This window comes from Taudactylus pleione, unplaced genomic scaffold (assembly GCF_031769625.1).
Source record: "Taudactylus pleione unplaced genomic scaffold, aTauple2 ptg000638l, whole genome shotgun sequence".
In the NCBI taxonomy this organism is placed as follows: Eukaryota; Metazoa; Chordata; class Amphibia; order Anura; family Myobatrachidae; genus Taudactylus; species Taudactylus pleione.
The window spans coordinates 217168-278115 of NW_028285040.1; the positions used below are offsets into that span (position 1 = coordinate 217168).

General features: G+C 44.6%; 1 protein-coding gene across 1 annotated transcript; it reads left to right on the forward strand.

The window, feature by feature from the left end:
* Window positions 1–25935: 25935 nt before the first annotated feature.
* NOP14 (NOP14 nucleolar protein) lies at window positions 25936–60568 on the forward strand. The gene is made up of 18 exons (XM_088454988.1): window positions 25936–26232; window positions 29722–29856; window positions 30674–30815; window positions 32837–32979; window positions 33256–33390; window positions 35093–35215; window positions 35745–35870; window positions 38015–38363; window positions 39826–39956; window positions 40148–40233; window positions 41556–41691; window positions 42427–42528; window positions 43606–43759; window positions 56565–56724; window positions 57088–57235; window positions 57506–57627; window positions 59205–59360; window positions 59476–60568. Exons 1-18 carry the CDS (start codon window positions 26056–26058, stop codon window positions 59576–59578), a joined length of 2628 nt encoding a protein of 875 aa, XP_088311114.1. The 5' UTR covers window positions 25936–26055; the 3' UTR covers window positions 59579–60568.
* Window positions 60569–60948: the final 380 nt, after the last annotated feature.

Here is a 60948-nt window from a genome sequence, read left to right on the forward strand (position 1 = left end):
GACATTTAATATTCAGGAGGACAGTATTATATAACAGTATATGTACTGTAAAATAATGCCCCCAATTCACATTATACTACACAGTGCCCAAAATTACAAGCCACACAATAGTGCCCCCAATTCAGGTTACGCCACACAGTAGTGCCCCTTATTCACGTTCTGCCACACAGTAGTGCCCCCTACTCACATTACACCAAACAGTAGTGCCCCTTATTCATGTTACACTGCACAGTAGTGCCACCTATCCAGGTTACACTGCACAGTAGTGCCCCTTAAATACATCACTCCACACAGTAGTGCCTCTTATTCATGTTACGCTGCACAGAAGTGCCCCTTATTCACGTTATGCCACACATTAGTGCCCCCTATTCACGTTATGCCACACAGTAGTAGCGTCCCTTATATAGATTATGCCACACAGTTGTAGTGCCCCTTCTACACATGCCACACAGTAGTAGTGCCCCTTATACACATTATGCCACACAGTAGTAGTGCCCCTTATCGCGCCATTGAATCTTGCACCATGCGCATAAGGTTTGAACGCTGCCTGAACTGAGCTCCGATTGCTGCAGTAAGTGTGAATCGTCCTGGGCAGACAGTGGCTGTGACAAGCCACTAAGGGGAGCTGGCCCAGCAACATAAATCTTGGAGCCATATACATAAGATACAAGCCAGTTGGTTTGAGAGTCTTTCTTACCTATATGGTGATTTCTCTGTAACGGGGAACCTCTGAAGAATCTGAGCCTCACTGGGCAGACAGCATCTTCAGCCAGTATTCACTATTTATGTAGGAGATTGCATTGTCTGGAAGATGCCTGTTTGCGTAGAAAAATAACCAATGTCATCATCATATAACTGAGGTTCAACCTTCTAATACATAGAAACAGAAGTTTTGGTGCAGTGCAAAATATGAATTTCCCTGAACAAACAATTGTATATTATTAAACTATTTGCTAATTGGGTACCATTTGTAATACTCTTTTTTGTTGTTGTTGTTATGATTGTTGTCCCCCAACCTTTTCTTCTAATCTTGCCAGTTATGGATAATCTCCAAACCCTTCTCCCTCAGTTCTCTCCAGCCTCACCCACCCTTGTGCCTTTCCAGCCTTGTCCCCTCTGTGCCTCTCCAGCACTATCCTCCACTGTGTCTCTCCAGCCCCCCTGTGTCTCTCCAGGCTCCCTTGTGTCACTCCAGCCCCCGTGTCTCTCTATAACCCCCTTTGTCTCTCCAAGCTGGCCTTTTGTCACTCCAGCCCCCAATGTCACTCCAGGCTCCCCCTGTGTCTCTCCAGTTCCCACATGTCTCTCCAGCCCCCCCATATAACTGTGTTACTCCAGGCCCCCCTGTGTCTCCTCTGGCCCCCTGATGTTTCTCCAGTCCAGTCACTTACCTTATTATCTTCTCGCTACTGCTCCTCTTTACACTGCGGCTCCCACTCCTATGCGGTGCAGCATGGCATGATGTCATGAAATCACACGCGCTGCGCCGCAATAACAACAAAGAACTTTACTGCACTGGATGGATGCCATATGGGGGCCTGTGAATTGGCATGGTCCAGCACTGGTACTGGCTTGACGGGTGGCGCCCCCCTCTATGTCGGGCCTGTTATGTAGCAGATAGCGACACCCCAGGCAGGAAAGAGGAACTGCACGGATTGTGACTGGTGCAAGGTGCTAGAAATAACGTACTATAGTACTATAAATATGACTGGTGCAATAAGTGCTTAGATACAGACCAGAGTGTGCTAGAAGCACCAGAGCAAAGAGCGACACCCCGGCCAGGAAAGAGGAACTGATCGGGATGTGAAATATGCAGGATGCTAAAATGAACACTAAAGGGTATGTTTACTAAAGTGCAGGTTTTTAGAAGTGTAGATGTTTGCCATAGCAACTAATCAGATTCTACTTATCATTTATCTAGCAGCTTCTAGAAGATAATAGCTAGAATCTGATTGGTTGCTATAGGCAACAACTCCACTTCTAAAAACCCGCACTTGTCACAGTATGGCCTCCAATGTGAGTGATTATACGTCTGAGGTCACAGCCACTTCAGTGACAAGCCCTGACTCTCAGGAAACACACCCATATGAAAGACCTTATCCATGCTCCTGCATAGCCACCACTCTCTCACCTCCCAGGAACGCCCGGGACATTTGCAAGACACTTCTAAGACCATATGTCTCAATCACAACTGTGACTCTGGATGCATGCGCAGTAGAAAAAGACGATGAACTGTGTCTGACATCGACATTGCGTACGACTCAGAATCAGGCCTTGTATGTGGCTGCATCGATAAACACCAAGGGGTATATTTACTAAAGTGCGGGTTTTTTGAAGAGATGTTGCCCATAACAACCAATCAGATTCTAGCTATTATCTTCTCTGTGGCAGGGCATGCTGGGATGTGTAGTTCTACAACAGCTGGGGGGCCGCTAATTGCCCACCCCTATTCTAGAAGGTGCTTTGTAAATTTTAATCAGAATCTGATTGGTTGCTATGGGCAAAAACCTGCACTTTAGAAAAAAATACTTTAATATACCTTAAAATATATTTATGCAACTGCATTGTTAAACAGCAGTTTGAGCTGCACTTATCTTAAGAGACCGGCAACTTACAATACACAGGTAAGAACGTTTTGCTTATTATCATCAAATAGTGTTTAACTGTAAATGATTCCCATGGAGTGCCTTGTTACAAGCGATTGGGTAAAAAGAATAAAACATCTTTACTCTCTAAGGGCTTGAACTTTGCCCCTAGTACAAACCCTAACTTATTCAATTTATTTTCGGAACTTAACCGTTACGTTAGGTCTTTATGTAGACAACGTTACTTTTTCTCCAAGATCAAAAAAGACAAATTGGAGAAAATTGATAATCCAATTCTTTTGGATACTAATGATTTAGAATGTTTATCAATTCTAGAAATATTACAAGCCGAGGGAGGGTTAAGAGAGGAAGAAATTAAAATATTTAATATAAAAGACTCTCCTCCCTCTATAGATAGAACTAAATTCAAAAATAAATCTAATTTTTTCCTACTCAGCCATAAAAGTTCAAGCATACAATTATGTTATAAAAACACTCTTAAAGATTTCCAAACTTTATGTAATTCTAATCCGACTAGGGACCTCGGAAAGAGAAATTTGTCACATGGTGAGAGGCTAGCTCTAAGGACTCTTCAGGATGACGGCTCCATTATCATCAAGCCCGCAGACAAGGGCAGTGGGGTCGTCGTCCTGAACACTGGAGACTATATTAAGGAGGCTTTAACTCAACTTCAAGATACTTGTTTCTATCAGATCCTAGGGGATGACCCAACCTTAGTGTTTCAGAAAGAACTTAACATTTTATTAGATGGTGCAAAAGAGAGAGATATTATAAGTAAAGATGAATTTCACTTTTTGTTTGACAGTCACCCTATCACACCGGTGTTTTATTATTTACCCAAAATCCACAAGTCTTTGATTTCTCCACCAGGGCGTCCTATTATTTCAGGGATTAATTCACTCACTTCCAATTTATCATTTTTTGTCGATAATTTTTTGCAAAAATATGTGGTTACCCAGAGGTCACATATTCAAGACACTTCGGATCTATTAAGTAAATTAAGTACCATCACCTGGCACCCGGGGCATGCTTTTTTTACCCTAGATGTCCAGGCCCTTTATACCAATATCCCACATGAGGCTGGGATATTGGCAGTGGGAGAAATGCTGGGCAAAGATGATGCTATTTCCTATGACCAACGGGATTTTTGGTGAATTGTATTCATTTTATTTTGACACACAATAATTTTATATTTGACTCCACCCACTACTTACAGATTCACGGAACAGCCATGGGCACCAGATTCGCTCCGAGCTTTGCCAATATATATATATGGGCATATTTGAGGATAAATACATCTGGGATGGATTAGCCGGAGAGAGTCTGGTGTTCTATGGCCGTTACAGAGATGATTTATTTTTCATTTGAGATGGGGATATTCTTTCTGCCACTAATTTTACTACTTTTTGAACACCAACACCTTGAATTTACGGTTCACTTCACACTTCAGTCACATTTCTATTAATTTTTTAGATGTTACGTTGTCGGTTGCAGATGATAAAATCATCTCGACTCTCTATACTAAACCAGTGGACTCGAGTTCATATCTCCATTACCAGAGTGGACATTATCATCCATGGATTGATAATATTCCGAAGAGCCAAATGGGGAGGGTCAGGCGCAATTGCACGAGAGATAAGGATTTTCATCTGCATGCCGACAAATTAAAAGAAAACTTTTTGATGAGAGGTTATCCCCTTGGATTAGTGGAGAGTGCTGAAACTCATGCAGAAATTACCTATAAGTCTAAGTCGAATGAGATTGTTCCTTATGTCAGCAATACTATTGAACCAACCGGTACCTTGGACAATATAGTCGATATCTCTCTATCTTCAGAAACTACTACTAAATCTATGAAGAAAGACACCCCTTTAGTTTTTATATCTCAATTTAATAATAAATCAAAAAGAATTAAGTCAATTATTAACAAGAACTATAAAACGTTATTATGTGACTCAGGGGGTCATTCAGACGCTCGGACCGGGTCGATGGCCCCCCACAGAGCATGCGCACGACGGCGCCAGCACCGTCGTGCGCATGCGTGAGACCTGCTACGACCGACAGCGCCGGTCATAGGGGGTCTCGATCCAAAGGGGGCGAGCTGTCGATGTTGATTGACAGCTCGCCCCGTTTGGAAGGCGGGCCAGGGGGGTGGCAGCCCAAACGGGGGCATTCCCATGGGAACGCCTACCATTTGGGGGCAGCCCCACTGACATCACTAGTGATGTCAGTGGAGAGCTTCTGGCTCAGACAGAGCCGAAAGCTCTCCGGGGCTTACGACAAGGGAGACCCTACCCTAGGGTCTCGTCGTAAGCCCCGATGGTCTTGACCATCATGACCATCATCTTAGCAGTCGTAAGGCTGTGGGCGTTAACCCACAGCCTTACCACCGCAAAGGAGGATGTCTTGAAAATTCAAGACGTCCTCCCCTCATTCAGACCGATCGCACGCTCTGTGCGACCGGCTCTGAATGAGGTCCTCAATCCTTTCACCTAATATTGCTCCTAAACCCACTGTCATCTTTAAAAAGAATATGAATTTAAAAAGCTTCCTGGCTCCAAGTACCTTTGCCAGAAATGATAAAGAGAATATGAAAACCATCACCTGGCTTTCGTTGAAACCAAATGGATGCTTTCCCTGTAATCGTACGAGATGCCTTACGTGCAAATATATTAATAAAAACAAACAAATTATATCAGCCACAGCAGATACTAAATTTGACATTACTAGTCATATCAATTGTGAATCTACCTACGTTATATGCACTTAGTTGTGCTTGTTCCTTACAATATGTGGGCCGAACAACTAGGACCCTTAAAGAACCTTTTCGTGAACATAGACTCAATGTCCTTAAAGGTCTAATGACACATAGCATCTCCAGACACTTTTCCGAGGTCCATCAGAATAACCCAGCCTGTCTAAAGGTTATGGGGATAGAACACATAGGCATTACCAACAGGGGTGGCGATAGATTTAAAAGATTATGTGAAGCTGAATCCAAATGGATCTTCAAACTTCAAACACTCTCTCCGGTTGGCCTTAATGAAGCACTTGAATTTTATGATTAGATTATATGCGGGTGCGGGTTAGACTGTCGCCGCTTCTTATGTACTGTCCGGTCAATTAAGCGGCTATAGCCTATCCCCCACCCCCATATTATTGTCTTCATTCCTCTCTTTTTTCTTCCTTTTCTTTTTCTGGTCCTATGTTGTTTTTTTATCATATTGTTATTTCCAACCAAACATTAATGGTTATTTTATTCTCAATTTGTGTTATCGAGTTATACTCATCTATGCATGTGTATACATTCTTCTTGTTTTTTATTAATTTCTTGTCCTATTTATCTATATTGTGGTATCTTCCTCTTCTTACATATACATCTACACAGGTCTAAATTAATTATGAGGATATATTATGGATGTAACACCAACACAGTCTAGTCTCACTATATTTGATATCATGAGGAATTCATAGGGTTGAGATATGGAACTCCACTGCTCCCTTTATTGTTAGGTTAGGTTAGTGGCTATACTCCTCTCCAATCTCCTATTTTTGGTACCCTATAAGGGACTCTTTTCTTTGTTCCTCTCTCCTTATTAAGTACCTCGAGATATATTCCCAATTTATCCATACTTAATATTAGTGTTTTCATTCTATTTTTATGTAATAATTAACTAAACAGTAATTTATCCCCACTTATTCATAATCACAATAAGTACTTATAGTATTTGGTAATACAATATTATTATTATTATTACTAATGGTATTACTATTATTGCTGATATTTTTATTAGCGGTAATATGATATTATTTAATAATTTTTCACCACTTTTAATATTATTGATAATAGCTTTATTATTAGGAGCACCAATTTACATTATTATTATTAATTACATTATTTTTATCAACACTGAATTATTATGATTATCTTATTTGTATTTTTTTTTTTTATAAGTATTACCCTGACCGTTTAGGTCATATTTATGCTGGGACATCAGGCCAATAATTATATACTATTATTATTATTATTATTATTATTATTATTATTATTTTACCAAAAATTATTTTATTATTTACTTTCCTTCTAATACTGTACTAATATTGTTCTATTTATATTAATTATTTGTGTATTAGTATTGTTTATTAGTTAATTTATATAGTCGGTTTATGGTCTATTGGATAAGATGTACTTAAACTTTCTACAGCAGATGGTGATTGCAGTGTGAGATTACATGGAATTAATTATAAACCTGCTGAATGGAATCTTGAATGAATCACTATGGGTTAAACTTAACCAAATTGAACTAATTGACCAACCAATCAACTTTACCCTAGGGTTATTTATACCAAATAACGGACATTGGGGAACATCTTGGCTTGAAAAAGGCTACAGCAGTAGCCGAAACACATTGCCGTTCCCTTATAGGAGTCTGGAGATCCTACCCACATTCAGCGCTTATCTGTACCCTTTTTTATACAAACGAGCCGTTGGCTATTGCCCTAATCAACCTCCAGTCCATTGGGACTTAGACTGCCTAAGGAGCCAAGATTGGACCTGCAATTCAGAGCCGGAGGGACGTTCACCTTCCTATTCATTGTTTGTACCGCTGCTGCACTGAGATGGCTATCACCTGGCGCATTGTATGCAGGTGACTACCATTGTCTACAGCTCCCACCTTGCAGCGCCCCGGCTACTGATCAGCCTGCTTGAGACATATTTGCTCACTCCGGAGAAGGCTGACAATCGGCAACTTACACCGCCTACAACCATCACCTGGTTCATTACATGCAAGTGACTCCCGTCATTTACGGCTCCCGCTCTACAGTTTCCCGGCTGCTGACCAGCTTGCAGGGACACAGTTGCACGCTCCGGAGGGGGCTGACTGCTGGCATTTCACACTGCAAGTGAGTTCCATATAAGCTGTCATTCTCCTTGCAGCTCTAAGCTACTGACAAGGTACTCTTAGGAGAGGGGTTGTCAGTCCCATTTCTGATAAACTCCTTGCACTGATATATATACGGGATATTCTACAGAGAGTCGGTTATACCATCACCCGCTCGCATTGAATTAATACGAGACACTCACTATACAGTTTAACCACAAAGTGGATCGTTGTCTTCCCTTCTCCAGGCAAACATTATAGATCATTCATTCTCTTTGTGAACTATAGGTCTATGTAACCACGTCTACACATATCCTTTACACGAAGGAATGCTGTTACATAGATTCATTTGCAAGGATCTCCAGGGATAATATCACCTCCAATTTTTAGTGCATCTACTCAATAGATACAAGTCCATTCTAGATTGTTTAAATTTTTTATCTAATTGTGTGTATTGTCCATTTATATTGTTTCTAGTTTTTGAGAGTCTGATCAACTCTATTGTATTTATTTATGCTTATGTTCTACTATCTACTCCTGTGAGTGTGGCTATTTAGCCCCAAGTTTAAATTGTCTTTTACACTATTGATGTGTTGATTACTGATGTACCAGCATAGGCTTTAGAGCGCAGTTCTTTTTTGCTATTCAAGCGATTGGGTAGATATGAAGCGAAAAAAATCTGTTCCTACCTACTCCTTGGGCTGAACAACAAAAGGGGACTACCGCACCAGTTGAACTCGATAAACCCCTATAATTAATGTATATCTCTCACAGATTATGTGGGATGTGCTACCTGCTGCCAATTAACAGAATTAAAAAAAGGAAAGAGAGGCAGTATCGTGGTGCACAAATCGAGAAATTAATAGTAAAAATTAACCTTTAATAGATAATTATTAAAAATGTATCCCTTTGACAAAATACATAAATAGTTAAAAAAAAAATTTTTAACCATAATTTTTATTCAAAGAAAAGGAGAATACAATGACATTCACAACAAATTGTGAATATATAAGAACATCAATACAATTGAAGTCATATCCATATCGTATAAAACAACATAAACATTCACCTTACATTTTCATTTCAATTTTAAAAATGAATAAAATAAAATAAAACAAAACACAAACCCCCCCCCCCCCAGAAGAAAACAAGAATGGGGGGGCTATATATAATATCGTATTAGAACTCATCCTATATATAAATACAGTACCACCATAACATTTCAAAAATATCGTATTTGGACGGACAAGGCATCAAATCCTAGAGACAGTAGCAGTTGAGTAATTAAACCATGGGTCCCATATCTTATTAAATTTATCTGACTGATCCTTAAGAGCAAAGGTGATTTTCTCCATATTAGCAATAAACCAAATATTGGAGTGCACTAAGTGTAATGCGGGGGGCGGAAGGTTGTTTCCAAGACTTGGCCGAAGTACACCTTGCAGCATGTAATATTTGGAGAACTAGTTTATTTGAGAGGGAATTCAGCCCAGATACAGGTAGCCCCAATAGGGCAGTCCATGGGCTTAAAGGAACCGAAATATGAAGTACATTGTTCAATAAGGAATTTATCTCATTCCAGTAATTAGTGATTTTGGGACATGTCCACCAGATATGTATAAAATCACCCCGCTGACCGCAAATCCGCCAGCACAGTGGGGAAGAGGATGGAAAAATCCTACACAATCTAGTGGGAACTAAGGGCCTGATTCAGAGCCGCTCGTAAGCGGTCGCTCATTCGTTCCGAGCGATGTTTGCACAACTGCGCATGCGTACGGATCGTAATACGCATGCGCGAACCAGTGAGTGCGGCCGAAAATCGTTTGTTCGCTAAATAGCGAATGCCTGCTATTTTGAGTGACAGGAGGAGGCGTATGTGGGTGGTAACAGGGGAAGGTGCTTGAAAACGGGGAGTGGAGATCAGAACGCAGGCGTGCCTAAAGGTCAAAACGGGCGTTTTATGGGTGTGCATAATTAATACAGCAGCGTCATTGACCACGTCACTGGGTTATTTTATAGTCAGAACTGCTCGCAAGATTGCGGTAGGAAAAACCAACCACAAGAATAGCGAGCAGTTCATACACTGGTCGATGTACTCGATTAATCTAATAAATAGCGGACATGACGTAGGATGCGAGCAGCCAGGGGGCGTAGTTTTCCAAAAAACGACCGCAAGTTTTGTTCGCTCGTTCAGACCTAGAGGCGTGAACAGACCGCAAAGAGCGAACGGTTCATTTGAATAGCCACCCCTTTTTTCTGAACAAGCGAGCGTGTTATGTTCTGGGTTGCTTGTGGACCCGGGGTGGTAGCAGGAGCGATCACAGAAGCAGATTTGAAAATAAAATTAGGATTTTTAATAAGTGAAACTAATGGAACTGTCTTTCTCACAGGTCGAATTTTTGGAAGACAGTCCATACCCCATGACAGAATCTGCATAGAACTCCAATCAATCCTGGGATTATGTTGACGTAACCAGGGTAGACCCAGAACAATTTCTTGAGAGGCCTCTGATATCACCAGGAATTTTAAGGACTCAGAATGAAGTGCCCCAATTCGGACCAATACTGGTTGAGTCTCTTTGGTGACTATCCCATTAGTTAGAGGGCGTCCATCTATAGAGGTCAGAGAGATGGCATGGTTGAGAGACAAACAAGGAATCTGAAATTTATCTATGAAACTAGACGTTATGAAATTTCCGGCTGCTCCCGAGTCGAGTAGAGCAGTAGCAAAGACAGGTTTCGGTTTAAGATCCAAGGCTAGGGTAATCGTGAAATCTTTAATTTTTGGAGACGGGTTCATAACTCCTAACTTGATGTCTCCAGGTTCAGTTAGGATTTGGCATTTCCCGGTTTATGGGGGCAGGAGATCAGCAGGTGACCGGACTCTCCGCAGTACAGACAGAGGTTCTTTTGCATTCTTCTCTGACGTTCTTCTTTAGAGAGGTGTGTATGATTCACCTGCATAGGCTCCTCTTCAGTAGGGGAAGGAATGGGATGGGTAGAAATGGAGGGGATAAATGACCTTTGCCGGTCAGTTCTGTTTTTTTCAGCCTGACGTTCCCTGAAGCGTAGGTCAACTTTGATACACAATGAAATCATGTCGTTCAGATTAGTAGGAAGCTCTCGAGTGACTAGATCATCCTTTAGTCGGTCTGACAACCCATGCCAGAAGGTCGAGGTGAGGGCTTCCTCATTCCATTTGAGCTCTGATGCTAAAATTTGAAATTGCACGGCATATTGACTGACAGGATGGACCCCTTGTCTCAGTGTCATGATGTTTGATGATGCTGATACAGTACGCCCAGGTTCATCGAAAATCCTCCTGAAGGATGACACAAAGCCTGCGTAATTATCCAGCAGCGGATCTGAGCGCTCCCAGGGTGGGGAAGCCCATTCCAAGGCCTGGCCGGATAACAGAGAGACTATATAAGCCACTTTAGTTCTTGCAGTTAGAAAGTTGTCAGGCTGCAGGGTAAAATGTATGTCACACTGATTTAGGAATCCTCGGCAGAGTTTAGGATTGCCGTAAAATTTATTTGGTAAAGGAAGACGTAAGCGGGGAGATGATCTGCCTCCTGTATTCCCAGACGCCAATGCGGATGTAGATGCTGGTACTTCAGGGGTAGAAAAGGAAGTTTGCAAACTATCCTGTCGCTTGGACATCTCTTGCAGAAATTGAGCCATCTGATGCTGCATGTTTTCCAGATTTTCTAAACGACCAGAAATGCACCTGAACAAATCCACTCCTGACTCCTGATCCGTGGCCGGCTCCATGGGGCCAGTGCAAACTGTTATGTTCTGGGTTGCTTGTGGACCCGGGGTGGTAGCAGGAGCGATCACAGAAGCAGATTTGAAAATAAAACTAGGATTTTTAATAAGTGCTTGAGTAGACATATAATGTGGCAGTAAATTAAAGTCCAGGAAAAAATGTGCACAAGAGTTCTGTGGTGGGAGCAAAGGGTTAATGTCCAGGTAGAAACAATTAGAGCTGTCCAGGTGTGCAGGTAGTGAAACTGAAAATAATCAAGTCAGGTTTGCAGGTAGTGAACTGAAAATGATCAAGCCAGGTTTGCAGGTAGTGAACTGAAAATAATCAAGCCAGGTTTGCAGGTAGTGAACTGAAGCGCAGGATGTCAGCAGGCTCAGGCACTCAGGTATGGGCAAGGGTGATGGAGGAAGCGGGGTAGTCCAGTGGGAACTAGGAGCTGACAGGCAGACTGGCAGACAGCAAATTCACAGGAACAGGAAAGCACAGAGAACTCCCTCTCAGCTAGGCTGAGATACACGTTGCACTGGCAAAGAAGGAAGGCACTGACCCTTCCTAAATACCCCATGCCGTGCTATTACTGGCCGGAGGGAACATGTGACTCACCAGGATTGGCCAGCCGCATCACATGGCCAGAAGGCAAGATGGCGGCGCCCATGCCAAACGGAACGGAGACGCCGCCAGGCCTCACCAGCGCAGAGTGACAACAGGGCCGCACAACAACGAGCGCAGCCAAAGCCCCCCGCCAGACACCAGCTCCGCCACCAGGCAGCCCGCGCCACAACGACCTCACAGGTAACACCCGCCTAGCACCATGCTGAAATACCCTGGCCGTGACAGAGCGCAAATAGCGTCCGGCTCTGAATCAGGCCCCAAGTACCATCTCGTATAGATTTTATAAGAGTTTTCTTTTATCAGTGTGGAGATGGAAGATTTTGCCACATTACTTCTAATGATTTCCCATGATTCCTCACTAGGGGGAGGACCCAAATCAGCCTCCCACGCCACTTCATGGGAAAGTGTATTTGCAGAAACTGAGGAGCAGAGTAGGCAATATAAAATGGAAATGATACCCTGTCTTGTAGGTGTATAGTAACAAAACTTCTCAAAAGGCGTAAATGGTCTACAAATAGAATCTTTAGGGAGAGAGTTAAGAAATGACCTAATTTGAAAGTATTCATAGAGAATTGGGCGAGAAATTTGGTATTTTTGTACCAAATCCTCCAATGAATACAGGTAGTGCCCTGTATAAAATCATACAGAAATCTAGGACGTGATGGTAATTTAAACCACGAATGTGACCGATTGGTATATAATCCAGGATGAAAATCCGGGTTATCCCAAATGGGAGTCGGGGGATGGATAGGATGAAAGATTAAATCACCTAGTGCATAAAAGCCATATAGAACGGGTCAGTTTAGTGGTCGGACCAAGCCCCGGAGCACTCCGTTTAGGGATAGAGGGAGTGAGGATGGAGGACAGAGAATACAATGAGGATTCAGCAGTTTCAATTTGTACCCACGGTAGATTGATTGTAGGTGTAAACCAGGTGAGTGCTTGGCCTAAATGAGTAGCGAAATAATACTTTTGCACATCAGGAAGTCCACCTCCACCTTCTATAGGACTCCTAATAAGAGTAGAGAATTTCACTCTAGGCGGCTTACTTAGCCAAATAAATTTAATTATTGCCCCTTGCACCCGACTCAAAACCTCTCTAGGAATTCTTACTGGTATAGTCTGCATAAAATAAAGAATTCTGGGCAGCACATTCATTTTAACTGCAGACATCCTGCCAAACCAAGAGATTATCTGGCCCCTCCAAGTTTTAAAATCTGATTCCACATTAGCAAAAAGAGATGGGAAATTTCCCTTATATAAAGAACTGTAGGAACTAGTGATATAGATCCCAAGGTATTTTATCTTTTTGGAACGCCAAGCAAATTGAAAATTATGTTCTGATAGTTTACGGGTGTCTGGGGATACATGTAACGGGAAGGCCTCCGATTTAGAATAATTAATTCGGTATCCAGCAATGGTAGAATAAGAGGATAGAGTTTGAAAAAGGATAGGGACAGAGATGTGAGGGGAAGAAAGTGTAAGTAATACATTGTCCGCAAAGAGTGACATTTTATATTCCCTCTCACCAACTTGAATCCCTTTAATATCAGGGGAAGACCGTATTAAAGAAGTAAGAGGTTCTATAGTTAAAGCAAAGATTAAAGGGGAAAGGGGACAGCCCTGCCTGGTGCCATTACTAATTCCAAAGAGATCAGAGTCCTTTCCATTCACTCGAACCCTCGCCGTCGGGTTGGAATACAAAATCCCTATACCTCTCAGAAGATTCCCTCCCAGACCAAAACTCCGAAGAGTAGCAAACATAAAAGGCCATAAGATTTATCAAATGCCTTCTCAGTATCTAATGAAAGAAGCAGAGAAGGCATCTTTCTTTTATTTATAATATGGATAAGATCAACTGTTCTCCTTGTACTGTCCCGGGCCTGTCGACCCAGGATGAAACCCACCTGATCAGGGTGGATAAGCTGTGGTAGTACCTCACTAAGCCTAGTTGCCAAAATTTTGGAGAACAGCTTAATATCCTTATTGAGAAGGGATATAGGCCTATAACTTGAGCAAACATTAGGATCCTTCCCTAGTTCGTGTATAACAACAATTCTAGCCTCCAAAGTACGAGGAGATAGAGTCTCACCCTTAAGAAACCCATTAAAAAGTCTGCACAAATGGGGTAATAGAATAGATTTTCATTTCTTATAGTACAGTAGGGAGAAGCCGTCTGGACCAGGGGCTTTACCAGATTTTTGAAATTTTAACATCTCTTCCAACTCTTCTAATGAAATATCTGAGCTTAATTGAGCGGCCTTGGAATGACTTAATCTAGGGAGATGACACTTTGCCAGAAAAGAATCGATATCTCTGTCTAAAGAGGGAGAAGGAATAGAATTGTGGTTAGAGTTATACAAATTTTCATAAATGGATTCAAATTCCTTCACTATCCTCCCAGGGTCGTGCGTTAGATCACCCATTCTAGTTTTAATTGACAAAATATTTTTAGATGAGACTTTAGCTCGTAATTTCTGAGCCAGTAGCTTATTGGCTTTATCCCCCCTTTTCATAATACCTCTGATTTAAACGACGGAGACAGAGGCCCTGATTCAGAGCCGGACGCTCTGACAGAGCGCTCGCTCTGAATCAGGGCCAGTCTTTTTTTTTTTTAGAACGGCCTCCTGGCCGCTCGCATAGCTGTGGGTGGCCACCCACAGCTATAGCGAACGGCCAGGAAGATGGTCGCGATGGTCAAGACCATCGCGACCATTGGGCTTGCGACGAGACCCTTGTGGTAGGGTCTCGTTGCCGCAAGCCCCAGAGAGATTTTGGCTCTAACAGAGCCGGAATCTCTCCACTGACATCACTTGTGATGTCAGTGGGGCCGGCCCAAACGGTAGGCTTTCACATGGGAATGCCTCCGTTTGGGCAGCCACCCCCCCGGCCCGCCCACCAAAGGGGGCGTGCTGTCACTCAACATCGACAGCACGCCCCCTTTGGTACGAGACCCGGAGCGACGGTTTGCCCGTCGCTACCCGGGTCTCGCGCATTCGCACGACGGAGCCGGCTCCGTTGTGCGCATGTGCTCTGGGCCACCATCGACCCGGTTGCGAGCGCTCAGCGCTTAAGACCGGGTCTGAATCAGGCCCAGAGTTCTGTCTTATGAGACAGTAACACATTAAGTTCTCCTCTAACTTTAATAGGCTGATCTAAGTCAGATTGAATAAGAGAAGATTTATGTTTTAATTCTAGTTGGTGTAGCTGTGTAGTTAAATCCAAAATGGCTTGGGTACGGTTTCGTTTAATTCTAGAAGCCATTTGAATAAAATGGCCCCGTAGAACTGCTTTGTGGGCTTCCCACAAAGTCATATCTCTGATATCAGGGGTCTGATTTATGGAAAAATAATCTTTGAGTAAGTGGGAAATCTGTATTATAACATCATTATTTTGTAAAAGAGAGTCATTTAGGCACCAGGAAGGAGGCAGAGAAATAGGAGAAAGACAAGACAAAGTGGAGGAAACTGGGGCATGGTCCGACCATGTAATGGAGTGTATATTAACCTCATCAATATGAGGAGTCATGGCCTGACCAATAAATATCATATTGATATATCTTATGCACTTGGGAGAAAAATGTATAGTCTTTAGCAAAAGGGTCCTGCACCCGCCAGGTGTCAAACAATAAGTGGTTTTTAAGTAGGGATAATAGGGTTTTAGAATTATGCTCACCAATATAGGTCAATGAAGGTGGCAGAGGATGGGATCTGTCATATTTTTGATGAAGAACTGTATTAAAATCTCCTGCTAATATAACCTCCCCCTTACGGTAATGAGAGATTTTTGAATCAGGAGCAGCAAAAAAAGAGGATTGATTTACATTCGGGGCATAAACATTCACCAATGTATTATTTAACATACCCACTATAATAATGAACCTACCCCTCCTATCTCTGAACACCATCTCTGGTTCCAATTGTAAATGACTCGCAACTAGAATCGCCCCTCCCCTTTTTTTCTGTGAATGATCACAGGCATGAAATACAACAGGATACCTTGAGGAATGGAGTTCTGGGTGGGAAGAACCTCGGAAATGCGCTTCCTGGAGAAAAATCAAATCACCGGACATTTGCTTTAAATCAAAAAATAACTTGGTCCTCTTTTGTGGGCTATTTAAACCCTTAACATTGTAAGTTACGATACGAATTGACATCTATAATAAAAGTAATAATCTCTCAAATATAACAATAATCGCCCCCCCCCAAAAAAAAATAAAACAAACAAACAAACCAGAAACAAAATTAGAAAAATAAAGATAAAAAGTAAAAAAAAACAAATTAAAATAGTACATAAAAAAGGAATTTAAGACTCATAAACCCTGAGAGGGAAGAGTCCAACATACTGAGCACCTAGAAAAGGAAAGGTAGGAGAAAAAAAACTACCAAAGCTCAGAAAAGGTCATATTGACCCGTAGGGGCAAGGCACTGGCCTCACACCAACAAATACCACTGAAAAAAGAACCCTACTCAATCAGGGCCGGATTACTAATGGGGCGGGTGGAGCTACAGCTCCAGGCCAACCATTAAAATAGGCCCAACGCAGTGCAGACAGGAAAAAAAAAATCCCTGTGAACACTGTCTGCACTGCTTTGAATCCGACAACACTGCATTGCAGTGATGGAGGATTCGAAGTCTGGTCCATTCACTCCCCTCCACTCATCAGCCGACCGAAGCTCCGTCACTGACAATCCAATTTCTCTCCCTGGCCCTGCAGTCTGAGGATCCGCCCCCATGCCGCCCGAAGCTCCGCCCCTATGCCGCCCGAAGCTCCGCCCCCCCAGGTCGTACTAGCTTCCCTGGCCATGTGAAATTGGCTCCGGTTCCTTGGATCATCTGAAGCCCAGCCCTTTCACCCAAGGGGCCACTACCCCCTCCTCCTTGCGCAATGAAATTAAACTATAAGGTTAGCCTTTTGAGCGGAGTGCAGAGGCTGAGCTGCTGTGAGAAGAAGCCAGCATGCATAACCAGCGTTCCTTCCCACAGGTCAGTGTAATGTCTGGCAGACATTAAGTGTGTGTATTTGTATGCATACATATACTGTGTGTGTGTATACAGTATATATGTATTTGTTTTTGTATATGTACGCATATGTTTTTGTATATGTGTGTGTGTATATATATATATATATATATATATATAGTATGTTTTTGTATGTGTGTTTATATATATGTATGTTTTTGTGTGTGTGTGTGTATATATATATGTATATATATATATCAGTTGTTGAACCTTGCACTCCCATACTCGCAGTGTTGTATCTATAATGGGTGCAGTGTGCAGGGCACACGGGCCCACGGGTCCAGGGGGGCCCCGCACCGCACACACTGCACCCATATTTTTTTTAAACTTTCCTGCCCGATGTCCCGCGTCGGGTGTTACTGCTGCTCAGAACACCAGAAAAATGGCCGCTGCGGCCATTTACCGGAGTTCTACGCATGCGCAGTAGACTCCGGGCACTAGAGTGTGCCCGGAGTCTACTGCGCATGCGCAGAACGCTGGAAAATAGTTTCCGCGGCCATTTTCCGGCGTTCTGAGCATGCGTAGTAGACTCTGGGCACACTCTAGTGCCCGGAGACGACTAATGCTCCAGTGGCTAGCCAGCCGCGTCAGTTGGCTGCCAGCCACCAGGGAGAGAGGAGGGGACCCCGCACGAGGACTGCACATGGGCCCCCTCCTCTCTTAAAACGCCCCTGCATGCTCGTAAATAGAATTTGCACCAGTGTCCTCCTTAATTGCCAATTTTGCAAAAGGTTATGCCAATAAATGCGACCCTGATGGTGATTATGGACCACACAGGACATCCAGTTGCTTTCAATACATCAGAACTCTTTACTTAAGCTGAGTACACACTGATAGATATATCCCCCGTTCCACTGAACAGGCTATATATCCATAGTGCATCACCGTGTGTGTACAGCAGATATGTCTGTGAACTACATGGTTCACAGACATATCCGATCTGCTGTGCAGCTGTCAAGACCGGGTCATCGGGCAGACGATTGGCAAGTGTGTATACACTTACAAATCGACAGATAGGTCGCGGGTCGGCCCAGCGGGTCGGTCCAGCGTCGACCTAGTGTGTACCTGGCTTTAGGTTCTTTCATGATTAAAGAACCATAGTAAAGAATTCTGAAACATTGACTGCGATTGTGGATCACACAAGACCTCCAAGATGCTTTCAGAGTGTCGCCTTCACTGGTATTGGATACGGTCATTATACCGACAGTCGGGATTCCGGCACTTACAATGCCAGCGCTGGAATCCTGACACCTGTCAGAATCCTGGTCCTGGCATCCTGACCGCCGGCATTCCGACTGTAAGTACTGGGGTTAGGGTTAAGCATTAGGGGGAGGGTTGGACACTAGAGAGGGTTAAATTTAGGGGTGCAGAGAGGAGAGGTTAGGATTAGGCACTATGGGGGAGGTTAATATTAGGCAGCAGGGAGGGAGGGTTAGGATACTGACCGGCAAGTGTTGTTATCCTAACCCTGGCGGGATGCCGACGTCAGGTGTTTTTGACCGGCGGGATCCCGAGCGCTGGAAACCTGTACCCAACCCATTGATAAATATATTAGTGTTTATATACAGTGTGTGTGTGTGTATATATCTATCTATATATATATATATATATATATATATATCTCTGTGTGTATGCATATAGGGAGCTGCTGCATCTATGAGGGGTGTTTATGATCAATCATAACCTTCAGAGGTGCTGCAGGCCGCAGATGGTAGCTGTGTTTGCCCTTTCACAAAAGAAACAAAACTTTTTTGTTATAGCTCCACTATAAATTTGTTAAAGGTAGGCGCAAGTTATGCCCCCATGGACATAGCTATGCCCCCTGTGTAGACCACACCCACACACTAGGCATGGCCCCACATCACTGGTCACACTGCCACAGAAGTTATCACACTCCCCTGCAGCGCCACACAATAGGCCATTCATAAATTTCAGCTCCAGGCCCCTGGCACTGTACTCAATACAAATCGCATATACAGAATTTATCAGAAAAACAGAAACGTATCATAGAAATCAAAAACTGAGATCACACCGGTAACATGACCCAAAAATACATAACTTAGAAAATATCTAGATAAGTAAAAAAAAACAAATCTGCAAAAGCGCAGATACTTCACATAGAGATTAACTAATTAATGAAAACATCGAAAATAAACCATCCCAATTTGGTAATAACATCTCAAAAAGGGTTAGCAAAAATTGGCAAAGCTCCAACCAGGAAGGGTGGAGAGACAAACTTAAGGTGGATTGCGAGGAGATGTAGATGTAGAAGGCACTGTTGACCAAATGCGTTTTGGGGCCTTTGGAGGCGTGGGAGAACCAGAGGACTGCTTGTGAGCCTGATTCATTTGAGATGTCGTAGCAGTCCCAGCGCCAGGGGGAGACAGATTAAGCTTCGTAAATAAACGGATAACATCTTCTTTGGATTTAGCTGACAGTTGTCTCCCGTTCGATGAAACAATCAGAGAGAAAGGAAAGCCCCTTCTATACTTAATATGATTGTCCCGAAGAACCTGGGTATAGTCCCGGAAGTCAAAGCGTCTTTTAAGGGTCATAGGAGAGAGATCTTGGAAGACCATTAGATGATGTGAGTCGAAGACACAATTGTCTCGTTCCCGTGCTGCGACCAGCAACCTCTCCTTCGTCTTGAAGTAGTGGCAGCGTAGCACCACATCCCGTGGAGGAGCAGACGGAGCCGGTTTTGCCCGCAATGTGCGGTGCGCGCTATCTAGAAGAAACTGCTCCACTGGAGTGGCAGGCAACAGGTGTTGAAAGAAGCGAATGAGAAAATCTTCCAACTGGGACGGTTCAATGGATTCGGGAATGTTCTTGATCCGCAAATTGTTCCGTCGGGCTCTGTTCTCAATATCTTCCTGCTGGTCTTGAAGCAAATGAATATCATCCTGCATAGCGGACAAAGAGTGCTCCACCTCTTGTTGGAATTGGATCACTTCATCCATTTTATGTTGCATCTCGTCAGTGCGGGTTCCAAGCTCTGAAACCTCGGCTTTAAGACCAGAGACCGCTTTTTGAATCTCAGAATGGAACGCATTTTTAAGTGATTTCATCTCGGAGAGAATGGAGGCAATTTTATCCCTCATAGAGCCAGCTGGAGGGTCCGACTCGTCTTCCTGTTCTGAGATATGAGCAGAAACAGAAAAAGCCATAGACTTTTGAGATGGAGTCTGCATTTTATTTATGAAAGTAGTAAGATCAGCAGGGGGAGCCGACTTGCGAGGTTTAGGCATAATGAAAAGTCTGCAGGGTTAGGATTAGGTCATGAAGCAGTGTGAAATAGCCAGATTCAATAATATGGCATCTTTAGATAGAGTAACTGTACACTCAGATTCAGAGCAGGATTCTTATAATCAGAGAGACTACATTTACAGAGATGGTTGTGAGGAGTAGGAGAAGCCTGGATGAAATTGTAGCCCAGATAAAGGGAGTCCTCTAGTTCATATGTAGATACTGTGCCTCATGAATTCACTGGGTAGTAACAGCCACACTCAGCCACAATATATAATATAAATGAGGGTGATATTAGGCAAAGTGTCTTCAGTCAGAGACAAATGGCAAGCAGGGACACTGCCTTCCCTCTCCCCCACAAGCTGCCAACAGTCTCAATCAATATTTCACCTCCATAGTCAGGATACAGCAACAAGGAGGGAGAATCACAAGGATAATCCCAGCCAAGGGAAAGAGCACCCAGTACCTGAGTCAGGGAGGAGGTATGGGCTCAGGATATCCTCTTATTCATCCCTGGGTCTCCTGAAGAAGGCAAGATGGCGGACAGGCGGGAGCTGACTCACCCCGTGAGTACGATTCCTCTGTCTGGTCGGGCTGCAGGAGAACATCTCCCTGGCTCAGCTGCAAGACCAGAGGGTGAGAGCAGCCATCAGCGATGCGCAGAGGAAGGAGGTGAGATCCGGCAGCCGCCTGAAGTATCGGAAGTGCGGCGGTGCGGCAGCCGGGCTGTTCAAATTGAGGCCGCGGCTTCACTGAGTCACAGGCCTCTGGCCGCAAATGGAGCCGCCGAAGGTGCCGGTGGACAGCGGAAGAGGACCAGCCGGCCGGGGACACACCAGGCAGTGTCCTGTACAGAGCCGGCCCTAGCCAAATTAGTGCTCTAGGCAAGATTTTGGGTGGTGCCCCCCCCCCCCATGGAATTCTGAAAAAGCGTGTGGCCAGAAGGGGTGTGGTCTCACTGTGCTGTGGCCTCTTCCCCCATTGTACTGCGCCCCAGCAAACCTCACCCAGCACAGCACCCGTGCTAACCATGTCATCCAGGTACCCCGTCCCTGCAAACCGCCACTGCCCGCTCACTGTTTGCTGCTGCCAGGCCCGATCTGAGCTGTCAGCTGAGCTCCGATCATGGACGCTGCAAAATGCGAGCACTCGCTCTGAATGAGGGCGGCCGCTTCTATGGTCAGACCCGGCCTCCTGGCCGCTCGCTAGACTGTGGGTGACCACCCACAGCTTTAGCGAGCGGCCAGGTTGATCGTCGCGATGGTCAACGTTTCGGTGCAACATTTCGGGAACCCCCCTGCAGCCTTCAGACAGTCCCCCAAAGGTAATCTGTGTAAAAAAAAATAAAAAATTAAGGACACCCCAAAACTTGACTTTGAAAAAAGGGGCGAAAAAAAAAAAGTTGGGGTACAAACTTAAAAAATAGCTAACTTGACTCTGGGGGGTCCCCAAGTATGCGCCAGGTGTTTTTTTGATTGCAGGTGTTTGCGGCAGGTGGGTTTTTCACGATTTTTTAAAGTCACTTTAGCAACTTTAAAATATGCTGAACTCCATTTTCAAGTACCCCAAATTTGATGGGCATAATTGTTTTGCCCTAAAAAAAACTTCTAAATGCTCTTCTGCATCACCTTATTCCAAGCCGCGGCTATTAGAAACCCCGACTTCCTTCAGGAGTTAAAAATGGGGGTACCCTTTGTCCTCCCCTATGTCTACACTTCTTTAGGGGGTCCCTAGAATATTTCCCAAAAATTCCCGTTTTGTTTAACCTGTAAAAAAGAAAAGTAAAAATTTACAAAAAAAATGACATAAGGTCCCCCCCCAAAAGCCAAACCAGTTCCCACGTGGGCTGACTCGCCCATGTGGGAACTGTCAGTTGCCGGAGCCAATCAGCGGGCGCACTACAGTCAGCGCGGCCGCTGATTGGCTGACGGGACATGCAAGCTCCGTGCAGTCCCATCAGCTGGCATTCGGGAGGCATGTGTATGTGTGGCAACACACATACACATCCTGTGTCCGTGTGGTCAATAAGAGTTTTTTGTTTTGCCAAGTCCTGGGGATGCTACAGAGACCAGCGCAAGGATATAGGTGAGTATGATTTTTTTCTTTGCAGAGCCATGTTTTAAGGATATTCTACTGGAGAAGGGGACAGATACTTCTGGTATAGGTAAGTATGTGTGAATGGGTAGGTGTCTGAAATAAGGTTATACTAATGACGGTGTGTGTGTTTTGTCTTTTTTTATCTATTTATTTTACAGTGAAGTTACTAGTGCCGCATGTCTGATAGCACTTGTAGTTCCGCAAGTGCAAAATGGCAGGCATGCTGACACTTGTAGTTCTACTGTAAAGTACAATAGTCTTACATTATTTGGCCCCCCCATTACCCCCATACCCACCGCTCCAGGGGTATGGGGAAGAGCCCCGGGCTTCAGCGTAAGCCTGGGGTGCTCGGGAGGGGGGGGGACCCTTCTTTGGGGGGTCCCCGACTCCCCCAAGATCACCGGCTTGTGCTTACCGATTTGGGGTGCTAATGCTTTGGACCTGGAGCACCGGTGATTGGGTCTCCGGGCTGTGGCATTACACCGCGGTCGGTTGGGTCTGGTGCTGGTCTTAAATATAGGGGGTACCCCACGTCTTTTTTGCCCCCTATATTTAAAACCAGCACTAGTCCCTGCAGCCTGGTGTTGGTTTCTAAAATACAGTGGAACCCTACACATTTTGTTCCCCGTATTTTTAAAAACCACCACTGGCTGGCAAGCCTGGGGCTGGTTTGACTTTTGGAGGGGGGCCCTATGTCATTTTTTTTTTAAACTCTTATCCTGTTTTCTTACACAACGAGAATTTTAGGGAAAAAATCCTGAAAACCCCCTAAAGATGTTTAGACGTAGGGGTTCACTATGGGTACCCCCATTTTTATCTCCTAAAGAAAATCGGGATTTGTAATAGCCGCCGGCAAGTGCATTTTTGCTGAATTTATAAAAAATTACTCTAGGGACTTAAAAATATGCTAGTACCCATTTTCATGTACCCCAAATTTGATGGGACCACTCAAAAAACTGAAAAAAACACCTAACTGCTCTTCTGCATCACTTCTTCAAAGTCGGGAAAAAAACACCTGCCGCGGCTATTTAAAAACCCCGACTTTCTTCTGCAGGCAAAAACGGGGGTACCCATAGTGATCCCCGAGGTCTGGACATCTTTAGGGGGATCCTACAATTTATTCCCGAAAATTCCAGTTTTTTTTCGCCGATATATATATATATATATATATATATATATAGTGGACTATAAAACTATATACAGAATAGAATTTAGCAGTTTTTTGGGACAAATATAAGTATTCCCAGCAAATTTGGGGTACATGAAAATGGGTGTAAGCATGGTTAAAATTCGCTAGTGCGTTTTGAAAAAACTTAAAAAACGCACCTTCAGCATACACCTGCAATAAAAAAAACAGCTTGGGCATACTTGGGGGACATCCTGAAGTCTATTTCGCTAGTTTTTAAGTTTGTCCCCCAACTTTGTTTTTTTCGCCCCCAAGTACTTTTTTTGGGTGATCTAAAGTACTTTTAAAAGTTTTTTTTGACCCAGTTTACCTTTGGGGGCTGTCCCAACGCTGCAGGGGTGTTCCCGCAACTTCGCACCCCAAAACTCCACTTTTTTCCGTCTCCTGTCAGAGGCTAATCTTGTCCCCTGGTTACAAGGCGCAGACTATTCGCACCGGCGGAAACTCTTTGCAATTGAATACGGGAAAAGTTCTCGCCTAGCAAAAGACGTCACCAGGGAGAACTTTCGCCGAATACGGCCCTAAAGGCAAGAGTTACTACAAGTCCCAGAGCAATAATCAAGGCCTTTTGGAACTTCTACTGTCTCCCAGCCCTCAAACAGACTCAGGCCCGTATTCAATTTGAGAGGACCCGCGATACTTTTTCGCCTCCCCGGACTTTCCGCCTACTCCGCCTGTTTTGCAGGCGGAAAAGTATTGCGCGCGTGCCCGCGTATCACCATATTCAATTTGAAAAACGGGACCTGGCGAAACTTGAACAGGCAGAAAATACTGTCAGATTTGGGGAAATCAGCCTGACACCCCCCAAATGATGCTCTGACATGGGGGATCCCTATGGTACCCCCGATTTGGCTTGCTGAAGGTATTTTGTGTTTTTAAACGGGCTCAATAGCTGCTAAATGGCGTTTTTGTATAAGTGGTGAAGAATAGTATTTAGGTGGGGGGTTTTTGTTGAAAATAACTTATCCCAGCAAATTTGGGGTACATGAAAATGGGGGTCAGCATATTTAAAAGTTGCTAAAGTAAAGTTGAAAAAATCATGAAAAATCCACCTGCTGCAAGCCCCTGCCATGAAAAAAACACTTGGGGCATACTTGGGGACCCCCCTAGAGTCTAGTTCGCTAGTTTTTAACTTTGTACCCCAACTTTTTTTTTACGCCATCAAATTCAAAGAGGGGTATTCAATATGAAACATTAACTTCACTGTCGAAGTTAACGTTTCATATCGGAGTTTTTTTCTGCGTTAAGTCTGGTGCGCGCTCCCGCTTATCCCCGTATTCAATATAAAATTAACGAAAACGGGAAACTCCGAAGTTGGATTTGCGTAAAGTTAAGAATTTTTCCTTAAAATAATTGTAAGACCCCCCTAAAGTTGTAAAAACATGGGGGAACACTATGGGTACCCCCGTTTTAGCCTTTAATTGAAAGTCGGGGATTTAAATAGCTGCAGCAGGTGTTTTTTTCCCGACATTGAAGAAGTGATGCAGAAGAGCACTTAGGTTATTTTTTTCGTTTTTTTAAGTGGTCCCATCAAATTTGGGGTACATGAAAATGGGTACTAGCATATTTTGATGTCCCTAAAGTAAGTTTTTAAAAATTCTGCATTTGTGCACCTGCCGCTATAATTCTATTCTTCAAAACACCTGCCGCATACTTGCAGAATAGCCCTGAACCTATTTCCCTATTGTTTAACAATTTTTCCCCATTTTATTTTTTTTCACCCCAATTTTTAAGTTACTTTTTTGGGGTGTCCCTATTTTTTTTTTTTACTTTTTTTGACACAGTTCTTTTTTAAATGTCATTCTCAGGGGTGCAGGCTATTTTTTTTAAGCCTGCACTCCTAAACCCCAATTCTGCACTTTTTTTCAACACCTATTCAATGGTGAAAACTTATCACCGTTTTTTATCAAAGACTTGTCAAAACTGCGATAAGTCTTTGAAATTGAATAGGGAGTAAAAGTAAAACCTGCGATAATGACGTCATAATTGCGTTATTAACACAAGAACGATGTTATCGCACCCATATTGAATACCCCTGAAAGTGGTTTTTTTTGGGGTGTCCTTAAGTGTTTTTTTTTTTTAATTTTGACGCAGTTTACCTTTGGGGGACATCTGAAGGCTGCACGGGGGTTCCCGCAACGTTGCACCCCAAAACCCCAATTCTGCACTTTTTTCCGCCTGCTATTCATAGGCAAAACTTTTCTATTACATTGCATTGAAGCGGAAAGTCTTTCAAATTGAATACGTAGTAAAATCAAAACAGGCGAAAATTACGTCATCGGCGAAAAGTTTCCGCCAAAAACACGCAAAAACGACTTTTCGCTCCAAATTCAATACGGCCCTCAGTGTGGCCCCCAGCTGCTGTGCTGATGCAACTACAATCCTTAGCATGCCTTGACAGTTACAACACATGGTGCAGTGCCAAGTATATACTCTCTGAATGTCTATGGTTTACAATCGCCATGGTAACAGAGCAGCTGGCCGACCAACCATCGAGTCCGGAAGCAGAAAGCGATGTGGGTAGAGCGGCAGGAGTCACTGAAGTTCCGGGGTCTTGGAGGACACACGTGGGTTGCTGCTGCTGTTGCTACCTCCAGTCTGCTCTCCTGCCAGTGCCTGGGCCCCGTGCCGGTAACATGGGGAAAAAGAAGCCTACGGCAGCGGCCGGCGGGCGGCTCAGCAAAGTCCGTAGCGAGGTTCGCGACAACCCGTTCGAGGTGAAGGTGAACAAGCAAAAGTTCAATGTGCTGGGCAGGAAGGTGAAGCACAATGTGGGGCTGCCGGGGGTGTCCCGCTCCAAGTCGCTGAAGAAGGTGAATGAATGTTGTTATATCCACGTGTGTTATACTCTATCCAGCCTGTGGCTCCTCCTACTGCTGCTGTGGGATTACAAGTATCAGCAAGTCCTGCCAGCTGTCTGTTTAGCAAGGGTCACTGTGAGGACCTCAGAAGCCGTAAAATGGTTCTTGCTTGGCCCTAGTAAATCAGATCCCAGGGAGCAGCACATAAGATGGGTCCTAGATGGTCAAAGCCCAGGTGGTAACATATGAGATGGGTCCTAGATTGTCAGAGCCCAGGGGGCAGCACATGAGATGGGTCCTAGATGATCAGAGCCCAGGGGGCAGAACATGAAATGGGTCCTAGATGGTCAGAGCCCAGGGGGTAGCACATGAGACGGATCCTAGATGGTCAGAGCCCAGGGGGTAGCACATGAGATGGGTCAGAGATGGTCAGAGCCCAGGGGCTAGCACATGAGATGGGTCAGAGATGGTCAGAGCCCAGGGGCTAGCACATGAGATGGGTCAGAGATGGTCAGAGCCCAGGGGCTAGCACATGAGATGGGTCCTAGATGGTCAGAGCCCAGGGGCTAGCACATGAGAATTGTCCTAGAGGACCTAGATTGTCAGTGCCCAGGCAGCATTTGATATGGGTTCTAGCTGGTAAGATCCCAGGGGGGGTAGTACATGAGGTTTGTTCTAGCTGGTCAGAGCTGGGGCTGTACATGAGATGGGTTCTAGGCTAGCTGGTCAGGACCGAGGGGACTGCAAATGAGATGGGTCCTTGCTGGTCAGAGCCCAGGCAGCACATGAGACGCGTCCAAGCTGGCCAGATCCCAGGCAGCACATAAGATGATAGGAATAGGTGTTTGCTGCAAATTAGAAGCTGTATTACATTTATTAACATTTGTTTATATAGCGCTAACCTATTTCATTGTACTTTACAATTTTTAAGCACAGTAATAAAATAATACTGTTTGTTATCAGACTGACAGTGAGGTAAGAGGCTCCTGCTTGCAAACTAATAGGAATGTGTTCCTAAGTAATTCATGAATTCCTAGTGAACACCCAGGCCCTGGATTAACTAGGACTGACATGCTATATTTGCTGTTATACTTTGATGCTGTCATTCTTCCGTGTCTTCTTTGGAAGCTATTAAATTTACCATGGTTTATGCGATCTGTACGGAGTTATTTGTGAATAGTTACTGGTCTGCTTGCGATTTACTTGGAAACTGTAGTTTTAAATGACGTTAGGGATTTGGACAGTTCCAGCCGCTGACCCTAGCAACCTTAAAGCTCTGATTTTTATCTTCCAGCGGAGAGCAGGCAGCTTTGCCCTTGCAGTAGTTGGGAGATGGCATTTGTGTGTAAAACAGATAAAATACCCGGCACTGATTAAGCAGGAGAATTGAGTAATAATACAGCAGTATATGAAAAGGTATTTGTCAACCTCACTAAACAGAAATTAAACAAAAGGGTACTGCACTCTAATACCTATGCTGGGACATTAGTACATCACACATCAGGATATAAAAGAGAATATTTTATTCAATGTAGAGCTGAAAATCAGCACAATACACACATAAAAATGTATGATGAAACAGGTGTACAATATATATCTCTAATTCACATAGAAGGATATATAATATGGAATATATCCAGCACATAAAAAGGGAGTTGATCAGACTCTCAATACATGGATATAAAAATAGAAATATAATGAAAAAGAACAAAGTCTTGAAATAAACTTGTATCCAAGTGACTGCTACACTTTATTGTAACGATAGTAGTACCCCCGGAGATCCTTTCAAAGAAATTGTATACAACAGTTCTCCTGTATATATTTGTGTAGATGGAAACAATGACCCGACAAGGTAGCAATAGTAGGTAATGATGCTATCTGCGGTGGACCACAATATAATGCTCAATCCCTTTTGTCACAACTGCTGTAGGTGAAGTCCCGTATAACAAATCAGCAAGCGGGGTCGTTTCAGGGAATAGTCACTGGCTCCCCGTGGTAAGCGCTGTACCTTAGGAATTGCCGGGACACTGCAGGGAGAAAGCGGCTTGATGTGGTGATCCCCCACATCAAGCTGCCGTTTCAGAGTCGTAGCGGCGTGGATGGTATGATGGAGAAGTCTGCAGAGATGACCATGTGTGCCGGCACTGTAGTCTATAGATGGCGTTTGTGTGGTCTACTGTGCTGGGCCTACTTAGCACTTGCATCGTTAACAGCTGGAAGTACAGGTTGAGTCTCCCATATCCAAAATGCTTGGGACCAGGGAATAATTGCATACCATAATGAAATATCTTGGGAATGGGACCCAAATATACACACAGAATGCATTAAAGTGTTATATACACCTTATACACACAGCCTGCAGGTAATTTTATACAATATTTTCAATAATTTTGTAGCTCAAAGTTTGTGTACAGAAATTAAATTCATTTATGTTTCATATACACCTTATACACACAGCCTGAAGGTAATTTTATACAATATTTGTAATAATTTGTGCCTTAGACAAAGTTTGTGTACATTGACCCATCAAAAGGTTTCATTATCTGAGTCATGCCGAAAAAATTCTGCATTTTGGAATATGCCGTATTTCGGAATATTTGGATATGGGAGACTCAACCTGTAATGTGAGGCTGACTTTTGTCAGTGGAGGACTGTACCAATAGGAGTGAAACTTACAATATTTTACCTTCTCCCAATATGTAGAGTATTTACCAAAATGTTGAGTATATATTGTGGCATAGACATCAGCAAGATGAGTATTCTTAATTATTTGCAATGCTCGGGGTCTGAGAATTAATTTGTTTAAGGCTGGTTTAGTAATAGAAGATGTAGCAACAAACAAAAGAGAAAATGTTCCTAAGCGCTATATAGTTTTTGTTGTTTTTATATATTGGTTATTTTATTTTCAAAAACAAACATTCTATGAACAAAACAAACCCAATAAACAGAATGCAATACAGTGAAGATAAACAAGACTGTCACTTAAGGGGCCCATACATCTGCGACTGATTGCCGCTATTCCCTGAATTCCCGACGCATGGCTCTGGGAAATCAAAAATGTTGTGTTTCCCTGGTTTGCCGATCCCAACCAAAAAATGATCGAGATTGGCGAGTCAGGGAATTTTTAACATGCAGAATTTTCCAGATTCCAAGACTGATCGCCGATCAGCGTTGGGGGATCGGGGAATTGTGGCGCTGATGTATGGCCTGCATAAGATTCATGAGAAAATCAGGGCAGAAATATAACAGATATTCAAATATATAGATAAAGAAATCATGCACCTCACTTAGTGATACATGACCTGATATCCTTATTAAAGGTTTTAACTCTTCATATTGAAGACCTTGTAAAAAAAAATTACACGTTGAGTTGTTATTGCATCTCTGCGTTGCAGCTGTGCGATACGAATGTTGCGACTGCAAACTGGCGCTAGTCTGTTATTTCCCATCAATATGTTGTACATAGACTTAATGCTGTTTTTAATTTTCTATGTTTATCAGCGCAAGGATACTCTGCTTAAAGAGTACCAGCAAAGGGGAAAGACCAGTGTGTTCCAAGATAAAAGATTTGGAGAATATGACACGAAATTAACTCCAGAGGAGAAGATGATGAAGAGATTTGCTCTGGAGCGACAGGTACAGCTCGGTACAGAGTTTAGTGCTGGATATTTCGCCGATTTAATAGCTCAGTTTATTGATGGACTATATTATTTCGGTAAACTGACGGCTAATCCCCTTTTTCTGACTATTTACACTGTACAGAAGAGTGAATAACTTCAGCTTTACCTCCTCTTCAGAAGTTGCTCCCTGCCAGCTATCTCATTTCTCTGAAAGTCCATCCCACATCCATAGTTGATGGCCTTGTTTATGAAACTCATTACCGGTACCAGGGCTGCATAAAAATCGGATTTAGAAAAAAAAAAAAAAATGATTTCATTTAAATCAGATATTTTGGGGCATTAAATAGGATTTTTTTTTTTTAACTAAACGTTTTAAAATTTAAAACGTTTACTTTAAAAAAAATTTTTTATAAAAAATCCTATTTAAATAAAAAAAAAACCTTTTTGATTAAAAAAATCAATAAAAAAAATCGGATTTATATGCAACCCTGCCGGTAACAATAATAGACCATACAGCATGTTCTATTAACCTCTTATGCATTACAAAGGCAGTAAAGCCATTACATAAAAGGCAGTTACCCATGACTGACTATAGAGTAATATGCAAGATGAGTCACCCCTAGACCTTGCAATTACCTATAAGGAACACTGTTTATCTATGCACTCTGAGTGGATAGGGACATTAAATGCTAACATATTGCATTTAGCACAAACCATATTCATTCAAATGACGAATCCCCTTCACCCCACTGGATAGATGTCTCTTGCATGGCACTTTGGTCATTGTAATGAAAGCCTTTTGTACCACTGTAATCATTTATTTTCTTTGCCAGAGAAATGTTGATAAGAAAACTGTGTATAACTTGAATGAAGAGGAGGAATTGACTCACTACGGACAGTCCCTGTCTGCTCTGGAAAAGATGAATGACGCTGTGGACAGTGACAGTGATACAGAGGAACGTGGCGCTCTGTCAGGTGAGTGGTGACATTAGCGCAGGTCTGCCAAATCTGTATGTTGGATCTAAGCTTTGGGGCTCATTTAAAGTTAGGAGCAAATCCAGTTATTGGGCGCAAGGTGTCTTCTGAGCAAATCATTTTGTACTGCAGGGGAGGCGGATGGTAAAAGGCACAACTGGATTTAGAGTAGAGAGGGAGTGCAGCCTAGAACATAACGTAAGGTGCAGTGGAACAGTAAAGGCAAATATTTGCCCTGCATACAAAAGGCATTTGCACCTTTTACAGTGAAGTATTTTTGCCCATCTGCAGACTCTGTCCCGAGCAAATGTTTCACCTAATGCTAAATCAGTTATGTACAGCAGTGTTTCCAAACTCCAGTTCTCAGGGACTTCTAACTGCATGTTTTCCAGGTCTCCCCACAAGTGAAATAATTACCACCATCTGTGGATCTTTTAAAATGTCAGTCAGTAACTAATATATCTGTGCACCAGCTAGGAGTATGGAAAACGAGGTGCACACACCTGAATATATGATTCGGCCACCCATTCCAACGATTTAAGTGTTTTTCACAAGCAATATGTGCATACACCTACCGATCCAATGATTTGGTAAGTGTTCTTCACAAACGATATGAGCATACACTCTTAACAATCGGCCACCCAATACGTCTGGAAATAATGGTAACATTATTGTCACTGATTCCTACGGCCAGCATATGGGTCGGTTGGTCGCCCGTACACGCATGCAGATGTCAACGATATGTCTTGATATATCTGAGTTGATTCACAGATGTATTGGGTGTACACAGCGCCTATCATTCATCGGCTGTACGCACAATGTATCGTCCAGTGTGTACCCAGCACTAGGATTCCCCGAGGGCTGGAGTTGGGGAACTTTGGCGTACAATAATGGCTTTATAGATTGGTTAGAGTTACTTTTTAGCTTCCATTAAAGATGACTTTCCATCCTGAACACTATGCTAATTACTTACTTTCTGTGAGTTCTAATTTATGTATATTTTGGGGAAGCTGTGAGAAAGTGGTTAAAATGCTCTGTGACAAAGAAGTAAAGTGTACAAGGGCTTGTCTAGAAAAGTCATTGTATGTGATAGAGATTGAGAGACCTGAGTTGCTGACACGATCAGTAATGTCACTGCTGCATATTAGATCACATTAATGTGTTGTCAACCAATCGCCCTTCAGCTTTTTTATTGATACAATGCAGGTACAGGATGATTGCAGTTGTTTTGTTGCTATTAGTTTATGCTCACTCCCGTTCTGTCTGTAAATGTGTTATATAATTGTGATGCTGTTATAGCACCTCACGTGCTTTGTGTAAGGATTGTGTAGACTTTTCTACTGACCGGAAAATGAACAAATGGTAAGAAGTAACAAATGTTAATCTTACGGACTGTCTGGCGTTCCGCACATCTCTCATTATTTACTTCTTGGGGAAGTTTTTTTTTCCTTTTTTTTATTTTTTTTGTTACCTTTCTGGCAAAAATGGTTTAAAAACTGGGTGATTCAGCAAGGATCGCAATTGCAAAGCTGCATGCAGGCTATATGTTGTATGCATGCAGACAGCTTTGCAAATACGTCCTTGCTATTATGCAAACGCAGCAGGAGGTGTATGATACCCCCTGCCGCATTTGCGATCCCAGCACTGCGATGGAGTTCTCAGGCTGGGATCACCATCGCGACAATTGGTGGTTGATGGTCGCGATGGTGGTTGGCACCTGGCCGCTGGCCAGCTGAGTTGGCCTCAGCTTACTCAGGCTGGCTGGTTTGCGAGCCCAGGACCCTGCGTCGGTCGACGCAGTCCCCTGGCTTGACACTTCCGGAAAACGAGGCAGACACAACCTCGTTTCCAGGAACGGCGGCAGTACCACTCCTTAAATGTATCTGCCTGTCATTCAGGCAGAGGCATAAAATGATCTGCTCGTGACTACGCCGGACCCATTCTGCACACTCGCAGGCCCACAATCTTTAAAGGTTGCTGTGAACATATCAGACAGTTGTTTAGTTTGGTTTCCTTTGCAGCCGAGTTGACATCTGCACATTTCGGGGGTGGCGGGCTGCTCAGGAAGAAGGCTCCATCTGAACTGAAAGACGAGGAACCTGAAAAGCCAAAAACACGTAAAGAGCTGATCGAGGAGCTGATTGCAAAATCCAAGCTGGAGAAGGTTTGTAATGTTGTTGGGGTGATTTAAGGCTCTTTTAATTTGTCCAATGAAAGGTAATATGTGCACTAGGTTGGAGAAGAGTCCAATGGATGCTATGGGGCAGCTTTAGAGAAGTCAATCCGTGAACTCCATGCAAGATTGGCAGTACTGTAGTCTCTCCCATTTCCAGTGACAAATACTGGTGCCACCCATCGTTACTGGTCCGGCTGGTGGAGTGCAGGGGTCACTGGTCCCGTCTTCTAACTGTGTGTTTTATTCTTTTCATTCTGATAAAAGAGGGAACGGCAGAGTCAGAGAGAAAAGACGACGGAGCTAACGGAAAAACTGGACAGTGACTGGAAGGCGATACAGGAGCTGTTATCTCACAAGAGGCCTAAATGTGAGCGGAGGGTGGAGGTTGAGTTACCTAAGGTAAGAGGGGTCCTGTAACACGGGCGCTCAGCAGATTATTCAGTTGGTCGAGTGTTTGACTTATTACTTTTGGTTTATTAATTAGCGTTCTTTATTTCTCATCATTATATATTTGTTTCTGCTATTTTGGAACTGCAGGGTTTCATACTTCGACCCCACCATGTGTGCCTCGCTCTTAAGCCCCATACACACTGGACGCTGTGTTTTACGGAGCGATGTCGAATGCGGGGGTGCCGCATAGAGACTTGCCGATGTCGGCAACAACAGTGGGTGGGTGGGGGGGGCAGGGCATCGCTAACGATATCCCCGGATTGGACTGCATGTACAAACGACTGGGGATATCGTTAACGACCTGCGGAAGTGCGCATCGTTCATCGCTTAGTACATACACACTGGACGATTTGAACGATATATTGTTCCAGGGCTTGACAAAATTTTCTAAAATGTAGGAGACCACCGTCCCCCACCTCCTCACCCAAGTAAATTTGCGACATTGCTGTGCAGCTTCCCCCCGGGCAAACAACCCCCCCCCTCCATGCGGTCACATTACTGAGCAGCTAGGCCACCCCAATAGCCACACAACTAGGGGGCTACCCGCCGGCAAACCACTCCTACGCAGCCATGCCGCCCCCCTCTTGGTCACACCACTATCCCTCTGAAGCCGCTCCACATTCCCTGGCCACACATAGACTTTCTTACCAGAGAGCTCTATGCTGCTGGAGTTAGGATACAGCAGACAGCCGGGACGTACAGGAGGATAAGCACAGACTGGGACAGACAGCAGGAGTCACATCAGGCCCGGGACGGAGAGGAGAAGCCAGCGCAGGCCCGATATGGAGAGGAGGAGTCAGTGCAGGATGGGACGTACAGGAGAAGCCAGCGCAGGCCAGGACGGACAGACACATCAATCACTGCAGGCGACTCTCAGCACATGCATCCCTGTGCATAAAATGACCACTGCAATACTACACACACTAATCTGCACTGGGGCAGATGAGGGTCTGCTACCGCCCTCCCTGCAAAATCTGGTAGCCATTCAGCAAAATCTGGTCGCCATGGCGACCTGGCCCCCAGGATTTGGCAAGCCCTGTATTGTTCAAAGCTATCGTTCCAATTGATCGTCCAGTGTGTATGGGGCTTTGTAGCAGGAGAGTACTCTGCTATGACTGATTATCTTGGAGGATAATGAGACTTATACTGTTTATGCTTTGTCATAAACATAATATTCATGGTAACAGCTATCACCGCAATTATATGGCCCTGTGCACTGGAACCAATTATTATTAATGAAGGTAACTTTTTATTCAATTAGTTTTATAAAATAGTTTATAAACTTATTCAGTTTATAGTTAGCATTCTTCTTTTAGCATGCATTGATTCCCCAGTACGGTAATTAGGGATTAGTGCACAGCTCCCTCTAGTGGCGCATCATGAGTAGGGCTAAGAATTACATTGTTTGATTCCGAATCCTTAGCCGGCACAGCACTCCAGTCTAAACATACTAGTAGTGTCTCCATTTTATTGCGTAACTTCCTAATAAAGTTTCATAAATACAAAAACAAGTAAAAGATCCTAATGGGATCATATAAAGAAAGTGATATTCCACAGTGTGGAAACCTTCAGCAGCCTCTTTTTATAGCTCTGTGCCTTTGCTATATGATGTCTATATTGCTTTTCTCATCAGTTTCTTCTTGTTGACCAGCCTAATGACTATGACAAGATAGTCCGTGAGCTTGGCTTTGAGATGAAGGCTAATCCTTCAGACCGTATGAAATCTGAAGAGGAGATTGCTAAAGAGGAACAGGAGCGCCTGCAGAAGCAAGAGGTACAACCGCCGCCGTGTGCTGGTTCCTTACTATGATGAGAGCACGCAGGTGTGAGTGATGTATGCGGGGGGCACTTAGTATCCCTTACTGTGTTTAATCTTCATTTCCTGATCATCCAAGATGTAAATATTTTTGTGGCTATGCATAGGACACATTATAGCAATGTTCACAGTAGAACAGAGTATTTCAGGAAAGGATGTGTGGGGACAGTGACCTGCCCACTTGTGTAATAATGTTAGTGAGGGCAGGTGTGTGTGATGGAGGCAGCGGACCCACAGACTATAAAGAAGGAGCAGGGTCCCCCATTAGCGCAGAGGGCTGCAAACCTGATACAGAAAGAATAATGATGGCTGTAAGCACATTTCATACATCTCATTTCAGATTATTTTAAAAATACAATCTAAGATATACAACGACCGTAATATATTTGCCCTGCTATACGCTGTTCTGTTAGAAACGGGTCTGTAGACGCAATGAGTAGGAATCCATGTTTAGTGCCAGCTGCCTTTATCAGTGATATTATTACAGGCTGAGCGGCTCCGGCGCATGCGAGGGGAGGACAAGAGTAAGAAGAAGCCCAAACACATCTCTGCCGACGATTTGATGGACGGGTTCGTATTAGACAACGACGATCGTCTGATGCTGTCCTATAAGGTAACATACGTGTGTGTGTATAGTGCTATAGAAAGGTATGAAAAAAAATGTTGATTTGGTCACATGACAGTGGTAGAACGTTATTAATGACGAGACGAGGATAGTAAATAAGAATCTGCGTGTTTTTTTTATTTCAATTTCATTTTTTTTTTTGTTAACCTCATCAGAACCAGGGGTGGTTTTTCAGCTTGTTAATCTGACTAAGCAAACTATAAAAATATTTTTTGGGTTGTTGATATACAGGGGATTCTTTTATTCATTTTGAAAGAGCTGTTCAGTGTATGCCCCTTACCTAGAATACAAATTGACAAAGCAAATATGTTTCTCTCAGATTTCTCCCACTGTCACGTTACTGCAATCCCAAACTTAACCCTAAAGTATGTTTTATTATCCCAAATATAAAGCTAATGTTGTATAATCAAGGTGTTTTATATGGGCAGGAACAGCGGGTGGAGTATAGCTGTGTGTGTGTTATTTTTAACTTGGGAGACCTTGCGGGGTCATCAGGGACCGATATAGACCCCTCCCACCTTAGATATGAAATGCAGGCATGATCTTTGATAAGAGCAATAGAACCTTGCTTTGTCCTATACAATGTAGAGCATGTCTGGCTACCGGAAGTAAATCTCTAGTAATGTTGCTGACTTCTGGCTGGTGACCAATTACCCACAGCCTGGTTCCATCCCATTGTACAAATAACATCCCCTTTTATATTGCTGCTCCTATACATTGCAGCACCATGACCTGAGCTACACCCTGCAGCACATAACAGTCAGGAGGCGGTGGGGACGCACGATTGTGATGCAGTCTGACTTCTCTATAGTCCAGAATTTGAGGTTTTCTTTGTCCCCTCAAAGAACATATTTGAATTTTTTTTTTTCTTTAATTTAAATGTGTAAATACTTTATTTCTTCCATAAGGTAAAACAAATCAGTTATGTGCAAATTGTTTGGTCAGTTGAGGGCTTTCATCATATGCTTTCTATCAACGTCACCTGGAACACAATAATATGTGTAACCGTTGTGTAGGTGTCTTGCGCGCGTACAGTAAGTATGTTAGCCTGTGACCTCTTACACCTCAGTGTTACTGCTAATGATCCAGTACTCCCCCCTGACTGGAATCCAGCCTCTGAGAACATCCTCAATCCACCAAATCTTAAACAAATTATTTTAAATATTCAAACACTCTTTATATATGTACAGGACCGAAGTCTTGCGCGGCAGCGATGTTGGACGCAGTGGTACAATCTTCCTTTTTTTTTAATCTTATTATTCTGCACAAGCGCCTGCCTTGCGCTCTGCATGCATCCAGATTGTGTACATGCAGAGTCCCAGTACAGATTTGGATGCACGGTAGCAGAAATGTGAGTGGCGTTTCTGTACATTGACTTGGTGGTGACGTGGGGTTGGCTAAAAATAGACACATGTTGCGTCTTATGGTATTGCTGCAGGTGTGTCACTGGAAGTGGTTGCGTACAGAAACGCTGACATAGTCCGTACTCCGGCAGACGCAAGTTACGATGATGCGTCAAGCAGTACAGGGATGTAGCTAGGAGTGTGTGAGCGGTGCTGTAGCCCAGGAGGCAGGGCTCTGTGGGCGACACCGTTGCAGCCCCATGATCCCTGCATCTGGCTAGCTGTAGTGCCGTCAGGAGTGTCTTTGTCACTACAGACAGGCTCCCTGCAGTCCTGAGGATGCTCTGGGCAGTGCTGGTACTTCCCAGTGCTAGTGGCCCCGCCCCCCACAGCATGATGTCATGTGTTCAGGGGCGGGACTGGCACAGGGAGCACTGACGCCGTGTCACGGCACTGAAGCAGTATTTCAGCGTCTACAGATGTTGACAGTGGGCGTCTCAGTCCTTGCACATTCAGGCGCACAGCTATACACCAGGGAGGGGATTTGTAGCGGTATTTGCATAAAGTTGCAGATGTGATAACTGCAAAAGAGACACGGCTCAGAATCGGGCCCACAGTCTCCTCTTCTACAGTGTGTGCGTTTTGAAATCTATTACTAGTTACTCTAATTAAGCTCTCTGGCTAAGATGGAGATGAATGATACAAAATGTAAAATGTGTCTCGCACAACGTGGCAGTACAGCCCCTTGAACAGAACCGTTGATGCAGTGAATCTTGTTTACACCGACAGGACGGGAAAATGAACCTTCCAGAGTCGGAAGAGCATGGGGAAGCGAAGTCTGGGGGCGAGGAGGACTATGCTGGCAGTGAGGGCACTGATGCCGTGGATGATGATGATGACGATGATGATGATGACGACGACGACGATGCTGGAGAGGAGGAAGATGAGGGCAGTGACGAGGAAGGCTCAGAAGAAAGTAACGCTTCGGACAATTACTCTGACCTGGAATCTAATGCAGGGAGCGAGGAGGAGGAGGGGGATGATGAAGAGGTGCAAATAGAAACCAAAAAGAAAAAAAAACAGGCCAAACAAAAGGGAGCCAAGGTGGCTACCGCACAGCTCCCATTCACATTTGAAGGTGAGTTCCTAATAACTGTATGGGAGTTTGGATGGCTATGGATCCTATAGCTGTACCGCAGGGAAATGCATGTTCTACAACCCTCTCGTGTACCATTTTAGTGACCTACTTTTGGAGAACTTATCCCCAGTATAACGGTTTCTATTCACTTAGAAAGTGGACAATAAAGCTGTGTACCCAGCAAGATATCGCGAGCGGCGGGGGGTCCGGCATCGGCAAGTGCAGACACACTTGCCGATGACTGAACAACGCCGGGGGCCATGCTGCGTCCGGCAGCATGGCCCCTCGCTAACGATATCGCACCTGCATGCAGGTCCGACGGGTGATGTCACTGAAGATGTGCGGGAGCACGCAACATAAATGACATAGCGGGTACACACTGGCCAATGTGCCCGATATGGATCGGACGACATATTGTCTAATGCAGCGGTGGCCAACCTGTGGCTCTTCCATTGTCCTGACGCCGCTCCCCTGACTTACACTGACTGCTGGAGTGACACATGGGGAGGCTGCTGTTGTGACATGAGAGGCTGCTGGTGTGACACAAGGGGGACTGGATTGTAATATGTGAATCTTCTTTTTTTCAATATGTATTTGTGGATGTGGCTTTTTCAGTGTATTTTATGTGGATCTGTTTTTTCAATGTGTTTTATATTGTTCTGGCTTTTTCTTTCCCTTTTAATAGTTACCTCCACAGTGATTGTGTGCATGCGCTTTTACATGCTCCTACAAAAATCATACCAAGGGCGTGGCTTAGCTGGCACAAGGCTACACCCCTTTTTGCATATGTATCTTAGGTGCACGCATGATCTCGGCTCTTGACATACCCAGGGCCGTAGCTAGGGTAGTGCGGCCGGTGCCATCGCACAGGGCACCACAGGGCAGGGGGCGCTGTTTGGGCCTGTCAAATTTCTGTTTATCATCATTCTCATTTGTGGCTTCCTCTTATTTCATCCCCAGCATCTCCTGGCCTCCCATATCTCTTCCCTGACCCTTCCCCATGAGGCCATTCCCCTTTTTTGGGTGCATCATGCTCCTTTGAAAAATTAGGGGGGCACCAATGCTCTTTCTGGCACAGGGCACCAAAAAGTCTAGTTACGGCTCTGGACATACCTACAGATATTTTTGGGCTCTTTGACTGGTTGGCCACCCCTGGTCTAGTGTGTACCTGGCATAAGGCTGAGGACCTATGCATTTATTTATTTGTTAGTTTGCTCTGTGTAAAACAGTAATTGTGTAAAGCGATGACAGACCTAAAGGATCTAGACAAACTCCAACGGTCTATATCAGGGGACTCTGGGCCACATTTATCAATGAGTTTATCATTCACAGCGAGTGATAAAACTTGTTGCATATGATGATGGTGCTCCAGCCAATCAGCTCCCAACTGTCATTTTTCAAACAGAAAATAAACCCCATAGTTCCATTTTTCAGTCTTTACGTTTTTATGTTTTGCTGTCAGTTCCTGAGTCGAATGAGAGTTTTCAGTCTCTGCTGAGCGGGAAGTCTGCTGAAGAGCAGCTCGTCATCCTGGAAAGGATTCAGAAGTGCAACCACCCGAGTCTGGCTGAGGGGAACAAGACCAAACTAGAGGTGAGCGATTTACTCATCCATGTGATCCGCTGTGCTCCGGGGAAGGATAACGCGGAGTGCAGTAACTCTACACCCACCTTTTTATATTGCCAGATATTTGTGTTTCATTGACTATCTGTAATCCTGTTGCAATCACCAAGGTTGGAGAAGAAAGTTTAGTTTCACTTGTTGTGATTTGGATAATTTTGCAGAAACTGATCGGTTTCCTTCTGGATTATATCATGGACTTGGCTGGGCAGGAAACCCCTGATCTGCACACTGTTGACAAGATGATCATGTAAGTTGTCTGTCTGATATAATTGCTCTATTTAACCTTGCCGGGAGACCCTGCAGCAGGGTTTTATTTATACCTCCCTGGACTAGAACTGATGAATCTGGTGATTCTTATAGATGTGTCTCCAGGCTTGTCGGTCATTCTGTGATCCACCCAGACTGTCACTCACCGGTTGTGTCTATACAACAAATGACCAGGATGTCTTTCCAGGGGGTGGTGGTTCTTTATTTAATTTTTTTTCTAACTTTTTAAAGTTGCGCCAACATAATTAGCAGCACTTTACTGTGTGAGTATTAATAGTCTCTGGCGTGGTGGAGCTTACAATCTATAGTCCCTACCACACACACACTCGGGCAATTTTTGTGAGAAGCCATTTAACCTAATCTGTGAGCTGTGGGAGGAAGTCTGAGCATCTGCCAGAAACCACAGAACATACAAACTCTCCACATAAAGTGCCCTGGTTGGAATATATCCTTTACTTTTTTTTTTACATTTTATTTAAGAGCCAGTATTCTTACAGTCGAGTAAGGAAACAATCGTGTGACAAAGAAGGTACAAGTACATTATTTAAAAAAAATGTTTTTGGATACTTTATAGTATTTAGTCTGTTTCAGTAACTGATTTATTTATGGTTTTTGCGGTAAATTACCCTGTGCAAGCGGTAATCCTGAAACCATATCAGAATGACATAGCATGAGTACAATATATGACAGCTAGCAATAGCAGAAGTACAGAGCAAAAAAGCAAAGCTTTACAGTAACCTCACACGGTAGGCGAGAGACGGGTGTACGTACAAGGTGACGACATGACCATTACAATTAGGTAGAATTAAAATGAATGGATGAGATTCCAACCAAATCCACAGGTAGACTGAGGAATATTGCCTCGGGCTTGGCAGAGATGGATAAAACAGTTATGTATAAAAGGATACTGCTTCAGCAAAATGCACACAGAAACAATTCAAAACATGACAGGGACACGTGAGGAAGACAGAGTGGACAGGCGTAAGTGAGAGCTTTCATTGTGAAGGGAATAAAGGAACTGAACAAGTGTCAGTCAGTATTTCATAGAGCTGCGAGGAGCTACGGAGGTTACCGCTCCATAAGGAACCAATCTGAATACAAACTGAATTATCTTCAGGTCTGGTAAATGCCAAGATGGTGTGTTCACACATTTGTACGAGCTGATGGTAACTGTTTTAAGATTTTAGGCTTTAAAGAAAAAACTAAATACGTTTTGCATTTTGTGTCTCACCAGAACCTGCTTTAATATGTCCATTTTTAATATTTTTGCTTTTTTTTTTTTTTTTGTTTAATCTACTACAGCCCCCTGTATAACTTGTGTCAGATGTTTCCGAAAACTGCAGCTGAAAGTGTGCGGGGCGCTTTGCAGGACATTGCTCGTACTTTGGATGAGATGATTGAATCCAAAGGCCGAGCCACCTATCCAGCGTTACATGTGGTGCGTATCTGAGATACTTTTACTTACGCAGTTTTTAGTAGGTTCTATCTGTCACATTAGAGAACAGGGTTTAGTTATTAAAGTGCACCAGTCACCTACTCACAGTGGGGACGGCCATTTTGTGGAACAATATTCATGAGAAGCCTATTGGCTCGCTAGGAAATAGGCTCGAGGCGGTGATTCAGCAGAGGACTGAATTGCCTAAGCAGCTTTGCAATTCTGTCCTAGCTAAAATACAAATGCAGCAAGAGGTGCCTGACACCCCCTTGTGCATCTGCGATCCCTGTACTGCGTCTAGCTTCGTAACCATCGGTCGCGATGTTGGGCGGCGCCGCCCAGCTGAGTAAGGCTCAGTTTACGCAGGCTGGCCGGCTTGCGAGGCCTGGGTTCTGCGTCCATGGACGCAGGTCCCGTCCGTTCCCGGGAACGCAGGCCGTCCACGTCCCCGCTCCGTCTCGTAAACGCCTCTGCCCGATTGACATACAGGGGCCTGCGTGCGTTCACAGGGGACCCGTTCACCTCGTGCGCAGAACGGGTCCTGCGCAGATTCCCATAAACGGCAACCTGCGTTCAGCAGCTGAATCGGGCCCTGAGGCAAGACCACAAAATGGCTGCCTTCTCTGTCTCGGGTCCACTTTGTGGTTTAACTTGTGAATCTATGCAGCCAGCCTGGTGCTCCACACACTTATAATGCCAGCATCTGTGATTCCCAGTTGTCTTGTCTTTTTTATTTAGCTCCTGTACTTAAAGATTACAGCCATTTTATTCCCCACCTCCGATTTCTGGCATCCAGTGGTCACCCCAGCCATGACAGGGATGAGCCAGTTACTGACGAAGGTAGGAGACCACAGCCCTCTTTCATTTCTCTTCTGTTTTGCATTCACAATGAAAGTGCCTACTTGCCTCCTTTCTGGCCCGCTCATTGCATCACTGCATGATGGCCATTTTCTAATCGCACTGGAGAGCGTCAAGGATCAGCAGAGCCCTAACTAGACTTTTTGGTGCCCTGTGCCAGAAAGAGCATTGGCTCCCCCCCTATTTTTTAAAATGGAGACGTAAGACGTGCTCCCGAAAAAGGGGCATGGCCTCATGTCATGAGGAAGGGCCATGACACATCTGATTTGTCCTGTATGATGATAAAGGGGTACCGATCCCGTTTTACCTCTGTTATCCAGGTGGTATTCCACTGGCTGCAGTAATGATACACAATAATGATGCACTATAACTCGCCAGCTCTAGACGTAGGAGAGCACTGGTGACGCTGCACCTGCAGCAAGATTTGTCCATCAGAACAGCCGTGCACAAGCCTGGAGCCGGCAGTGTAGATCAGCGACTGAAGGTATAGAAAGAGCGCAGCTTATAGTGTATATGCAGCAAGTATCAGCGGGGTAGATCTGTGTATGTAACCTGTGCCAGGAGCTGATCACCCTATCAAGGGTACTCTAGGTGTCTGGTAACACCTGGGTCAGGATTTGTTGGCTGTGTTCAGGTCTGCCATCAGACATTATGGGGCAGATAGCTTCATGTGTAAGGTGTCTGACTGCCATGTGATAGGTTTGAGTCCCAGGTATGACAGTATTTTGAAATGTGTGTGTTAAATAATAGAGAATGTGACTGAAAGTGCTTCGGGGGTTTCCAGAAGGAAGGGGGGAGTCGGCCAGGGAGGAGATAGGGGCAGCCAGGAGATGCCGACGATAAAAGAAGAGGAAGCTAAAAGTGAGAGTGATTATAAACAGAAAACAGACAGGCCTGAGCAGCGCCCCCTGCCCTGTGGTGCCATGGCACATGTTGCACCACCCTAGTTACGGCCCTGCAGATCAGTGTGATTGTAATGGAAAAGTATTGTTTATAGCCAGGGCGCACTCATGCCTGGCCCTTGCATTGCTGTGCAGTAACAAAGCTTCTCTGTCTCAGTGTCACGTGTCCTCGCTAGAAGACGTCGCTGCTGGACTATTCATCTGCTGCATGTTCCTGGAGTACGTGTCTCTGTCTCAGAGGTTTATACCAGAGCTGATAAACTTCCTCCTGGGAATCCTCCACTTGGCCACCACACGCCAAGCTTCTGTAGGTACGAACCCTCCTGTCATCACCTTTTACAGGCTGTTTATTTACAGTTAGGAGCTGATTGGTCATTACTTTCTTTGTCCACTTTCTCTATTCAAGGCTTGGTATATAGACCCCTAAGGGCCTTATCCTGCGTTGCATGCAGCAGTGCCCGTGTATAGGGATTTTTCCGGTTGTGCACTGCGACTCGATGCAAATGCTGCTACAAGCCCTCCCCTGGTGTACAGACCTATGTTTGAATGTTGCAAGGACAGAGACGCCCTCTTAGATGCTCAATCACTGCTTGGTGAATCTTTAGACGCAACGATCGGTCGCACCATTAAAACTTTCACCAGTCTCATGCTAAACGCTGATTCTCCACCAAATGATGGCCTCCATTGTGAGCAGTTGTGTGTCTGAGTCTGCAACCACATTTCGGCGAAAGCCCTCGACAATACATTTCAAGACCATTTCTGAGACGGTGCGTCTCAATCGCAATGAGAGTCTGGACGCATGCGCAGTGTGACTTGGACGCAAATGCACGAAACAAAAAAAACGCTCATTGCCTCCGGCAGTGCGTCTGACCCAGAAGCAGCCCCTAAGGGTGGATTCAGATAGCTGCAATCTGCTGCAGGCAGCTTGCCTTGTGCAATTGCCAGCCTATTACGTGAGGCAGATTCTGCTCTCACCTTCTGCAGTTAACGCACCGAAGCCACCGTGTCCCAAGTCTATTTGAATCTGCCCATAAGTATCTATATAATTGACGTTAGCCGCCAACAACGTATAGGTAAAAATATAGCTGGCAACAGCGTACAGGTAAAAATATAGCTGGCAACAGCGTACAGGTAAAAATATAGCCTCCAGACTATCCGTTCATTAGAGCTGCACTTTCCTAACTGACCATTTTTTATGGCTGGTGCACCTGCTTTATTTTCATTTCACATTTATTCAAAATAATTGAATTTATCCTATAACATGCTCTAAAGAGGCCTACACTGAAGTGTATACACACTTGTTACCTTGATATTGGTGCTCAGCTGGCTATTTTAATGATTTCCATAAGGAGTTACGCTGGCTATATTACTGCAGGGTATGGGAGGGGGCACTGACCGATATAATGGTAAGGACAGGGGCTGTCGCTGCCTGCAATACTTGTAAGGTTTGCGGCACTGGCCACAATACTAGTAAAGGGGTGTGCACTGCCAGCAGTAATGGTAAGGGCGGGGGGCACTGGCCTCAACACTGATAACAACCCCTTTGGGGTGGCAGTAGAGGCTGTTTTATTGTCTGCCTGGTAAGGGCGGGTGGTCACTGACTGTAGCACTGGTAAGGGCAGGGTTTGCACTGGCCATAATTCTGGTAAGGGTGAGCAAATGGTATCTACTATGGTATGGTGGGGGCACTGGGTGCAATGCTGGTAAAGGTGGAGACTGGTAAGGTGAGGGTGGCAGCAGAGGTTTTTGGCGGTTGGTCGCTGACCACAATGCTAGTAAGGGCATGCCCTGCCAGTGGTACTGGAAAGGGCAGGGTGGGTCACTGGCTGCGATACTGATAAAGGTAGGCACTGGTAGCAATTATTGTAAGGTTGTGGTGGGGGGGGCTCACTGGGCGCAATAATGGTAAGGGTGGGGTGGGAGGGCAGCAGAAGTTTATTTTACGCCTGGTGAGGGTGGGTGGTTGCTGGACCCAATACTGATCAGAGCAGGGGGGCACTGGCTGCAAAACTGGTAAGGGTAGGGCTGGTACTTGCCGCAATATTGGTATGAGTGGGGCAACCGTAGATGCTGTTTTATTGTCTATAGGGGGTGTGTAGCTAAGTAGCTGTATGGGTGAGTGGGAGTGACACTGGCTGGTGAGCGGTGTTGGGGGACAGTGGGTGAAGGGACATAATGGGCAGCTGTGTTTTGAAGGGGGGGTGCTGACTGCTATACTTGGGTGCAGTAGTGTGTTAGTTATGAGTATAGAAGCTCACTGGCTGTGTATACTATAGATGTGTGTTCTGTAGTAACCGTACTCTGTTGGTGCACTACTATAACCCTGCTGTGTGCATATGACCGGTCCCCTTTAAAACATATGAGAATCTTATGTAACGAATGACTGCCTGCACTGTAACAATAACAATAATGACATAGTGATACATTATAGTCACATTACTTCCTTGTGTTGTAGAATTTGCATTTGTGACCATTTACCAGTTTCTATTTACATGAATGTTGCTTTTAGATCATGTCTGAGTGTATTGTAGCCTATAAACATTTATTTTTGTCAGGCACTTATCTTCTAGATGTGCCAGGGTCCAGCGACCAGCTGCACAATGTTCTTAGACGTTTTGGATGTTTGTTTGCATGTTTTATATAAAGCTTTCATTTCTCCTAGCCATTAGCTGTAATATGTTATGTGCTCCACATGTTCGTGTCATTACTTAGAACAATAAACAGTTTATTTTGTATTGGCTCCCATGCGCTGTGCTCAGCATAGACAGAACTTTGTCCATCTGGCTGACTGTAGCTTTCTACATTTATTAAATTTATTTTTATATAAATATTTTCTTTCTTCAGGGTCCATAGGGCTCCACAGGGGAGACAATGGGGTGTAGGTGGGACTTGGAGGACCGGACACCAACAGCAAAGCTTTTCAATCCCAGGATGCTCCGGTCCTTCCCCCTATACCCCGCCCACAGCCTGAGGGCAACTCAGTTTCGTTGTTGTCCGGCAGGAGCTCGATCACCGTTTTAACAGTGGGGCTGCTATTTAGCTTATTTTTATGATTTACTTTTATTTTTATTTATTTTACTACTGAGCAGCAGCGCAAGACAGTCCTTTAGACGTCTGCACTGCTGCTCCATCACCCCTCCGCAGCGCCTTGACACCAGCCCTCGGCTAGGAACTCCCGGCGGGGCTCTCAGGGGGACTTGGCTAGCAAGGCTCCCTAGACCCCAGACTGCAGCCGGGACTCAAGAGGACAGGTAAGGCAGATCACCACTGGCGGGGACATGTGTCTATGCGCAGTTTTGGCTCCAGTCTCAGGAGACAGACGAGGCGCTGATGTGGACACTGGTCTATCCAGGACTCCACTAGGGCATTACAAGCACTGGCGCAGGGCACAATTAAAGCCAGGGGACCCGGTGGTTGTCAGCATAGGGGAGAATGTGCTCTCCCTGCGGCCCCTCCCCCAGCTCAGGGCGCCATTCCACTGCTGTCTTGCTGCTCCCTGAGCTGCTCTTCCCTCCGCCCCCTCTGAGACTCACGGTAGCCATTTTCTGCATTCAGGTCTCCAGGAACGCTGGTTCCAGTCTCCCTGTATACCTCTCCCAAGGGCCAGGTTATACAGCGCTATATCCTACCAGCCACTGCGGTCTGTGTAGTTGAGTTTAGTGCCCACTGCAGTTATATTGTATGCTCTGCATTTGTATGTCACTTGTGCTAAGGCTGCTGTCTGTTTTCTATTCCTATTACTGTCAGCTTATACCTTTTCCCTTTATTCTACTATAACCCTGGCATACTAAGGAATAAGGGGTTAATTGTACCTCACATCTCCCTATATTTGTGAGGGCTATCACATACTATATATCGCTGTTGCGCACTACACTGTGCCATATTACACATACATCTGGGGTGCTTACTGACCTGTGTCGGATTGTGTGTTACATTATTCTTGCAGCCATGTCAGGCAGAGGCAAGAATAACAAGCAACCTGCTCCTCCCACTCTGGTGTTTTGTAAGTCCTGCTCAGCAGGCTTATCTTCAGAGGACCTCATTCAGGATGGTATTTGAGCATCTTGTTAAAATGCCCCGAGCTCTTCAGTCCCGGTGTCCTCTCCTCAGGACCCACCCTGGGCTACTTTTTCACAAGTGCTGGCAAAACTTGCGGACCACCTAGTGTTCCCTGTGGTAGCTCCCCCACGGGTAGACGTACTTTCTTCTTCAGAGTCCATAGGGCTCCACAGGGGAGACAATGGGGTGTAGGTGGGACCTGGAGGACTGGACACCAACAGCAAAGCTTTTCAATCCCGGGATGCTCTGGTCCTTCCTACTATATACCCTGCCCACAGCCTGCAGGCAACTCCGTTTCGTTGGTGTCTTGCAGGAACTGGATCACCGTTTAACAGTGGGGCTGCTATTAAGCAGCCCAAGCTTATTTTATGATTTAGGTTTTTTTTTTATTTAAATTTCTCCTTCAGGGTCCATAGAAGGTCCACAGGAAACATTGGGGTATAGGTGATGATAAAGACATCCGGGACCATGCAGTTAAATTTTTTTTCTACCAGGATGCAACGGGGCCGGAGGCTCCTCAGTTTCGTTTGGTGTCCAGCCGGAGTCTGGTCACTGTATTGCAGTGGGGCTGTTACTAACAGCCCTGAAAATGTAAAGTTTTTCTAAGTGCGTGCAGAGATGCAGTCTTTTTTTACTTCAGGGTTGGGAGACACCCTGGGGATGACAGCAAGTGTGGCCAGGCACTGAGTCATACGTCCACACTAAGCCACTTGGGACTGGAGTTTTTCGGAACACTCCAGTGTCCCAGGGGTTAAACACTGGCCAGGTGAGGCAGCCTTCCCTGTCTAACAACTGGCTCCTCCTCACTGCTGGACACGCCTTCCACTGTGGTCTGGCTTGATCTGTGACAGCTTCCTGTTTCCGGCTCCGCTTCCCCATGAGTTCTTGGGTCATTCTCCTGGCTGTGTGTTGCTGATCTCCACAGGCAGTGCGGAGTACAGGTCCCCCTACATACCTCTCCTCTGGTCAGTGTATGTTGCACTTTTTGTCCTCCTAGATGTTAAGTCTTTGTAGTTGATTTAAGGAAGTGCCATTAAGTGCAGGTATTATTGTTTTCTGCATTTGTTTGCGACTGTATGCTAGCGCTGTGTGTCTTCTTTGCTAAAAACTATAACAGTCTTTTATTGCTATGCCTGTACCTATTCTGCTATTCTGAAAAGGCCATGTGCACGGGTGTGGCACAAGTCGCAGCTAAGACTCAGTCTCTTATTAAGTGAACCTCTATACTATGTCTGGCAGTGAGAGTGATATGACTAAATTAACCCCTATTATACTGCTCTGTAAAAAATGTACAGCAGTGTTAGGGGCAGGGGACATAGCCTCTGAGGAGTTATGTTTCCGGTGTTATACTGCCCCGGGTCCTTCTGAGGCTTCGGCCATTCAGCAGGAGCCACCATAGGAGTGCTTTGCAAAGGCACTAACAACCACTGCAGGGCGTTTAGCAGGCCCTCCTATGTGTCCACAGTTCAGTTTTCAACAACAGCACCTTTTGCTAGTGAAAAACCTGCTGCAACCTCCTACACCTTCTCAGGTGTTGCCCCCTCAGTCGGTTAATACAGTTCCTGCTATATTGCAGGGTGCGACTGAGATATGCCAGCAGGACGCACTTATCAGCAGACCAGCTGAAAGGGTCTTGCCATCGTCGCAATCTACTGTATATGATGATGATGTTGTCATCTGATGATGGGCTGCCCCTGGATGAGTCTGAATGAAAATATATATATATATATATATATATATATATATATGTATACACATTTTCCAGGGCTAATGCAAGCTGTAAAGGCAGCCCTGATCATTGAGGAGGATGAGCCTCCTGCACCTAAATCTAGGCATGCATATTTCATGGAAGAAAAGGTGACTGAGGCTATATTCCCATTGTCTGACCAATTTGTGAATCACTTGGAGGTAGCTTGGAAAACGTCTGGAAGGCGGTATCAACCGCAGAAGCGTCTAGTCTCTGCTTACCCTTATGCTGAGAATTATTTTTCCAAATGGGAGACTCCACCGCTGGTGGATTCCCATGTCACTCGCTTGGTAAGAAGCGCAACGCTTCCTATGCCTTCCATGTCATCCGTGAGGGATGTTACAGATAGGAAGGTAGAGGTATGGCTTAAATCTGTTTATTCCCTTTCGAGGGCTATGTGCAGACCAGCTATGGCCATTTGCTGGGTGGCTTGGGCCATGGAATGTTGGGCTAATAGCCTTGAAACATCCTTAGCCTTTAATGCTACCAGGGAACGGCTGAATCTGGTGGGAAATCTCTGAGATTCAGCTACCTATATAAATGAGGCAGCGTTGGATGTTGGCCTACTAAATGCCAGGGTTTCCTCTGTGGCCATTGCGGCTCGCCGTTCTCTGTGGCTCCGTTCTTGGAGGGCTGATGCAGAATCCAAGAAGAGGTTGGAATGTTTGCCTTATGATGGTAAAGTCTTGTTTGGCCCTTATTTTGGACAAAATTGTGAATACCTTGGCAGCAGCTAAGTCGGCTTGCCTGGCTCCAGCTTCTTCGGGGGGTGACTTATCTTGCATATTACTCTATCGTCAGTCATGGGTAACTGCCTTTTATGCAATGGCTTTACTGCCTTTGTAATGCATAAGAGGTTAATAGAGCATGCTGTACGGTCTATTTTTGTCACCGGCAGGGTTGCATAAAAAATTTGATTTTTTTTTTTTTTTTTTTCTTATCAAAAACAGATTTATTTGATTTAAATAGGATTTTTTTATTACATTTTTTTTTTAAAGTAAACGTTTTAAATTTTAAAACGTTTAGTTAAAAAAAAAAAAAATCCTATTTAAAGCCAAAAAATCTGATTTAAATCAAATATATTTATTTATTTTTTTTATTTTTTTAATCCGATTTTTATGCAGCCCTGGTACCAGTAATGAGTTTCATAAACAAGGCCATTAACTATGGATGTGGGATGGACTTTCAGAGAAATTAGATAGCTGGCAGTGAGCAACTTATGAAGAGGCGGTAAAGCTAAAGTTATTCACTCTTCTGTACAGTGTAAATAGTCAGAAAAAGGGGATTAGTCGTCAGTTTACCGAAATAATATAGTCCATCAATAAACTGAGCTATTAAATCGGTGAAATATCCAGCACTAACCTCTGTACCGAGCTGTACCTGTCGCTCCAGAGCAAATCTCTTCATCATCTTCTCCTCTGGAGTTAATTTTGTGTCATATTCTCCAAATCTTTTATCTTGGAACACACTGGTCTTTCCCCTTTGCTGGTACTCTTTAAGCAGAGTATCCTTGCGCTGATAAACATAGAAAATTAAAAACAGCATTAAGTCTATGTACAACATATTGATGGGAAATAACAGACTAGCGCCAGTTTGCAGTCGCAACATTCATATCGCACAGCTGCAACGCAGAGATGCAATAACTACTGAACGTGTAATTTTTTTTTACAAGGTCTTCAATATGAAGAGTTAAAACCTTTAATAAGGATATCAGGTCATGTATCACTAAGTGAGGTGCATGATTTCTTTATCTATATATTTGAATGTCTGTTATATTTCTGCCCTGATTTTCTCATGAATCTTATGCAGGCCATACATCAGCGCCACAATTCCCCGGTCCCCCAACGCTGATCGGCGATCCGTCTTGGAATCTGGAAAATTCTGCATGTTAAAAATTCCCTGACTCGCCAACCTCGATAATTTTTTGGTTGGGATCGGCAAACCTGGGAAACACAACATCTTTGATTTCCCAGAGCCATGTGTCGGGAATTCAGGGAATAGCGGCAATCAGTCGCAGATGTATGGGCCCCTTAAGTGACAGTCTTGTTTATCTTCACTGTATTGCATTCTGTTTATTGGGTTTGTTTTGTTCATAGAATGTTGGCTTTTGAAAATAAAATAACCAATATATAAAAACAACAAAAACTATATAGCGCTTAGGAACATTTTCTCTTTTGTTTGTTGCTACATCTTCTATTACTAAACCAGCCTTAAACAAATTAATTCTCAGACCTCGAGCATTGCAAATATTTAAGAATACTCATCTTGCTGATGTCTATGCCACAATATATACTCAACATTTTGGTAAATAGTCCTATTGGTACAGTCCTCCATTGACAAAAGTCAGCCTCACATTACTGTACTTCCAGCTGTTAATGATGCAAGTGCTAGTAGGCCCAGCACAGTAGACCACACAAACGCCATCTACAGACTACAGTGCCGGCACACATGGTCATCTCTGCATACTTCTCCGTCATACCATCCACGCCGCTACGACTCTGAAACGGCAGCTTGCCAGCGCATCTTGGGATCACCACATCAAGCCGCTTTCTCCCTGCAGTGTCCCGGCAATTCCTAAGGTACAGCGCTTACCACGGGAGTATGCCCAGTTTCATCCCGGCATCTGCAGCTATTGATCTTCTCCAAGTGGGACTGATTCCCCCATCATATACGTACTCAAATGATGGTGCTCGCTGACCTGGTGGCTACAGATGGCTCACCTCACCATGGGCCGTCCCTTTTGGATCTCGGACTGGGTCCTTCTGACGAAGGATGCCAGTCTTTAGGGCTGGGGCGCAGTGACGGGTCCACACTCCTTTCAGGGAAGGTGGACCGCAGAGGAATCTGTGCGCTTCCAATCAATTTATTGGGAAGCGGACTTCCTCAGCCGTCACGACGTGCATCCAGGGGAATGGTCTCTTCACCAAGAAGTGTTTCATCTCCTAGTTGACAAGTGGGACCTTCCAGACAGGGACCTCATGGTCTCTCGACTAAATCACAAGCTGCTTCAGTACGGGTCCAGGACAAGAGACGCCAGTGCTCTCTTGGTGGACGCTCTGTCAGTCAAGTGGACTTTCCAGTTTATGTACCTGTTTCCTCCAATCTCCCTCCTTCCTCGAGTAATTCGGAAGTTCAAACAAGAGGGAGGCATGGTCCTGCTGGTGGCCCCAACGTCCATGGTACTCAGATCTTCGGAGTCTCTCCATCGACACGCTGTGGCTGTTGCCTCAACGTCTGGACCTGTTGTCTCAGGGTCCTTGCCTCTACCCACATCTGGGTCATCTGTCTTTGACGGCGTGGCTCTTGAGACATCCCTCCTAAGGTCCAAAGTTTTTTCCGGCTCTGTGGTTAACACCATGCTCAGAGCACAGAAACCTGCCTCTGCCAGGATTTACCACAGGGTATGTGGCATACCTACTTTGAATGGTGGTGTCCCAGAGGTTACGACCCCGAAGTGTTTAGGTTGCCCAGAGTGTTGGCTTTCCTGCAAGCGGGTTTAGACCTTGGTCTCCGCCTTGCTACTCTGAAGTTCCATATCTCTGCCCTTTCTGTGTGGTTCCAGCAGTGGATCTCAAATGGCTTACTGCCAAGACTGTTTTTCTTCTTGCCATTGCTTCCGCCAGAAGAGTTTCTGATTTAGGGGCTCTCTCTTGTCGTTCCCCACTTCTAGTTTTTCATAGGCACAGGGCAGTGCTTCAAACTCGCCCTGGTTCCTTCCTATGGTGGTCTTTAGTTTCCACATTAATATAGAAATTATTGTGCCGGGCTTTAATTCCTCAGACCTCTCGGCAGGGGAGGCCTCATTGGATGTGGTACGTGCCCTCAGGTTTTAGGTGGATCGCGCCAGTTCTCTTCGGAAATCGGACTCCTTGTTCTTTATGGTTTCCACAAGAGAGGATGGCCAGCCAATAAACAAACTTTGGCTAGATGGCTTCTCTGAGGCTTACATTCATGAGGGCCTTCCAGTCCCGCCCTCCTGGACTCCCAGGTTCAGAAAATCTTCCTAACAGCAGACAAAATCTCGATATTACAGCAACGAGTGCGCATACTACACAGTCGCCGAGTGTCAATTCACTCTGCAATGCAGACCCTGGGATCCATGGTGTCCACCTTCGACATGTTGGAGTTCGCTCAGTTTCTCTCCAGGCCCCTACAACATCTGATCCTCTCCAGGTGGAACGGGCTGCCTCATCTGCTCAGATCACAAATGATGAACCTCTCCCCAGAGGTTCACCTGTCCCTGGCCTGGTGGCTACAGACGTCCCACTTGAACAAGGGACGCCCTTTTGGATCCCGGATTGAGTACTCCTAACCACAGATGCAAGCCTTCTCGGGTGGGGCAAGGTCACCGGCCAGCACTCCTTCCTGGACAGGACAGCCTTACTAATGAACGTCCTAGAACTCCGAGCCATCTACAGAGCACTCAATCTGGCTCAGGATATCCTTCAGAACAGGCCAGTACAAGTACAGGCAGACAACGCCACAGCAGTGGCCTACCTCAATCACCAGGGAGGCACTCTAAATCGAACAGCAATGGCAGAAGTGTCCCGCCATCTCCGCAGTGTTCATCCCGGGGATTCTCAATCTCCACCTAGCATCTCTGAAAGTGCACGTCTCTGCTCTGTCCATCTGGGTGCAGCTCAGAATTGCTCCTCTAATGGATGATCGCACCTTCCTACAAGGTGTTCTACGTATACAACCTCCCTTTTGTCCCTCCTGTGGCTCTGTGGGATTTGTCAGTGGTTCTCCACGCACTTCAGGAACCGCCATACCGAACCCCTGGAATCAGTGGATGTCAAGTGGCTCACTGCGAAAACTGTTTCTTCTAGCTATACCATCTGCCCGGAGGGTATCAGATTTAGGGGTGCTTTCATGTCGCTCCCCATTTTTAATCTTTCATCAGGACAGGACTGTTCGTAGAGCGGGCTTCCTTCCCAAGGTGGTTTCTCATTTCCACCTTAATGAGAAAATTGTGGTTCCGGCCATTCAATCACCAGACCTCTCTGCAGATGAAGCTTCTTTGTATATGCTCCGTGCTCTGAAGACTATTCGTGGACCACACTAGTTCCGTCAGGCAATCGGACTCCCTCTTCATCTTATATGGATTCCATAAGAAGGGATGGCCAGCTAACAAGCAGACTCTAGCCAAATGGATTTGCATGATTATCTCGCAGGCTTACACTCAGATGGGCCTTCCTGTGCCAGCTGCAGTATCTGCACATTCTACGCGCTCTGTCGGTCCTTCGTGGGAAGCCTACCGTGGCGCTTCTGCTGCACAACTATGCAAGGCGGCCACGTGATATTCTGTCCACACCTTTCTTAGGTTTTATGCCTTTGATACATTTGCATCTCAGGTTGCTTCCTTCAGGCACAGGGTTCTCCTCTCAGTAGCATCCCCGCCCTTGAACAACTGCTTTGGGTCATCCCCATTGTCTCCCCTGTGGAGCCCTATGGATCTAATATGGACCTAAGAAGAACAGGAGAGTTATGATAAAACTTACCCTTGTTAACTTTCTTTGAAGTTCATAGGGTCCACAGGGCACCCGTCCTGACGCACCTGGCTTCTATAGGTTTCTTCTCTTGGTCACTTGTTTCCTTCTCTATGTGGGAGTGAGATACTTCAGTGTACCAGTCTTCCTTCTCTCTTATCCTGCTCCTGCCTTGGGCTTGTTAACAAAACTGAGTTGCCCACAGGCTGTGGGCGGGGTATAGGGGGAAGGACCATAGCATCCTGGGATTGAAAAGCTTTGCTGTTGGTGTCCGGTCCTCAAAGTCCCACCTACACCCCATTGTCTCCCCTGTGGACCCTATGGACTTTGAAGAAAGAGAGTCAACAAGGGTAAGTTTTACCATAACTCTCCTTTTTAATCGTATTCATTTAGTAGGTTGTCTAATCTTCTCTATGCAATGTACATAAGTGAATGGAGTAGACAGCTGCTGTAAAGTGCAAGACACTCTCACAAGGGGGAATGTGGCCACTGGAAGCACCCTTCTATTCCTATATTGTAGTAGTATAGAAAACGCTGGTGCAAGGCACAGAATTGGTGCCAGGGGGTTACTTTTGCATGCATCATTGAAGCTTTACCCTAGTGCTAAACTGCAAGTCTGCACCTTCCATTCACATTGGGGGAAGATGTATCATGCCTGGGAGAGAGAGGAGTTGCCCAAAGCAACTAAACAGCTTCTAACAGTACTTGCAAATGAATGACCTTAATTACAGAATGGTGCTGTCCAGTTAGTATTTGCTTCCCCCACAATCCATAGTATAGCACTTGAACTCTCCTGAACAGACTGTGGAGTTGTTGGGAGCAGGAAGGACATCAACTTATTAAATTGGGATTTAATATACAAAAGAAGGCACAATGCTTACAGAATAAAATAATAATAAATGATACAAAATAGACATACAAAGCAATGTGAAATAAAAGGGAATAAGTAAACAAGAATAATCACCTTACACAAGGTCACAAAGTAGACTTGCCTGCAGCTGGCTTGGCAGGCTGATAGACTTGCCCACATTTGACTGGCAACCGCACAGAATGAACAATTCTCCAAACATTTAAGGCCTTTTTAAAAACTTTTACTTAAACCACAGTCCCCTTTCAGGTAAGACCCTTCAGGAAGAAAGTGTCATGCTTACCCCACAGTCTGCCCCCTCCATTTGGGTCAGCAGTCTGGGGGTCCTCTATGTGTTACAGGAAAACCTAAATGATAATACTAGCACATATTTATGTAGGTGAAACCCACAGGCTGGTGTCATTGTGCCATACAGATGTAAAACTGCCTTCCTGTGACAATAGGTCCCTCTTGAGCTTATAATTAAGAGTTTCCTCATTGATTTCTAATTAATCTGGTAGAAAATCCTTTATAAACCGTTGTATCTAAATTTAACTCTTACATTTGTATTTTATATTATATTCCCTCCTGCCTATGCCATAATCTCTACAGACAGCAATTATTCTGTAAAATCATTTCATTTGTACCTGAAGTCACTCATTGTATATATTGGGCAGTTTGGGACTTTCCATCCATTTCAAGAAATCTACATGTAGGTGTGTGACGTCTATTCTGAAACCGTGTGTACATTGCGGCAGACTGTGGTAAGAAATAACGCTATGCAGGAAGCCTGTGAAATCTGGGAACCAGGTAGACAAAAAAACACAGCAGCCATTAGCAATGACTGATGATCAAATATCTGGTTGTCGTTAGTTACAGTACCTGTTACCTGTGCACCAGTTTTCATACATTTTCCCCAGTGCACATTGGATCTAGTGGTGCACGCAAAGCCTGACATCTGGTCTATCTTACAGGTTATGTTCTTGTTCCTCCCTTTAAACTTCATGGAAAGTCCTCCGAGCTACTAGTGACGAAGAGTCCAGCAGACCTAGAGTCCTGGGTGAAGGCCAGCCTGCCACTGACGGCAATCAATGGCCTGAGCACCAAGAGCAAAACTGAGATCAGTCATTTTAAGTGAGTATCCCCCCTGTCTGTTCTGTTTATTCTTGAAGAAGTGTCAATTGTGGGCCCTTGTAGCTGTGTACTTCCAGTTTGAAGAATCTCAGATACTTGTCTGGGAAATAGTAAAGTTCTCGTGTAGATACCAGCTAGCGTCCATTAACAGTGTATTGATTCATTTCAACCCAAGTCCGTGTTGATGGGGAGCCCTGCCTGCTTCCGCCAAGCTTTGTTAAGACTTCGTACAGTTTTCTGGCTACTTTTACAGGATTCCCATGTTCTGAAAGTTTGAGTTACTGGTTTTAGCTCAGGCTATTATTTTTTATTATGTATATTTTTTTTTTAATTGTATTGATTTGAGACATTGGTCATCCACAGGCTGACGTGTGTGGCGGTGTGTTTGGACCTGGTAAAAAGATGTGTGGACATGTATAAATCTATGCCAGCTTTCCAGGAGACTTTTACACCAATCACAAAGCTTATCCGTGAGCATCTACCGCGAAGCGCCTATCCCCAGGCAATCCAGGTAAAGGGCTCTTCCTATTTCAGCAGTAACTTATGGAATGTTTAAAAATGCTCGGTAGGATTTCAGTAAATCTAACGAGTGGTTCCAAATTCCTCAACATCCCATGTTTGTGTTCTGTCTTTTGTAATGGGGTATTTCGCTGGCCTAGGTCTTCTATAGCTGATTGGTGTAAGCTCGGTTAGCAGCAATATCGCTCTACCCAGACATAATACCATATATACATTGTCTTCAATAGACTTTTTTTTTTTTTTTCTTTTTCTGCCATTTCAGGATTTATGTGATAATATACTAGACGATATGGATAAATACAGCAAGAAAGCCTACACGCCTCTGGTGTTTGAAAAACAGATGCCAGTTGCAATGAAAATGTTCACCCCCAAAGTTATGCCCGTGTGAGTATGTTATGTCAATGATTAAGAATAAGCGTCTTTAATTTTCATTTAGTTCTAAGCTTAACTTGCAGTTCACTTTATTGTAGAAAATAGAGTATTTGAGTGTTTTGTTTTTGGCAAAGGCAAGAACTACTCATGCAAGATTGGGGTGGGATGCTTGATGCATTAGACCCTATGTCCCTTTGTTCTTGGAGTTCACCCCTATACATATGGATGCAGCTATTTTGTTTCATTGGAATACATCCTTTCCGTTCAGTGAGAAGCCATGACTTCAATGGGACCCAGAGAATGCAGCCAATTGGTTACCTGGGAACCAGTGATGTCACTGTGACCCTGAGAATGCAGTCTTTTCCCTGGGAACCAGTGATGTCACTGTGACCCTGAGAATGCAGTCTTTTCCCTGGGAACCAGTGATGTCACTGTGGCCCTGAGAATGCAGTCTTTTCCCTGGGAACCAGTGATGGCACTGTGGCTCCGAGAATGCAGTCTTTTCCCTGGGAACCAGTGATGTCACTGTGGCCCTGAGAATGCAGTCTTTTCCCTGGGAACCAGTGATGTCACTGTGGCTCCGAGAATGCAGTCTTTTCCCTGGGAACCAGTGATGTCACTGTGGCCCTGAGAATGCATCCCGTTAATATGTTATATACTTACAATCTCTAGTGCAGTGGTTCTCAACTTCAGTCCTCAAGTACCCCCCAACAGGCAATGTTTTGTGCATTTCATTAATCTATTTTGCTGGGTCAGTAATTATACCACCTCTTTCCACAGACAGAAATCCTCAAAACATGACCTGTTCTGGGGGTACATGGAGACTGGAGAGCCACTGCTGTAGTGATACCATTGGGGTTCAAGTGAATTAGACTTTAACCTCATTTTCTAGGCTGAAACAAAATCTGTGTCCCCTGTTTGTAGGCACAAGTACTTTTTAATTGACTTGTTTTTTTGCATCAAATGACTCATTGTGAACATGTCCTCCTTACATACCATACTGATGGGGAGATTTATCAAATCTTGGAGAGAGATAAAGTGAATTTGCTCATGGCAACCAATCTGCATCTGTCGTCTTTCTGGCACAGCCTGCAAAATTACATTTTAGAAGCTGATTGGTTGGTACTTTATCTCTCTCCAAGTTTTGATAAATCTCCCCCTTGAAAAATGAACACACACTTTGATTCGAGAATCCCTTAATAATAACAGGTCATTACTGATTTCCTTTAAAAGAATTAGGCTGAAATGTAATAGGCTCCTATTTGCTGGTCGCAGCACAATTCCATTGTTATAGCAGCTATATTTAAATAGACAATTAGTTTTAAGAAAAAAAAAAAAATGGTTTTTGCCTCAAAATTAATGGTCTCTTTAAACCTACCGGCAATATTGTTGAAATCGGAGCCTATTCAGTTTGGGCCGTATGCTCTCACAATATGCTAATAAAGGACAGGACTTTAAAGGAAACCAAAGCCATGTATAATAAAATACAAGTACCATTCTTTGGATAGTTACCACTTCTTCGCAGTAGCTCATGAAAAGGGCATTTGCCCGGCTCCCTGCGCTCTCTCACCCATCTCTCCCCATGGCAGGCTGGAGTTCGGCAAGAAGCAGGGCTGTAATAGAGTGGAGCGCGAGAGGAAGAAACTGATTTACAAACACAAGCGAGAATTTAAGGGGGCCGTCCGGGAAATCCGCAAAGACAACCAGTTCCTGGCAAGAGTGAAACTCTCTGAGAACATGGAGAGGTAAGTGCTACTTGCGTTTTGTCTACAATTATACCCCATCATGCCCTTACCGGGCACCTCTGTACATACTTTCCTTTCTACCTCCTAAACTGGACTTCTTCATTCTAATCCCCAGGGATGCCGAGAGGAAGAGGAAGGTGAAAGACCTGTTCAATAGTCTGTCCGCGCAGGAGGGCGAGTGGAAGGCCTTAAAGAGGCGGAAAATGAAGGGGAAGTAGCATGGACCATACATGGTCAGGATTATGGAGACACCTCCTGTATGAGACCAGCCTCTGACAGACTGGCTGATCTGCTGTCTGACCGTCATGTGGGAAGCATAGGAATTTCTTTCCATTCTACGGGAACAAGTACTACAATGGTTTGCACACCCTCTTTAAATTTTCTAAGGTGTCATTAGATGCCTTGGAATGCGTTGTATAATGGCAGCCCGGCATACAGCGTTTGTACACCAGGGGCTCTTCCTGTGGATGCTGGACTCCATATAGCTGGTTTTTAATAACTGGTGTGTATCACAAGGAAAATGTGATGTTTCCACTTATTGTGGATCTGATTAAAATGACTGTCTTGTCTTGAGAAGAATCGTGGCACTGTCTATAACACAATATATTTGATGGAATATAATGTTACCAATTTTTATCTGCAACATAATCCGTGCTCCACTGTTGGACGCTTCCCCCATCTATTAAGAATAACCAGATCAACAGAACATTTCAGGTGGCTGCCCTGATCTTGTAGAACGTTATGAACTGTCCTCATGTGTGTCTGGGGGGGGGGAGAGATGTATTAAATCTTGTAAAGCAATAAGTGAGGGTGTTTCTCATAGCAACCAATTTGTTTCTAGCTGTGTCCTATCTAGTACAATCTACAAAATGTGAGCTAGCTTGTGATTAGTTTCCACTTGACCTCGTATGAAGATCTGATGAAGCTCTACCTGAATGAGGATCCTGTTGCTGGGGCTGTGCCTTGATGTGTGATGTCACAGTATGCGTTATATAGAGGAATTAGCAGAGTCCCCCAGCAGCACAGAGTCATCGCAGATGCAGGAAGATTGAGGTATCAAACGACTCTCAATCAACCAAAGCTCTTGCATCCACACTTGAATGGTATAATGACAGTTATTATACAAGTTAAAAATATATCATGAATTTTCTGACCTGTAAATATGTCCTTGATAGTTGCCAAGTAAAAGCCAAATCTTATTAAATGTAGTTACAGCTTTATTATTTATGATGTTACACCTTTCTAACTTTATTCAACTGTGAAAGTATTTTCTACTTCAGGGTCCATAGGGGGTCCACAGGGTTGACCTTGGGGTATAGGTTGGGAACCAAATCCGGGCACCACGCAGTTAAAGCTTTTAGCTCCCAGGATGCACTGGGTCCACTCTCCCTATAACCCCACCCCCAAGCCAGAGGCACCTCAGTTTAAGTTGGTGCCCGGCCGGAGTCGGGTCACCGTTAGCGCAGGGGGAGCTGATTAGCAGCCCCTAAGCTTATTTTATTTTTTTAGGGACAAAGTTTTTTTTTTGGACTTTGGACTCTTCAGAGCGGCAGCGTCGGACTGTCCATAGGACGTCTAAGCTGCCGCT

What these genes read in the sequence shown, in the direction of transcription:
- NOP14 (XM_088454988.1), top strand. Translation starts at nt 26,056, where the DNA reads ATGGGGAAAAAGAAGCCTACGGCAGCGGCCGGCGGGCGGCTCAGCAAA. An exon ending in GATTTGCTCTGGAGCGACAG is followed by an intron (nt 29,857 to 30,673) that starts GTACAGCTCGGT and finishes TTTCTTTGCCAG; the next exon opens with AGAAATGTTGATAAGAAAAC. An exon ending in GCTCCCATTCACATTTGAAG is followed by an intron (nt 38,364 to 39,825) that starts GTGAGTTCCTAA and finishes TTTTGCTGTCAG; the next exon opens with TTCCTGAGTCGAATGAGAGT.